Below are 63,734 nucleotides of genomic sequence, written 5' to 3' on the forward strand. Positions count from 1 at the left end.
AAAAAAAAAAAAAAAACTCACTGATGTCGATTTGGCTCTGACTCATGGTGACCCCTCCTTGAGTTTCTGAGGGGGTATCACTACAGAAGTAGATTGCCCAACCTTCCTTCCGAGGAGTGACTGGTGTGTTTGAACCGCCAGCCTTCTGGTTAGCAGTCACATGCCTTAGGCACTAAGCAATGGAGCTTCAGAAAGTTAAGTGGTCTGCTGAGGGACATATGGCTGGTGACAGAACCATGACTTAAACCTATCTCATGTCACTTGCCCCCAGGCAACTGATGCAGAAGAAGCTATTTCTCATGTCCTCCCACCAGTCCTTTTCCTCTCCCACCCTGGCTGCTCCCTTTCCTCTAGGACTCCAAACTAGCCACTTACCTCCCCACTAGAACTGACCTGTTCTGTCTCACTTCCGTGTCTCCAACCTGGATGTCCCTTCAGGAAAAAGCAGCTCCCTCTTGGGTGCCAATGACTATTGATGAAGATCCCTAACACTCTGGGACAGGCTCATTACATGTGCAGCCACACAATCGTGACACCCCTCCCATTGACAAGTGGAATCTGTGCACCCTGCCCTAAATTCTGGGCAAGCACTGTGACATATAGAATACAGTAGAAGTGCATTCATTTACTAGGCCCAGACCTTTAGAATCTAGCAGCTTCCACCTCCTGCATCTTGGAATATTCTCTCTGGGCAGTCTGAGCTGTCATGAAGAAGTCTTGGCCACCCAAAGATTAACTATGCTGGAGAGGTCAGTTGTAGACACTCTTGTCAACAGTTCCAGCTGAGCCCAGCCTTCTGGACATTCATGGACGTACCAGCATTTAAGTGAGTGTGAGTGAAGCTGCCTTGGGCCCTTCAGACCAGCTCATCTGCCAGCTGACTGCCACTGAGTAACCTCAATTACCACCAGGAGAGTCACTCAGATGAGTCCTACCTGAATTCCTTACTCAATCAATGCCCAATCTTCCTTCTAAAGGGTGGCTGGTAGGTTTGAACCGCCAGCCTTCTGGTTAGCAGTCAAAATGCCTTAGGCACTATGCTACCAGAGCTCCCACAATACCAAAACTTAGTGGCTGTTTGAGTTAACTTGCTACATAACAATAGATAGCTGGAGCAACATGCATTGGCTCGTTCAATCCATTCATTATCCTTATTTCACATCTGGGAAATTCAAGGTCAGAGAGATTTAGTAAATTCCCCAAGGTCTCCCAGGAAGCATGACACCAAGCTGGCATTTGAACTTGGGAAGTCAGCCTGCAGAGTTCCTTCACACCCACCCCCTTGCTGTACTGCCTCTTGAGGGGACTAGGTGCCCCTCCTGGCAGGAGAGGTAGCATTTCTATCAGAAGTTTACTTCAACCAAAGGATTGAATGAGTTTACAAGGAGTTAACATTTCTAGTATGGGAACATCCCTGTTTAAAAGAGATTTGGGAGGAGATTTGGGATTGGGGTAGGACTCTTCCTGCAAAACTCAGAGCAGCAGAGACTGATTTATATATTTCTGTGTACCCATAGCTCGCATGGAGCCTGTCCATGGTCAGTACTTAATAAATGTTTGTTCAATGAAGTCCAAAATCTGTTACCATCAGTCTGTTTTGACTAATAGTGACCCTATAGGGCAGGATAGAACTTCCCCATAGGGTTTCCAAGGCTATAAATATTTATGGATGCCATTACCCCATCTTTCTCCCCCCAGAGTGGGATTAGTGGGTTTAAACTGACAACTTTTCAGTTACAAGCTGAGCACTTAAATACTGCACCACCAGGACTCCTTCGATGAATAAACTAACCCACAAATGAAGAAGTGATGGAGTGGGAGAGGAGGAGGAAGAGGCGACTAAGATCTGGAGAGAAAGGGTCCCTGCCATCTGGTGGCTATTCCTGGAACAACACTTTCTAGGGCAGGAGAAGAAAATGGAAAGTTCGGTTGAGGATGTTGGCTGTACGTGTGTTGGAGACTGAGCAGCATCATTCTAGATTGGAGTGGGGTAGGATGCTGCGGTAGTTATGTTTGTGTGTCAACTTGGCTGGCCTGGTTGAGTGGCTGGGCAGCTGGCGGTAGTTATTCTCTATTATGAGACTGACAATCAACTCCATGGTGGGATGTACCACAAGCAAAGTAGCTGCCTTTGGGTATGTGGTCTGCTTCCTGTATATAAGGAGAAGCTTTGAGAATGGTTTCTAGCCTATGGCATGCTTGGACCCTGCATGTAGCTGTGTTGTTGTTCAGCAGCCTGCTATGCTCTACCGACCTTGGGACTTACAATGGACTTAATGGCCTGCCATGTGGTTTGATAACATCGGGACTGTGCCTTTTTCCTTGTCAACTTTGGGGCTTCTCAGCCTCAGAAATCAACGGCTGTCTGAGTGAAGAAACACCTCTAGCTCCAGTGGGATGGGAGCAGGAGGCAGAGCTGGACCCCAAGGATGAGGGGCTTTCCCACAGCCCCTAGAGCCTGGCACTTTGAACTTGACTTAAAGCCTCCAAATTGTGAGAGAATAAACTCCTGTTAAGGCACCCCATTTGTGGTATATTCTTGTCAGAGTGGTCTTAGGTAACCAGAACAGATGCATCTTCTAATATCTGTGCTCTTTGAAAGTGGAGCAGGAAGAAGAGCCCCCCTCCCTTCCACAAGCCCATTCTGTTCTTCACAGGGCTGCAGTCAGTAACCAGTTGCACCAAGGTGAGTTGGACTCATGGAGACCTCGTGTGTATCAGAGTAGAACTGTGCTCCAGGATTTTCAACGGCTGATTTTTTGGAAGTAGATCGCCAGGCCTGTCTTCCCAGATACCTCTGAGTGGACTGGAACCTTCAACTTTTGGTTAGAAATCGGCGTTAACCATTTGGACCATTCAGGGCCACCAAGCATTCAGTAGATGCATAATAAACAAATACTTAGCATTGATATTTGAGCAACTAGGTGATGTCAAGTCCTGTGTTTCTTCTTTTCCTTCTACTTACATTTGCAAAAGGGAGCGCTACTCTGAAGAGAAGGGCAGCTCTCTCTGAAGCCAGAACATGGCTTGTTAGCAGTACCCTGCCCAGTACCCTCAAGGGCCCCTACTTCCCCCGTCCTCACTCTCAGGTCTCAACAGTGGCACTTTCCTGATCTCCAGGCCCTTCGCAGCTCCATCCTTGCAGAGATAAAAGATAAACCTCCTGGCAATAAGGCTGGACAGGAACTTCCCTAGCAGGGTCCTGTGAAATAATACGAACACCATCCTCTCATCAGGCTGAGTATCATTTTCCACGTCTGATTATATTTGTGGAGTACTTGGAACCTACTAAGGTTCAATACCAGGGTGGACATTGTTGTTAGCTGCCAGCATCCTGTGCCATCCCCTTGATGGGTTGGGATTGGACTGTTGTGATCCATAAGGCTTTCATTGGTTGATTGTAGGAAGTAGATCACCCTGTCTTTCTTTCTCGTCTCAGTCTGGAAGCTCTGCTGAAACCTGTTCAGCATCATAGCAGCATGCCCACCTCCACTGACAGATGGGTGGTGGGTGGTAGCTGCACCTGAGGGGCATTGGCTGGGAATTGAACTCAGGTCTTCCGCATGGAAGGCAAAACTTCTACCATTGTAAAGGTGTATATGTGGAGGGAAACTTTCTCTGTTGGTTGCAAGGGGTGGGAGGGGAAGGGAAGGAACACTGCCAAAAAAAAAAAAAAGAGCATTGACCCATGTCACTCTAGTTTTGTGTATTTCACTGTATATAAATTATATTTCAATAAAAAAGCATTAAAAAGAAAAAAAAAGAATTCTACCATTGAACCACCAATGCCTGTTTATCATTGATACTTGGGATAATTTCTTTATTTTTAATTTATAAATTTTAAGTTGATCACTCACTTCTCGTACATTGCCCTTCCCTTCACCCAAATCAATACTTGTCTCTGTCTAGCAGTGTTTCCTCCCCACCCTGGTAATCAACAGTTTCCTTCCATATATAAATCTTTTCTTTTTACAATAGCGAACTAATACAGTATTTGTCCTCTGTGACTGACTTCATACCTTAGATGATTTCTAAGAAAATAAATAATTGCCCTCTCCCTGCCTTCCTCCATGCCCTTACCCAGCCAGCCAGCACCCACAACCTCCACACAGCACCCTGTCCAGCTCATTCCATTCCAACTTTTTAACCCAAAGCTTCCTTCAGGGTCCTGGGCTTCCTCCTCTTGGATCCCAGTGGTGGGTAAGAAAGACAATAGGAGTTTGGTAAGAACAGACACTTTATTGTACACCATGGTAGGGGAGAGTAGAGAGGAAGGAGGGACACTGAGGGATGACAATGCCATGTCCCCTTCCCTGGGCTGAGTGATCCTGGTCCAGGACTGACCAGCCATGGGACACATGGACTTGGATGGATCTGAACTTGTGCCAGAACTCAAAAAATGATTGCTTGGTATGTGTGCTTGGGTCTGTACAAAGCAGAGCTTTGGATGAGTAAGGACGCTGACCCTCCCTCCCCCAGCCCGTCAGTAGGCCCCAGTGAAGGAGCAGCAGATCCCACATTTCAGGGTCTAGTGGAAGGGCTCAGGGTTGCTCAGGAAGTTGGCGGGTGCATTCTAAACTGTCAGTTTCTCTTGCAGTGAGGTGTACTCTGGTGGCGGAGGGGCACGCCTGTGAGGAAGGGCTGCCTCATGCCCTGTAATACTGCAGGCTTACACAGGGCCCAGGGCCACGCAGCTTCTGGCCTCCAGTCTCACCACTGTGGCAGGCTGGCTCAGGAGGGCTTCTGGTAGAAGAAAAGCTGCATCCCCAACAAGGTTATTGCTGGAGGGCAGACACCGTGTGGCCTGGCATCAATTTGTGTGTCCCACCTGTTCAGCCTCCCACCGGCATCTGGGCTTGGCTTCATGCTGCTGCAGTAGAAAGGGTAGAATGCTCCCTGAGCAAGAAGCTGGTGACTGGGGCTGGAGGGCAGGCAGGGACAAGGGAGACTCCTTCAGGCAGGTCCCTGCCCTGCCTCCACCTCTGTGACTCCCAGCTTCAGAGTCCACTCCACTCTGTCACATGGTGGGCACTTCATCACAGCACCAAAGCCAGGGGAATGGGACCCTGTTCAGAGACTTGAGGGCCTGCCCCTCTGTGGCCACCTCTTGCTCCTCCAGGGAGCCTAGGGCTGGATCCTCCCTTGTCAGGGGGACCACCTGCCCCTGACTCTCCTGGCCTTGTCCCATAGCTGGCTTCTAGCTCCAGTAGAAGTGAGTAGAGGTGTGTCTGAAGCACACTGGAGGGGCCAGCTGTTTCCTTCTGAACACTGTCGTGATGTCTCAAGGACAAATGCAAGGACAGACGTGCTGTGAGATGCCCTCTGGAGGGGTCTCACCGTCTTAAGAAACCCAATACTTTTCCTCCGCATGAAGAGCTTATGATTCCAGTGGGAACAGCAAGAGGCTGATGGAAAAGTAAATTCGGGGGGATTTTCCCCCCGAGGCCCCTCCTTCCCTGTTGCTAGCAAGCCCAGAGGTGCGAAGGCAGTGATTCACCAGCAAGACACACTCCTTTCTCCACAGCAGGGGCTTTCTGCAGGCCCCCACCCTGAGGCCTAACATGCTAGAGCTGAGAGAAGGAAGAGGCAGGGGCGGGCAGTGTGGGCTTCAGGAACCTGGTGAACACTGAGAATCACAAAACCAGCACCCAACAACGCACACCCACACCCACATATGCGCGCGCGCACACACACACACACACGCACACAATGGGCCCTACAACTAACACACAGCAACGACAGAGCTGTGACTGGGCCCGGTTGACAGCAAAAGGCTACACTCACTGCTGAGCCCATGGAAACCAAGTACGGCAGCTCGAGCTCAGCCCCTTCCCCCAGGCTGGCAGGCTGGGGCCTGGCCCAGCCACACGCTACAAAATTAAAAATATATCAAATATACAATGAAAATAGATCTGTACAGCACTGAGGATGAAAATAGTCCACCAGCCACAGTATAATATTGGGTTTGTCATTTAACAGCATTTACACCCACATGTACAGATTGAATATACAATAGAAATAGAATCTATAGAAGAGTATATATAGTGGAGTGTCTCTCCTGGGGCCTTACTTTTCCTGTTGCTAATTCTGCTTGAGATTGGGCATGGCGCCAGGTAAGAGGTGTTGTCAGGTGAAGGGGCCTAACGCAGGATGCTGTGCCCCAAAGCTCATCTCTCTGGGTATATGTGGACCTCCTTCTCCCCTCAAACACTCAGGAAGGATAGAAGGAGGGGTGAAAGGGGCAGGAAGGGGGAAAAAGTGTGAGGGAGGCATGAGTGAGGTTGGGGGGGGGACAGAAGAGGAGCTGGGTAAGGGGGGGCACCAGGGAGCAAAGGGTAAAGAGGAGACCGTGGGCCTCGTCTGTTCCTCCTAGAGCTGAGAGCAGGCAGAGCTACAGCAAAAGTAACTTGGGACCCTCCATGATGGCGGGTCTGCCCCCTGGCCTGCTCCTGCCCTGTCAACCAGAGTTCTCAAAGCCTATTGTCCCAACCAATCTTCCATTTTTTCCTTCCTTCCTTCCTCCCTCCCTATCCATCCATCCCTCCATCTACCCTCTCACCCATCCATCCTTCTTCCACTTGTCTACCCATCCATCCAGCCACCCATCCATCCATCCATCCGTCCCCAGTCAGGTTTGAGTCCTCCCATCCTGCAAATCTGAGGGCAATCCCTCCTTCCAGGGAGGCCTTGTACATAAAGGTAGGTGGGGATGCTGTCCACAGGCTGCACGCTCCTGGAGGTGCCCCCAGGACAGAGACTATGCCCTTCTCCTCAGCACCTCCCGTGTCCACAGCACTGTCTATGGGAGTTCCCACCGTCAGTGGGGAAGGCTCAGGCAAGTTTCCCAATGTGTCTGCACACAGAGTGCACATGGGTTGGCTGTGCTTGTGCAACAAGGAGAGGGGGTTGCGGCCCAAAGAGGCAATGAAGTTATCTATCTGTCTTTCCTCAGGCACGAGGCTTCCTGGACGTGAGCCCCTGAACTCTAGGGAGCCCCGGTCCAGGGGAGAAGCTGCCGCTAGAGAGAAAATGTGGCCCCAGGTGAGGGGAAGGGGTGTGTGCTTCACAATTGTGCTCCAAACCATCTACATTGTGCTATGAACCATCTAATTGTGCTCTGGAAACCTACTTGCACTGTCCCCTTCTCTCTTGAGGAAAGAAGCAGAGGCCACCACCCTGGGCTTCAGGCTGGCTGGGGGATGGGGAGTAGGGAGATGATTATGCTCTAGTGGAGGTGGGGAAGGTTCTGGGCCAGTCATTGCCCTTCCAGGCAGGATGCAGGAACATATCCCACCCACCCCAGGCAGGGGCAAGGACACCCAGATTCCAACGTGGAGCCCAGGGCTAAAGAGCCTCTTTACCCCTGCTGCTCCCAAGCTCAGGCCAGAGAGCATCATCCTGCCTCAGAGAACAGAACCTGCAGCATCCACAGCATGCTGCCCAAGGCTGAGCCTGAGTCCTGGCACGCCTGCCCCCATCCAGCCTTACATCAGGCAGTCTCTCAGGCAGCCCAGGAACAGCCTAACTGGGCTGGGCAGGGTGGTGGGTCTGCTCCCATGTCAGGCTGAGCCATAGTCATCCCCCACCTCTTCATACCACCACCTGGCAGTCCAGGGGGACCACCAATACCTAAGAACTACAGGGAGAGAGAAAGGGTATAGTGATCCCTAAAGTGGCTACTTGGAGCCTTTCCTGACCAGGAGTCAGGACTTTGGGATTGCTCTTGTCACACGGCTACAATTTGGTGAGAGGATCTCAGAGAGTTAGATAGGTTGGGGGGCTGGACTGGGAGGCAGAGCTGCTCCTAACCTCCTACTCAGGTCTAGGGAGCAGAAGTCAGCTGGGACTGGGTGGAGGTGTGGCAGGCCGACCCTCTCTCCCTCAGCAGAGAGACTGGCCTGGGCCCAGTGGCTGCCGTGAGGAAGAGACCAGGCCAGGACAAGTGGGCAGGTTGGGTGTAAGGGAAGAGGCAGGTGGGGTGGGGGCTGTGGTCACAGCTCCGACTCAGGGGTGCTGGCCAGGAGGTAACCACTCCCATAGCGTCCATTGGGGTTGCCACTGGTCTCCAGGGGTGACGTGCTGCCGGGCCCCAGATAGGAGCGGTGAGTAGGCATGGGGGAGGGTGCCTCGCTGGGCACCTTGCTGAGGATAAAGCGGGTCTCGTCGTTCTCCTCCAGGTTGGAGATGTCCTTCATCATGCGTCCTTTCTTGTAGGACACAGAGAGGGTGTTGGAGCCATCACAAAGCAGGTGGAAATGTCTCAGGATGAACACCACAGGGATGGGTAGGGTCGCCACAACGATGAGGATGATCAGGAGGGCCATGGCCCAGCTCGGGAAATAGAGGTAGCGCTCGGCAGCCTGGGGGTGAGCAGGAGGCATGTGGGGATGGATGCTGCGGTCCCCGAGGACTTCCAGAACAGCCTCCTCCTGACCCTGCCCGTTGCCTTCCTGCCCCCCACCCCACTATCCTGGCCAGGACCAGCAGAGATGAGTGGCATCAGGGACTGCTCCTTGAAAGAGGTGGTCCCTGTGGTCAAGAGCCTGAACCTCTCTGGGTCTCAATTCTGATGCCTGCAAAATGGATCCATAATCCCCCTCCACAGACACGGACAGAGTAAAACATATGGAATCAAAAGACTAGTCAACCCTTGTCAACCTATGTTAACCTTTCTGAGCCTCAGCTTCCCCATCTGTACTATAGTAAAACCTGTGAAAGCTGGAACTGTGTAAGGCTGAAACCTGTCAGAGAAGGAAAACTCAAATATTTTCCACTGAACTGAGTGAAACTGAGTGACAAGGAGCTCTAGTGGCGTAGTGCCTAAGGCATTTGATTGCTAACCAAAAGGTTGGTGGTTCAAACCCACCAGCCACTCCGTGGAAGGAAGACTGAGCAATCTACTTCTATAAAGATTTACCACCTCAGAAACCCAAAGGGGGTCACTATGAGTTGGAATTGACTCGTTGGCAGTGATTTTTAAAAAAAAAAACAAAAACAAAACTGAGTGACAGAAAAGTGGTAAGACTGCACCTGTCAAAGCTGGAAAGCCTGCAAGACCCATCAGGTATGTCTAAGTAAAAGAGAATATACCCATGACCATATATAAGGTTGGCAGATGATATTTCTACATACGTATTTGTATATGCTATAACAATGTCCAAATATATATTACAGCTAACAAGGGGCAAAGTAAGTGGCCATCTAAATGCAATGATGGGTCTCTCCTCATCCAGAGCAAAGAAGAATGAAGAAAACCAGACACATGGAAACAATCAGTCCAAGGGTCTAGCAGACCATGCGGTCCTCAGCCTATATGACCATGGGATCAGAAAAACTAGATGGTACCACTGCCAACTACTTGGAGGGGGATTGGTGCAGGAGATCCTGAATAGAGTGGGAGAACAATGTGGAACAAAACTTAAAAATAAATAAAATAAAATAAAATAAAAGACCAGGTTTACTGGTCTGATAGAGCCTGGTGAGACCCCTGAGACTATGGCCCCCTAGTTATCCTTTAGGTCTGGAGCTGAACTCACTCATGTGGCTTCCAGCCAAACAACAGACAGGCATATGGGGTGAATATTTACATCAGGTAGATACACTTCTCTGGTAAGACATTTGGTGGCTAACCAGAAGGTCAGAGGTTCAAATCCATCAGCCACTCCACCGAAGGAAGATGGGGCGATCTAGTTCTGTAAAGATTTACAGCCTTGGAAACCCAATGGGGGGGTCACTATGAGTTGGAATCAACATGATAGCAGTGAGTTTGGTTTTTCAGTTTAGATACGCTCCTCAGAGTGATCAATCACGGGAGGACAGAAAGGCAGTGTTTACACAGGGGGATAGCTGGGGGCGGGGCATGAATGCACGGGAAAGAAGGACACAGGGAAGAAGTAACTACAGGGAGGAAGGGGGAAGAGAGCTGTTACATTGTGGGGAATTGTAGTCTATGTCATGAAACAAAATGAGTATGAACTACTGTAAGAAAATGAATTTCCTCTGTAAACTTCACCCAAATCACAATAAAAAATTAAAAAATAATAATAAAAATAAAAGAATGTTCTCCCCAAAACTGGGGAAAAAGAAAAAAAAAAAACTTGTGAGACCCAGGAAAACAAGGCAGTTGCGTCAAATTCCAGCTCTCACGGGTTTCACAGTAGGATAATGCCACTTTCCTCTCTGCATTATTTTGAAGATGACAGATTAGGTGTGGAAAGCATCTGGCAGTACCTGGCACATAGCAGGTGGCGTATATAAATTTATCTCTGTGGCCTGTCTAAGTAAGGTCTGGGAAGATGAAATGCCCCTGGGGTTTTGGGAGCTCACTCCTCACCTCCTCCTTGATCCAAGCGCTGTAGCCAGGTGGTGTGACCCCCAGCTGGATGATGCTCGCTGTGGTAAGCACAGCCATGCACAGTGGAGACACGAACTTCCACATGTAGTAATAGAAGCGGTAGGGCCGGAAGCCCAGCATCTCCGTCAGCTCCTGCATGAACCTGCCAGGTGGAGCAGAAGACTCAGCAGTGGGCAAACCTACCCCATTTCCTCTGTCCCCCAGTAGCCTCCTTCTCCAAGAAGCTTTCTTGGCCATACTCTCCCCTCTGGCCTCTTCCTCTCTTCATAGTCAGTGCTCATGGTATATTACTCTATGCTGATCTCTGGGAAGATTGCTGTCATCCTCCAAACTCCTCTGACTCCATCATGCCCCTCCCAGGGATTTGATATAGCCAATCAGACAAACCTGGGGCAGGCAGAGAGCACTAAAGGGCTTCTATGTGCACTGTGGTAGTCACTGGGTGGTACAAACAATTTAAGTGCTCAAGGCTACCAGAGGCACCTCGAAAGAAAGACTTGTCAATCTACTTCCAAAAAAGTCTGCCACTGAAAACTCTATGGAGCACAGTTCTACTGACACACACTGGGTCTCCATGAGTTGGAATCCACTTAACTGCAACTGGATACTGGTGCTCCCCACCCCCAAGGCTCAAGGAGTCCATTGATCTAGACTCCCCCTGCTGGGAAAGAAGAAGAATGCACTTCCCTAGTGTCTGAAAACAGAAGTTAGCCCAGGCTCCCACCGTTTTTTAAACCAGGGCTTCTAACCCCTGCTGAGAATTTGCATTTCCATCCCAGATATACTGAATCAGAAGCTACATTTTAACAAGATTGGATCTTGTTAGCCTTATTTTAAACATAGGGTTTGTGGACAGAGTTCTAAGAGGTGGGCACTCTGTTTACTTGAATGGTATTTTAAAAAAAAGAAGCGGCCATCTTTACTTCACTAACCCCTAACTGAAACCTACCACTTCTTTCTATTATAAATATAACCAGCTGACCATGGTCATATTAACAGTACTTGACCTTGTCATCATTAGATTAAGCCAGATATTTTCATATCCCATTACAATTGCTAAAGATACCTAGAAACACCATTTATGCCCATCATCACTTTGAAAGTGGTTGTTATTAGACCCCCTGCTAAATCTTGTAATTTAATACATTGAAAATAAAGCTCATACACGTCACTCTCTCACAAATTTTAAACAGCATTTTGCTATTTTTCAATGTAATTAGTTTTGTCTATAATTCAGTATATTTTATTAATATATTTAAAAATAATATCCCGAGGAGAGGGGTCCAGGAGCTTCACTGCCAGCAGAGGACATGGCACACACACAAAAAAGAATAAGAGCCCCTTCTGGCAGGGTGCCCCAGCCTGGCTCACAGAGGGAGGCGGAAGCGGGAGAGTGCCCCTTTTCATGTCATTCCTTGTCTCCTCTTGCATCCAGCTAGGGAGCAGGCAGCTATGAGAGAACCTGATTCTAAGACCAGGTCCAAGCATCAGATGGGGGCGGTCAGAACTGAGTACATCAGGGTGGCTCCAGCCTTGCTGAGGACAAGGACAGCAACAGCCACAGCCAAGGCTGAGTGGGAGGGATGAGTCCCAGGGCTTCCTGAGGACACAGATGTGTTCGTAACTGAGGAAAGAGTCTGGGAGCTGACAGCAAATACAGACCTGCCTTGGGTCCAGGCCGTGACCCAAGTCTTTCTTGTGGCTGAGTTCTCTTAGCTCACCCCATCTCCAACTTAGGAACCACATCCACACCTCATCTCACACCCCTGTCAGGAGGACCTTAATATTGTGGGCAGGGTATACCCACAAAGTGCTCAGCAAACTGAACAGAATCCTGAAGACAAGTTAACTTACTCACTGCTGTCCAGTCGGATCTGACTCATAGCGACCCCTCCTTGGGTTTCCGAGGCGGTATTACTATGGAAGTAGATTGCCCAACCTTCCTTCCGAGTAATAGCTGACGGGTTTAAACCACCAGGCTTCTGGTTAGCAGTCAAATGCCTTAGGCACTACACCACCAGAGACACGTTGGTGCCCAGGAAAGGGACTATGGTGATTAAAGGAACTTTAGGGAAACGCCAAGACTCTGAACCTCAACCCAGGAGACTTGGGTCCTCAGCTTGACTCTCCTCTGACCAGCAGTGTGGCCTAGGACAATTCACAATCCTCTCTCTGAACCTCAGTTTCCCTGAACGATCTGACACTCTGATTCTACAATCTCCTGCCCCATTCACAAGCAGCCTTGGCAACACAGGATTCTCCAGAGGGTTGCAGTGGGACAGAGCCCTACTCCTGTCCCCATCTGTCCCTCAGGTCCCCCTTACTTCTTGGTTCCATAGATCCAGGCCACAGCGATGTTCTCTAGGATGACGATGACTGTGAGTGGCAGGGTGGCCGAGTAGTCATCAAACATGGTGACAAAGTAGTTTCCGGAGCGCTGGACGAACAACAGCCCCACGAAGAATGCAAAGACACAGCAGCCCACTACAGAGAGCCGGGAGGCCGGTGTAGGGGCAAAGCGCAGGGTAGGCAGGGCCCGGGGGCTCTTGGGGGATACCCAGGACCCTCCCATCCCACTCCTCCCTCCCCCAGGCCTGCAGCCCAGCCTCCTTCAGGCTCCAGCCTATAGGAGGCATCCCACTGAGCTCCTTCCTACTCTAGTAGGCAGTGAGCATCTTGAGAGAAGTGTGATGTTCCTCCTTTCTCCCATGCCCCTTGACCCTGGCACCATGTGGTCCTTAACAGGCGCTCCACTTAACTGCTGGGATTTAATTTAATTTAAATGATCAATGTGACTATTCTGAGAGTCTTTTCCTTCACTTCAGTTTCCCCATTTGAGGACAGGATACTCTTTTCTGGGGATGCAGGTGAGTCACCCTACATGGAGCTCAGATCAACTCGGAAGGCAGGGGACTATGGACATAACCCAGGACTGGAAGCGACAGAGCTGGGACAGGGTGCAAAGCTGAGAGAAGGCATCCCTTCCTGAAACATCTCAGCAGGCTCTTGGGGGAAGGGACAAACAAACTCAAGAAAAAGGCCCATCTCCCAGCTCAGGGGAGGCCCACATTTCCAAATAGCTTCTCCTCCTGGCTTGTGCTCTTCTTTGGGAGGCAAAGCCAGGCTGTGTGCTGAAGTGGGACGTGGAGCCTTTTGGCTGTGGGCCCACAGATAAGCCAGTCAGCCTCCAGTCTTCCAGAAGTCAGAGCCAGAACCTGACTGTTGGCCACTAGGGCAACCCCCAGGGCTGGGCGGGGGTGCAGGGAGGAGTTACCTGTGAACATTTCCTTGGGCACCTTGAAGGTGTCGATGATAGGCGTGGTGATGCCTGCCATGGTTCCAATCATGCTGCCCAGGCCCAGGTTGATGAGCATCAGGAAGAACATGACGGACCAGAACGGGGAGGCGGGGAAGTGCGTCATGGCCTCAGTGAAGGCGATGAAGGCCAGGCCTGTGCCCTGCACAGACTGAAGGACGGGATGGGAGGTGGGGTCTCAGGGAGGCCAGCTCCACCCACACTCAGGGAGCCCCCATCCCCATCCCAGGGAACCTTGGCTTCCTTACCCTCTGCCCTCCTTCACAGGAATCCCAACCCCCACCTAAATACTATTATTTTGGGCCAGTCAGTCTCAAAGTTCAAGAGACATCAGAATGCCCCAGGCAGAGTGTAAAATATCAATTCAAGAGTTCATCCATGGGAACTGGCATCTACAATTTGGACAAGGACTTCAGGTAACTCAGATGAAAATCCTCACTATTAGAAACATGCCCAGTTCCAGACTCTCCTCCTCCAAGAAGCCTTCCCTGACTGCCCCAGACATTTCTGTGGCCACTCCCAGCTCTGAGCTCTAGACCTAATGCAGTAGTTCTCAGCCTGGGCTGCCCAATAGAATCCATGGGAAAACTATTGCCAATGAGTCAACTCCAACTCATAGTAATGCCAAAGGACAGAATAGAAATGCACCATAAGGTTTCCAAGACTGTAAATCTTTATGGAAGCAAACTGCTTCATCTTTCTCCCTTAGCGCCTGATGGGTTCAAACCATCAACCTTTTGATTAGGAGCCGAAATGCATTAACCACTACACAACCAGAGCTCCTATAAGAATGCATGAGAGCCTTTAAAAATGCTGATGCCTGGTCTTACTACCCTGGGGACAATGATTTGATTGGTCTGGGGTGAAGCCTGGGCAGCAGGGTTTATAAAGCCCCCAGGTGATTCGAATATAGGCAGCCAAGACAGAGCACCACAGCTTTAAGATTTGGGTCCTTGCTGCTTGGGAAATTTGTTACATATTGCCTGTGGACATCACTTATCTGTTGTTGTGGGATATTCAGTGATTGTGCGGGGTGTCTCCCTCCCACTGTGAGGGTGTGCAATTCTTGTCATTTGGAGGCTATTGAGATCACGTGGTATGACAAGACTGCTATAACCCTCATTTCATTCAGGGACCAGGCCTGTGAGAATGGGGAAAGGGTCTCATGGAAGGGGAGGTCCTTTATGCTAACAGGAACCTGGAGAAGAAACCAGGCAGGGGTCCCCAGATAGGGCTCCTTGCATTTGACTGCATGGGAAGACCTCGGGGGAACGGGATGCAGCCTCCTAGGTGTAACACTACTGCACGGAGTTGGACCTTTAGTATGGAGGTCAGAGTTCACAAGAAGTGTCACGAGCCCTGGTCCCATGAAGAAGGGGCAATGTTGGCCCGACCGAGGGAAGCTGGCTCTATCCTATGGGAGCCATGGCTCTGGACTTGGCACCAGCAAGGTTCTAGGGACCCTGGGCACTTGTCTGTCTCCTGTTACACTTCCTACCAGAGCAGTCATTTTGGAAGTTGCAAGCTGTACAAACGGGAATAGAGGAAGATGTCTAACCTTGGGTCTCAGCATTAATGAAGGAACATTCCTCCACCTTGCCCCAACCTGGGAGGTTACGTGTATGGCAGTGGGGGGTCATAGTGGGAACAGCTGTGGGATGGCCAAAAGCATCAAGGGGTGATTCAGAGCGTGGGCTCTGGACTAGACTACCTGGATTTAAACTCTAACTCCTCACTGTTAGCTGTGTGACCTTGAGCAAGCCTCCCAACTTGCAGGTTACTCATCTGTAAAATGGGGGACAATAATCAGTACTCAACTAACTCATAGGGCAGTTGTGAGGATCAAATGAGATAGAAAGCAAAGGGTAAATACCAATTTCAATACTTATTTTATGCATAGTAATAAGAGATATTATTTTAAATACACTACATGGCAGTGTACACAGTGTACTGGTACACCGGAAACCTATTCAACACATGAGAGAGTCATCCCATACTGCTCCTTGTGATCTCTAGTGTGGCTGCTTCATCTCCTTATCTAGACTCAAGTCTGCCTACTGGAAAGAGCTTTGGCTGATACCTATTCTCCATGTCTTGCTGGCCACATACAAGGTCATTGCCTATCAAATAACTGAGTGACTCCCAGCCACTGTTCTAAGGCCTGTGCCCAAGCTCCAACCATCCGTGGCCTATCTCTGGGTTCTGCACTCTCACATCTGCCTGCCCATCCCAGCACCTTGTCCAGCTCGTCCTCCAGAAGGCAGGGATTGAGCCCCAAGGCTGAGAACTTGTCCTCCTTCACAGTCATGATGACATTGTACATCTCTGTGTAGTCCTTGGTGGTCAAGTGGGAGAAGTTGACATGGGGTGGGATGAGGTCCCGGCTCAGGACATTGGTATTGAGGTACCCCAGGATTTTCTCAGCATTCCTGTAGCACAAGAGGAAGAGGGCCTATGTAAGAAGTCAGGGGTAGGGTGACAAGATCCTGGAGGCACCTCCCTGACACCCAGGACCCCCATGGTAAACAATACTCATCTCTGAACCCATCACTGGGGTCCAGGACTGGGGACAAAGGGTGCTTCTCTGATCACTGTGCCTCAGCTTGGGGTGGGGGGACCTCTCTGCAACCATGACCCACCTATCCACTGCTGGATAAGATGGACAGAGAGAAAGAAAGATAGGAGGAGGTGCCACCTACTCGACCACACACTTCTCATTCATGATGTTGGCCTTGAAGCCCAGCACAGCAAACACCACAAGGGTGGCCAACACCGAGGTGAAGAAGTTGATGAAGGACACCAGGGCAGCGTCAAAGTGGCAGTTGTTGTCCTGCTTGTTGTAGCTGGAGAAAGCGATGACACCACCAAAGCCCAGCCCCAGGGCAAAGAACACCTGTGTGGCTGCCTCCCGCCACACTTGGGGGTCCAGCATCTTGTCCAGCTATGGGGGGTAGACCGTGGCAGGGGGAAGAAAAGATACACAGAGATGAGGGTTTTATCTACATCCAATGGAGTTCCCTCCACATCCGTTTCTTCAGCCTTAGAGGCAGCCTAGCATAGCGATAAGGAAGTTGTAGCTGTCTGACCTTGGGCAATTCTCCTAACCTCTCTGAGCCTGTTTCCCCATCTGTGAAACATGGGTAATGATAACATTAAGTTCAGAGCAGCCCTCTGAACTTTTTGTGAGGCCTAAGTAACACAAAATAGTAAATGCTAAGTGTTTACATACTGTCTTGGTTTCCTAGCGCTGCTGTAACAGAAATATCACAAGCGGGGGGCTTTAAAAGGCAGAAATTTATTCTCTCACAGTTCAGGAAGCTACAAGTCTAAACTCAGGGCACCAGCTCTAAGGGAAGGCTCTCCTTTCTGTGTCAGCTCTGGGGCAGATCTCTATCTCTTTCAGCTTCTGTAGTTCCTTGGTTCTTTGGAGATCATCACTTGGCATCTACTCCCCTTCCCACTTTTGTGCTCACTCACCATAACAAGAAACTCCTAAGTGGATTACATCTACAGGTACAGGAGTTAGGTCTCTAACATAGATTTTGGGAGCCAATTCAATCCATAATATATAGTAAGTTCTCAGTTAATTTTCATTGCTATCATTGTTTTACCATGTGTGATGGTTATGTTTGTGTGTCAACTTGGCTAGGCCTGGCTGAGTGGCTGGGCAGCTGGATGTAGTATTCCCCATGATGAAACTGGTAATCAACTCCATGGTGGAGTCTACTGGAGCAGCTGAGTAGCTGCCTTTGGGTATGTGGTCTGCTTCCCGTATATAAGGAGCTTTGGGAATGGTCTCTAGCCTTTGGCACACTTGGACCCTACATGTAGCCATGTCGTTGCTCAGCAGCCTGCTATGCTCTGCCAACCTTGGGACTTACAACAGACTTAAGTTAATGGCCTGCCATGTGGATTGGTAACATTGGGACTGTGCCTTTTTACTTGTCATCCTTGGGGGATTCTCAGCCTCAGCAGCCAGCAGCTGACTGAGTGAAGAAATGCCTCTAGCTCCAGTGGGCTGAGAGCAGGAGGCAGAGCTAGACCCCAAGGTTGAGGGGCTTTCACCCAGCCCCGAGAGCCTGGCACTTTGAACTTGGACTTAAAGCCTCCGAACTGTAAGAATAAACTCCTGTTTGTTAAGGCCATCTCATTTGTGGTACTTCTTGTCAGAGCGGCACTAGGTAAACAGAACACCATGGAACTCTCATCTAAGGGATATTGCCAGGCCTATCACATATGGTTGTATAGTACACAACTCAAGGAGGTGTCCTTCACTTAGACTGTAGTGTGAATGGTGCTGCTGAAGTTGTGCAGTGTATGGCATGCAAAGCAGCATGAGAACTGAGAACATCAATGTCTCCTTGATCCCTCCTTTACCTCAAACCATAAAAAGACATCACCTTGTCTCTCTTCCTACCCAATCTTCTCTTTCTCAGAAAAAAAAGGGGGGCTACCAATGTTCATCCAAACATATCTACACGCTCTAGGTCACCGAAGATGTCCCACCCCAATGCAAGGCACAGAACTCAGGCATTTCCTAGAGAGGAGCAGCCCTTGCCTAACCCTTCTCTGTTCACATCCATTTTCCCTTTACTCTTTGGTCTTTGAGGCAAGGGCCAAGGCTTGAACCACACACAGAGCTTTAGAGTCAGACGGACCCAAGGCCATATCCTGAGTCCCATCTTCTAATAGCTGTGATGCCTTAGACAAGTGAAAGCACCTATTTTGAGTCTCAGTTTTTCATCTAAAGAATGGGAACAATCTTTCCCAGGGTGGCTGTGAAGACCAAATGTACAGCAACAAATAATGTCTGGCACATACTTGGAATTTGGTCCTGACAAAATGCAAGGGACGCAGGGGTTGGGGTGGGGGAACACTAAGGTTTATTATTCACATTTTGAAAGGGTAAATTGAGAACCCAAAGGGGAAATCACAGGTACACATCATTTTATTGCTCTTTGCTTTATTGCACTTCACAGATCCTGCATTTAAAAAAAAAAAAAATTAAAGGACTGCAGCAACCCTGCATTGAGCAAATCTATCGGCACCATTTTTCCCACAGCATGTGATTACTTTGGGTCTCTGTGTCACATTTTGGTAGTTCTCACAATACTTCAAACTTTTATAATACTGCTGCACACTTAATGGACTACAGTATTAGCAATATTAGACTATAGTATAGTGTAAACATAAGGAGCTCTGGTGGTGTAGTGGTTAAGGCATTCGGCTGCTAACCAAAATGTCATTGGTTCAAACCCACCAGCTGCTCTGCGGGAGAAAGATGAGACAGTCTGCTTCCGTAAAGACTTACAGCCTTTACTACTGTCAATCACTTGGAAGAGGATCTATGTAGAAGATCCTGGATAGAGAGGGAGAACAATGTGGAACAAAACTCAAAATCATCTGGAAAAAAAAAAGGTGGGGGGGACCAGGTTTGCTGGTCCGATAGAGCCTGGTGGAACTACTGAGACTGTGACCCCTAGCTGCCCTTCAGGTCTGGAATTGAAACCACGCCTATGGCTTCCAGCCAAGCAATAGACGGATATGAGTTGAACATTTACCTAAGGTAGATACACTCCTTGGAGAGAACACGCATGGGAGAAAGAAGTACAGGTAGACAGCTCAGGGGGCAGGAGTGCATGGAGGGATGGACACAGGGAAGAGGTAACTATCGGGAGGAAGTAGGAGAGGAGATGTTGCATTGTGGTAAATTGTGGTCAATGTCATGAGATAAAGTGTATGTGAACTGCTGTATGGAAAGTGTATTTGCTCTGTAAATTTTCACCCAAATCACAATTAAAAAAAAAAAAAAAAGACTTACAGCCTTGGAAACTCAGTGGGGATCACTATGAGTCAGAATCAACTCAATAGCAGTGAGTGAGTTTGTAGTGTAAATATAACTTAAAAAAAATTTATTGTGATTTGGGTGAAAGTTTACAGAGCAAATTCATTTTCCACACAGTAGTTCAGTTCATACACATTTTGTTTTATGACATTGACTACAATTCCCCACAATGTAACAGCTCTCTTCCCACTTCCCACAGTTACCTCTTTCCTGTGTCCTTCCCCCTCCCATGTACTCCTGGCCCCCACCCTCCAGTTGTCTCACTGTGCAAACACTGCCGTTTTGTTCTCCCATGATTGATTGCGTCAATGTGTATCTACCTCATGTAAATGTTCACCCCATATGCCTGTCTATTGTTTGACTGGAAGTCACAGGCATGAGTTCAATTCCAGACCTGAAGGGTAACTAGGGGCCATAGTCTCAGGGTTCTCACCAAGCTCTATCAGACCAGCAAACCTGGTCTTTTATGATTTTGAGTTTTGCTGCACATTGTTCTCCTATACAGCGTAAACATAACTTTTATGTCAACTAGGAAACAAAAAACTTTGTATGACTGGCTTTATTGCAATATTCACTTTATTGTTGTAGTCTGGAACTGAACCCGAGGTATGCCTATACTTATACTATCTCCAAGGTATACCTATACTTTCTCCTAGACTGATTTACTTGCAAAGTAATGGAGCTAGTTAGTTGGGGCAGAGCGGTTACTGAGAAAGACCTTCTGATGCTGGTCCCTGATGCCCTCCTCACACCATCTCCTGACTCAGTCAGCCTGTCAGCTATGCTCGTCAGCACTTTCCCACTGGCCCTCTGCTGCTGAGGTGGGTCTCAGCGACCTCACTCCAAGTAGATGAGGGAGGCAAGGGGCAAGTTAAAGAGCTCACTACCTCTGCAGTCACAAGCCCAGCGGTCCCCTGCTGTGTGCCGAGGGCTAAGTCTGTTCCTCCTCTGTATAATGAGCCATTGGACTTCAGGGTCTATCCAGGTCTAATAGCTTACAGCCCTGACATCCAAGAGAGGGAGGCCGCCTGCCTTCCACGTCAGCAGCTTCCTAGGCAGACGAGCAACTGGAGTCACTCCACCAGCTGAGCAGGTGTTCAAAAGCCTGGAGTGTTTGAGTAGAGTAAGGGGCCTACAGAAGACCACACCCCATTCTGCCCCCATGCTGAGAAGAAAGAGGAGGATGATGGTAGAGCCTTTGGGCTTCAGGGTCTGTGCATAAATGGAGGCCCAGAAGGAAAACCTGGTTAGCAAGTATATATACTCCAGGGGAAACTGAGAACCCTAACCCCACACAAAATAGGTAAAGCCATCTTTTGTCCACAAAGGAAACCCAGAACCAAGACCTGTAAGGAACTAAGAGTCCCTTGATATCCATCAGAAGGATCCTACCCTTCTCATCTCCCCCGCTCTGTGCACCAAACAGCTGTAACATGTTATGGCCTCTCTGTAGTTATGACATACACCTCCTCCATCAAACCCTGAGCACCTTCTGTAAGCCAGGCCAGGTACTAGGAGGTGAGGAGACCATGGGGAGCAAAAACAGATGTGGTCTTAGCTCTCATAGAGTTTACATTCTAGTTAGAGAGATGGACATTAGTCAAATGATCCCACAAACAGATGCTAAATTGCAAATGTGACAGGGACTGTGAAGGACAGGCTCTGATGTTAAGAGGGGTACTAGAGGATTTGACTGAGTTGAACCAGGGAAAACTTCCAGAGGAAGGGGTCCTTAAGCTGACATCTGAAAGGTGATGAAAGCAGGCTACAAGGAGAAGGGAGAACATTCCAGGCAGAGGGAACGGCACGTACAGTGGCCCCAAGGAGGGACAGAAGATAGTGTGTGAAGGGAAATGCCACAGGCCAGGCAGCTGAAGCAGGGAGGGTTAAGGAGGGGATGGCTGAGGTTGGGATGGTCAGAAGAGTCAGTCACAGGCCTGAAAGCATCCTTGTCTTGATCTTATGAAAACACCAGGAAACCACTGAGGAGTTTGAAGAAGGGGAAACAATCAGGTATGTATTTCCAAAACTAGTGGATGCAGTAGACCTGCTAGGAAGCTTTTTCTGAAGTCCAAAAAAACTCACTCCCACAGAGTCGATTCCTATTCATAGTGACCCTATGGAATAGATCTGACCCATAGGGTTCCCAAGGCTGTAAACCTTTATGGAAGCAGACTAACTCATCTTTCTCCCATGGAGTGGCTGGTGGGTTTGAACTACCAATCTTTTGTTTAGCAGTCTAATGCTTTAACCACCAGTACCACCAGAGCTCCTTCTTTGGAAGGAGGTAATAGTAGCTTTGCCTAAGGCTGGGGTGGTGCAGATGGAGAGATTTTAGCAGAAATAATCAAGATGCCCTCAGTGATGGATGGTAGAGAGGGGATGCTGGAGAGGAAGATGCCACGGTGACTGTCATGCTTCTGGTCTGCATGTCTGCATGGGTGGAGAGGAAAAGAGTAGAAGAGATGAAAGTCTTGGTGGAGCTGGGCCAAAGAAGAACGAAACTTTAGTTCTAGAAATGTTGAGCTCAATGTATCTTTAAGATACCTAAGAGGAGATGTCAAGTAGGCAGTTGGACAAGTGAGTGTAGAGACTAGAGTAGGGAGCTGAGCTACAGATAGAATTTGTCCATAGCATGTGCACCAGCAGAAACTAAAGGTGTGGCTGAGGATATAGAGTGAGAAGAAGAGAGAGCCTAAGACTGAGTCAAGATCTGTAATGTTTAATGCAGGCAGAAGGAGCAAGAGAACAAGGAGCATTAGAGGCAGGAGGAAAACCAAGAGGACTGGGTCACAGAGGCCACAGGAAGAGAACCTGTCAGAGAAAAGTGGGCCAGTGAGATCAAGAGAAAAATGACAGAGATAGTCAACAGGCAGGGATGGAGTCAATAGTGAGGAGGGCATGGGTGGGCTTGGGGCTGTTCAGGAGAGTGAAGAGGCCAGAAGCCAGGAGGAAGTAAAGAGAGAAGCAGGGAGGCAAATGGACACAATGAGGATAAACAACTCCTTGGAAAAGCTAGCCTTGGAATGAGAGGAGAAAGCCTGGGAAGTATCAAGAGAAGGCTATGAAATCAATGACAGGTGGCTTTTTAATCTGTTGTCTTGTTTTTGTTGGTCATGGAGTGATATGGCCTATTTAAAAGCTGACAGAGGGCAGGGGTGTAGAAGAAGGGGAATTGTCTTCCACAGGAGACCCCTGGGCCTCTCATTTGAAAGCGGGAAGGAGGAGGAGATAGGGCAGCTGCAGGCAGGTTTAGAAAATTGATACCTGAGTCTGAAGGAGTTCTGTTTCAGTGGCTTCTGTTTTCTCTGTAAAACAGGAGGCAAAATCATGTGCTGGGCATAGGATGTGCTGGGAGGGGAGGCCAGAGGGCTCAGACTCACGGAAGAGGTTTAAAATAGTCATTGGAGAACAAGAGGGCCAGAGAAACAGGGTAGGGATGGTTTTCTTAAAACAAGGTGAAATGTTATCTTCTTTACAAATGTAACACAGGCTCACACCAATGTCCATGGTAGCACCTTTCACAATAGCCAAAAGGTGGAAACAACCAAAATGCCCATCAACAAATGAATGGATAAATGAAATGTGGTACATATACACACGGATTATTATTCAACCATTAAGGAAAATAAATTTCTGGGGAGTGCTATAACATGGACGAACCTTGAAAGCATGATGCTGAGTGAAATAAGTCAATTGCAAAAAGACAAATACTGTATGGTCTCACTTACATGAAATAAATATGGAGAAACCAAAGATTCTTATGATTACAGGGCTAAGAAGGAGGGTGAACAGGGGAGCTTTTGTTTGGGGAGCATTCATTTATGCTAATGGTGGTGGAATATTTTGGAAAAGGATACTGATAATGGGGGCACAGCAAGAAAAATGTAATCAATGTCACTGAATTATAAATGTGGAGGCTGTTGTGTTGGAAAATGTTTTGGTGAGTGTATTTTAATGACAATAGTAATAATAAAGTAATACAGGCACCACAGTTCCTTATCTAAAAGCCCTGGGGCCAGATTGGTTTTGAATTTCAGGATTTAAAAAAAATTATTTTAGAAAGGTCATATGGTGCCTATGCCACATAATTTGATGATACCCCCAGCAAGGTCTAGGGTAGCACCTATAACCTACCACATTAGTATTTCTGCAGCAGAACATATGAATATTCACACCAAGTGAATCAACCAAAATTATAAATAGCCTCGTAATCTGTTAGGTCATTTTGCTGCCAAATGAGTTCTGGGGGAAAAAACCCAAACTTTTGTTTTTCAGGGCTATTTGGACTTTGTTGTTGTTGTTTGCCATCGAGTCAGCCCCGATTCATAGCAACCCCTCCTTGGGTTTCCGAGGCAGTATCACTACGGAAGTAGGATTGCCCAACCTTCCTTCCGAGGAGCGGCTGGTGGGTTTGAACCACCAGTCTTCTGGTGAGCAGTCAAGTGCCTTAGGCACTATGCTACCAGAGCTTTAGCATTATGGATAAGGAAATAAGGGCCTATGCAGGTTCCTAATAGAAATTTGGAGATTATACAAAAGAAAAAGAATATAATCATAGTCCCAGAGGGAGAGGATGCCTTTAACTTCACTTTCCAGGGGGCAGTAGTAAGTGGGCTAAATGATCATCCCAGAAGGTTCCAGTAATGGCAGAGGGGTTTACTTTTGCCTAGAAGGCATGCTGGCATTCACTGGTGTTCAAGGATGTCAATCATGACAGTTTTACCAATCAGCTGGAGCCTGGGCACATCCTTCTGGATAGAAACTGGGACCTAATGTGAGGACTCTTGGCAGTATGGGAAGTTCCAACAAAGACAAAGTGAAAGATTTTAGAAAAGAGGATAGGTTGTGACAGCCACAGCTCTAATCATGTTCCTTCCGTATTGAGAAGTCTTTGATGGCTCTCTACTGTCTGCTGCAGGGGGGAAAAAAAATCAACCCCTTAGTGGCCTACAAGGCACAATCTTTCTCTACTCTTCTGTGTTTTGAATGGAGTCCCTAGGAGGTGCAAACGGTTAACATGCTCGGCTGCTAAATGAAAGGCTGGAGGTTCTAAGTTCACCCAAAGGTACCTTGCAAGCAAGACCTGGTGACCTACTTTTGAAAAATCAGCCATTGAAAACCCTATGATCATAGTTCTACTCTGACACACATGAAACCATAGGTCAGAACCAAATCAATGGCAACTGGTTATATTCTGAGCACTCTAAATGCAGTGAACTTATTAGTCTTCTAAAGCACCATGGTTTTTTATACCTACCCACCAGCCACTCCTCGGAAGGAAGGTTGGGCAATCCTACTTCCGTAGTGATACTGCCTCGGAAACCCAAGGAGGGGTCACTATGAGTCAGGTGTGACTCGATGGTACACAACAACAACAACAGCCTTTGCCTAGGCTATTCCCTCTGCCTGGGATTCCCTTTTCCTACTTACTTTCTGATGAATTCCTATTTATTTCTCAAAATCACACATAAATATCATCTCCTCTTTGAAGCTTCCCCTGGGCTCTCACATCTTTTGTCAATACCCCCGTTACATGTTTATATCACTTTCAATAGTTTGTACTTCCTAGGGGTGCAGTCCAGCTCCTGTTCTTCGTATCAACAGTGCCTGGAACACAGAAGAGAAGAAAGAATGGGGAGCAAGAGAGAGACAGACAGACAAACAGACAGACAAAGGCTGATTTGCTTCCTTGAGACTGTGAGCAGAGTGGGAAGGACTGGACAAGAAAGAGCCTGTGAAGCTGTGTCAGCCTTTTTGGACTGAGATATTGTTTCTTAGGACAAGGAGATCCTTAAGACTTTAAACTTTTACCTTCTGAAGTATGGCTGGCTTAATGCTGGGGCTTTATTTCTCCTTACTTTCCTTTTCCCTTCCTTCCTTCCTCTATTGCTTTTTATAAATATTTCCCTTTTGATCTACATCAGTCATAACTAATCAAACCAAAACCTACTGTCATCAAGTCAATTCTGACTCACAGTGACCCTGTAGGGCAGAATAGAAATGCCCCATAGGGCTTCCAAGGCTATAAATCTTTACCCAAGCAGATTGCCTCATCTCTCTCCCATGGAGCAGCTGATGGGTTTGAATTGCTGATCTTTTGGTTAACAGCCCTAGGCTTTGACCACTGCACTACCAGAACTCTTTAGTTTTTACGAACAGATCCAGGACATCTGTGGGATCCAAACACATGCCATAATCAAGATTCTCACAATTTTCTAAACCTAAAACTAGGATATGGGTAAATTCCTGGGCCCAGTGACTGTCAGAGCCAAATTTCACGAATGAAAACAGCCAATCTGGGTGTGGTGCAGTGAATTACTTAATATAGCCCTTCTAGCCACAGTCCTCCATTTTGTGATGTACTGTAAATCCTAGCCTCTATGCCTGTGATTCTCTGGTGGCATAGTGTCTAAGGCATTTGACTGCTAACCAGAAGGATGGCAGTTCAAACCCACCAGCCACTCCTTGGAAGGAAGGTTGGGCAATCTAGTTCCATAGTGTTACTGCCTCAGAAACCCAAGTAGGGGTCACTATGAGTCGGATCTGACTCCACGGCTGTGAGGTTTTTTTTTTTTTTTTTTTTTTTTGGTTTATGCCTGTGATTATGGTCCCATTTTGGAGTCAGCTGACTATATGTTAATGAGGCAGGATTAGGGTGGGATGTATTTTGAGTCATTGCCTAGTCACATCACTAGAGAGTATGACTCAAGTCACCACCCTTAGCTTCCTTGAGGTTATGGTCTGCATCTAATATGTATGAATGCTCTGGCAAAGTTCTCTCTCTCGCTCTGGACGCTGCATCTGGCTCATCTTCATCCAACCTCTGGTTCTTGGGATTTGAGCCAGCAGCCTATCATCCAAACTAATTCACCAGCTTCCACAGCCTTATGAACCAGCAGCCTGTCATCTGACCTGCACATTTGAGTTCATCAGCCTTTGCAACAACATGAATGAGGAGAATCCTCAAGACTGATGCTTGACCCATGGATTTGGGACTTGCCAGCCACCACAACCACATGAGCCATTTCCTTGGTGGTTTGTGACTTCTGTGAGACGCTACAATGAATTACAAAATCCTAAGATGGGAGGGAGAGTACTGAGGGAAGGAGTAGTAGTTGATATTAGAGATGATGGAGAGATACAGCAGTGTGGAGAAGTTGGACATACGGGACATCTTTAACCTCTGCCTTATAGGGACTAGCCTTGTGCTGATCCTTCTAAAAGAAATTATTTAAGCACAAGGGAAGACACTGCAATCCCAAACTGCACAAACCGAGTTGGTCCTGCAACCTGGGGACTTTTCAGAGGATAGGGAGTCAGATCCAACCCTCCTTGGGTTTCCGAGGTGGTATCACTATGGAAGTAGATTGGCCCATCTTCCTTCTGAGGAGTGGCTGGTGAGTTTGAACCACCAGCCTTCTGGTTAGCAGTCAAATGCCTTAGACACTACACCACCAGAGCTCCCTAGAAGATAGGGCAGGATTACCTTGTAGGTGGTAATTTTAGAAGAAAATGAAAATACACCTACTCTTCACTTATCAACTATCTCATTATCTGACATTTTGTATTTACAATAGTAAAAATCTACTATCCAACATTATTGATATACATTATTGATGTGCATTACTGATGTATATCTGGCAGTAATGAATGCCAAAGTGCAAGGCAAGAGTAACACTGGCTGTGATGGTTAAGGTTATGTATCAACTTGGCTGGGCCATAATTGTCAGTGGTTTGGCAGCTACGTAACGATGTGGTCATCCTCCATATTGTGATCTGATGAGGTTATTTTCCATTTTTGCACCAAGCTAATTTTCACATAACAATCTGGTCTTTGGAACCTAATCAGGTGGATAAGTGAGGAGTGGATGTATCTTTCCCCCCTTCTATTTGTTAACATTTTACCTATTGCTGCTATTTTTCTATATATTTTTTTAAGGTATGGAACATTTATTATGAACGTACAAAAGCAGAGAGGACAGTATTTTGAACCCTCTTGTATCCATCACCCAGCTTCAATAATTACCAGCATGTGGCCAGCCTTATTTCCTGTATATCCTCACCTGTTCTCCCTACCCCAAGATTATACTGAAGCACACTGATAAATCTATATCTGACATTGATAAGGGCCCCAGGAAAGCCCAACAGTGCCAAAGCCTGATGGGCCTTTGAGAAGACAAGAGCCTGTGTGAGCGGTCCCTGGGTGCTTGGAGGGGCACTCTTGCTGGTGGAGGAGATGACCACAGATGCCCAATGCTGCAGGGATAAAGTGAGTCAGGTACCTTTAGTACAGAATGTACTGTTGTTCCTTGAAGTTAAAGGGACTCCTTCTAGAGGGCTCGGGACCATGGTCACGGGGGACATCAAGCTTAATTGGCATAACATACTACACAAAAAGAGGAATTGATGGACTACCCATTGAGATATTTCAACAACCGGATGCCCCACTGGAGGCACTTACTTGGTTCTGCCAAGAGATATGGAAGACAGCTACCTGGCAAACTGACTGGAAGAGATGCATATTGTACCCATTCCAAAGAAAGGTGATCCCACAGAATGTGGAAATTACCCAACAATATCATTAATATTGCACAAAAGTAAGATCTTACTGAAGATAATTCAAAAAATGGTTGCAGCAGTATATTGACAGAAAAGTTCCAGAAATGTAAGCTAGATTCAGAAGATGTAGAATGAGGGATATCATTGCTGATGCCAGGTGGATCTTGGCTCAAGGCAAAGAATACCAGAAAGATGTTTACTTGTGTTTTATTGACTATGCAAAGTCATTTGATTGTGTGGATCATAACAAATTGTGGATAACAATTGTGAGAAGAATCGGAATTCCAGAACACTTAATTGTACTCATGAGGAACCTATACATTGACCAGGAGGCTGGTGTTCAAACGGAACAAGGGGAACTGCATGGTTTAAAATCAAGGAGGGAGTGCATCAGGGTTGTATCCTTTCCCCATATTTATTCAATCTATATGCTGAGCAAATAATCTGAGAAGCTGGACTATATGAAGAAGAACATGGCATCAGGATTGGAGGAAGAATCATTAACAACCTGCAATACGCTGACAACACAACTTTGCTTGTTGAAATGAGGATGACTTGAGGCACTAAATGATGAAGATTGAAGAATGAAGTCTGCAGTATGCATTACATCCCAATATAAAGAAAACAAAAATCCTCACAACTGGACCTATAAGCAGCATCACAATAAATGGAGAAAAGATTAAGGTTGTCAAGGAATTCACATTGCCTGGTTCTACAATCAACACCAATGGAAACAGCAGTCAAGACATTAGATGATGTACAGCACTGTGCAAGTCAGCTGCAAAGGACATCTTTCAAGTGTTGAGAAGCAAAGCTGCCTCCTTGAGGACTAAGGTGGGCCTGGCACAAGCCATGATATTTTCAATCACCTCATATGAATGTGAGAGCTGGACAATGAATAAGGAAGACCAAAGAAGAGCTGATGTTTTTGAGCTGTGGTGCTGGTGAAGAATGCTGAAGGCACCGTGGACTGCTAGAAAAACTAACAGATCTGTCCTGGAGGGAGTGCAGCTGAAATGCTCCTTGGAAGCGAGAATGGCCAGACTTTGTCTCACCTACTTTGGTCATGTTGTCAGAAGGAACCATTCCCTGGAGAAGAATATCATGCTTGGTAAGGTGGAGTGTCGACGAAAGAAGGGAAGGCCTTCAATGAGATGGATTGACACAGTGGCTGCAATGATGGGTTCAGGTATAACAAGGATCGTGGAGCTGGCATGGGATTGGGCAGTTTTGTTCTGCTGTGCATAGGGATGCTATGAGTTGGAAACAACTCAATGGCACTTAACAACAACAACTAAACAAAAACACTGTTCTACGTCCTACTCTGGTGAGCAGCAACTGGGGTCTTAAAAGCTTGTAAGCAGCCATCATGACGCAACAATTGGTCTCTCCTGATCTGCGGCAAAGAACGAAGAAACCAAAGACGCATGGAAACAATTAGTCCAAGGGACTAGTGGACTACATGAACCTCAGCCTATATGACCATGAAACCAGAAGAACTAGATGGTGCCTGGCTACCACTGTCAACCACTCAGAAAGCAATCAATGCAGAAGATCCTGGATAGAGTGGGAGAACAATGTGGAACAAAACTCAGAGTCATAAAAAAAGTCCAGGTTTACTGGTCTGAAAGAGCCTGGTGAGACTCTTGAGACTATGGCTCCTAGTTACCCTTCAGGCTCAGAAGTGAACTCACTCCTGTGGCTTCTAGCCAAACAATAAACCAAACAAACTTACTTGCCATCAAGTCGATTTTGACTCACAGCGGCCCCCCCCCCCCCCCTTGGGTTTCCAAGGCAGTATCACTACAGAAGTACATTTCCCCATCTTCCTTTTAAGGAGAAGCGGTTGGGTTTGAACCATCAGCCTTCTGGTTAGTAGTCAGATGCCTTAGGTATTATGCCACCAGAGCTCAGGCATATATGGTAAACATTTACACCAGGTAGATACACTCCTTAGAACGATCAATCATGGGAGAACAGAATGGCAGTATTTGCATAGGGAGGGGGGGCAGAAATGCATAGGAAAGAAGCATGCTGGGAAGAGGTAACTACAGGGAGGAAGTGAGAAAAGAGCTGTTGCACTGTGGGAAATTGCGGTCAATGTCATGAGACAAAGCTATGTGTGAACCACTGTAAGGAAAATTAAAATGCTCTGGAAACTTTCACCCAAATCACAATTAAGAAAAAAAAAAGTGTGTGTGTGTGGGGGGGGGACTCACTCTGGGATTCCTGGAGTGATGGTGTATGATCTCAACAAAGTCCTGGTCATGGGGTCCACAGATGAACTCAGGAAGCCCAGTGTTCCTTCCAAACATCAAAATATGACCACCAGGAGAGAGACGGGAAACCAGCTTTCTCCACCAAAGATAAGGCTTGTGCCCTCCCTGGGGTGCCTGCTCTGAAATAAAATGATTTCCTGCCATTTCCTTGGCACAATGGCTGAGCCACTTCCTCATACAGGGGAATAAGGTGATTCACTCAGGACTTCAAACCTGGGGATCTGTAAGTATCACCTGGGGATCTTGTTAAAATGTAATTCTGATTCAGTATATCTGGGATGGAAATGCAAATTCTCAGCAAGGAGTTGGACTAGAATAAATTGTTTGAAGCCCTGATTTCATGGCATTTGACTCATGGGCATGAAGATGGCTTATGAATCAACGAAGTTGGAGATGCAGCGTGACAGGAGCTCACACCCTTGTTCCCCAGCTCTGCTGCAATTCCAGCCAGTGTGAAAGCCAGACGGGCCACCAGACACCAGATGGCACCGGAGCGCCAGGCTCCTACTGCCCAAGAACAGTGTCACCTTCACCAGGGACTAAGATAATAATAGTAAATGCTTATCATGTGAGCTCCACTCACCATGAGCAGTCTAACGTGCTCTCCTGACAACCTTTTGATGGAGGTACCACTGTGTACTCCATCCTGCAGCTAAGGAAACTGAAGCTGTGAGAGGTCAAGGGACTTGCCCACTCAAGTACTGAGTGATGAGCCAGGTCCTGAACTGGATAGTCTGATTCCAGAGCCACCCACCCAGTCTCTGGTAACAAGGCTGGGCTGCCTTCATAACCCCTCTGCTAAGCCCTTGCTCTAATTGTGGGGTCAGGAAGTTTCATAATTGAGCTATACACCCGGGCCTTTAGAACTTGCAGAGACCCTGCTTCTCTTTTCTAACAGGTAATGCATACCCTTGATCCTGTCACTAGTATGGCCTAAAGTAAGGACCGTTTGCTCATCTAGACCCCATGGGTGGCCAAGCAGAAGGTGGGTGGCCAAAGCTACCACACAGCTCAGGTTGTGCTGCACACATCCCCAGCAGTTTGGTAAAGGAACTGAGAGGCCAGAAGATTAGATAGATAGATAGATAGATAGATAGATAGATAGATAGATGGATAGACAGGCAGACAGGTAGCTATAGAGACAGAGAAATGTTATATTGTTAGTTGCCACTAAGTTGATTCTAACTCATGGTGACCCCATGTGTGCAGAATAGAACTGCTCCATAGGGTTTTCAAGGCTCTGACCTTTCAGTCAACCTTTTAGCTAGTAGCAAAGCACTTTAACTGTCTACACCACCAGGGGCTCTAATATTGTTGTTGTTATGTGCTGTCGAGTCAGACCTGCCTCATAGCAATCCCTCCTTGGGTTTCCAAGGCAGTTATCACTAAGAAGTAGATTGCCCAACCTTCCTTCCGAGGAGTGGCTGGTGGGTTTGAACCACCAGCCTTCTGGTTAGCAGTCAAGTGCCTTAGGCACTATGCTACCAGAGCTCCTAGGGGCTCTAAATCTAGATCTAAATTCCCCTCTCTCCTTTTTCCCTACAGTTCACACCAGAGACATCCAGAGGGCACTCCCAGTGCCACCATTCTTGCCCCTGCCTCAACACTTCCTCACAGTGCTGAGTTGGCAACCCACCTGCCCCTGGCAAGCTGTCTCTCCTGCCTTTGCCAACTCCCTACCTTGTCTCTGCAGTCTGCCTAAGGGACTCCCAGGCCTAATCTCTCATGTCCCAGGTCCCACTGCTAGATGTCCACAACTCCCGGGTCATCCCCCTTCATTTGGACTTCATCCCCAGATAGCTGGGTCTGTCCTGTGCTTGGACACAAGCCTTCTCCACCCCGCCCTAACTGTCTGTACCCTGCTACTGGGCCCCTGAAGCTCACAGTCTATCATCAGCAAAATCTTCCATATCCACAACTTCTCTGGACACAGGGGTGGATTATCCAATAAGAAAGGGCTTACTTGTGCTTATTAATCAATAATGAAAGATTTTACAAAGATGTGGTGAAAACATGTACAACGGTTCACCACACAATATTAAGTAAGCACAAGTAAGCTGGTGCTTACCTTGATTATTGGGTAATTTGACACTGTCACCACAGCTTCTCCCCTACCAGCACCTATGCCCATAGACTCACCCTCCTGAGACTCTGAGGTACTGTCTACTCTCCTAACTAAGACCAACTTCTCCTCTTGGACACTGAATTGTATAGAAATACTGCTGATTCAAGGACTTTGGTTTCCTCCTCTCCTAAATCATCAATTTCCTCCTCTTTTCTGCATGATTAGTTTTTCAAGTGTATAATTCAATGGTTTGTAGCATATTCACAGAGTTGTGCTATTATCACTACAATCAATTTTAGAACATTTTTATGACCCTAAAAAGAAACCTTGTCCCCATTAGCAGTCACTCTGCATCTAGCCCCCAACTTCCCATCACCCTTAAGCAACTACTAATCTATTTTCTGTCTCTGAGGATTTGCCTCTTCTGGACATTTCATACAAATGAAATCACACAATATGTAGTATCTTGTGACTGGATTCTTTCACTCAGTCTAATTTTTGCAAGGTTCACCCATGTGTAAGGTTCACCCTGTAGCATGTATCAGGCCTTCATTCCTTGTTATGCCTGATAATATTCTATTGTATGGATATACCATGTTTTTTTTTGTTCATCAGTTGATGGACATTTGATTGCTTCTATTTTCGGCTATTATGAATAATGCTGTTATATACGTCCATGTACTAGTTTTTGTGTGGATGTATGCTTTCATTTTTCTTGGATATGTGTCTAGGAGTAGAATTGCTAGGTCACATGGTAATTCTATGTTTAATAATTTGAGGAACTGCCAGACTGTTCTGAAATAACACCTGTGATCCCATCACTCTCTCCAGTTACCATTCCATTTCTCATTTCCTTGCTCTGCTTTATAGCAAAATTCTGAAAAATAAGTTGTCTACATCATTGTAGACTACATTGTGTCTAACTTGCATTTTCCCTTGAAAATTATTACTATTAGATTTCATCTCCAGCACACCACCAAAACAACTCGTCAAGGTCACCAGTAACCTTCTGGTTGCCAAGTGCATTGGTCACGTCTGAGGCCTCATCATCTGACTTCTCAGCAGCTGACCATTCCCTCCTTCTAAGAACATCTTCTCCACCTTCCCCCTGGGACGGATGTCTTTCCCCATCTCTTCTCCCCCTCTCTGGCACACCCTGCCCCAGTGCCCAGTGCTCAGTCCTCTTCTGTTGTCTACCTACATTCACTGTCTGGGTGATCACCAGTCTCATGGCTTTAAATCTTCTCTATCCTCAAGTTCCCAAATTCACACCCCACCCCCTGACCTCCAGAGGTCATATATCCAACTGCTTGCTCGGCATCTCCTTTGGACTCTATATTGGACTTCTTAAACCTGTGATGCCCAAAATAATACTCTCGATGTTACTCAGCAAATCTGCTCCTCCCACCGTCTTCCACCACCTCTGTAAATGTTAACTCCATCTTTCCAGTTGCTCAGGCAAACAACCCTGGAGTCATCCTTGACTCTTCTTTACCTCACAACTCACATCCAGTCCAATAGCAAATCCTGTTGACTTTATTTACTTCCTAAACATATCCTCTATCTGACCACTCTTATCACCCACACTACCATAACCTGGGTCCAAAGCACAGTCACTTCTCACCTAGATAACTGCAGAAGCCTCCTAGATGGTCTCCCTGCTTTAACCCATGCCCCCTCAAATTCTCATTGGTAGCCAGAATGATCAGTTTCTAAGGTAGAAATCAGATCACATCACTTCTCTGCTCAAAACTCTCTAATGGCTCCCATTTCACTCAGAGTAACAGCCAAGGTTCTTACCTGGCCTATATGACCCTATGATCTGGTTCCCCATTGCCTCCCTAATGGCATATCCTACCACTGCCCTTCCCTGTTCCAGCCACACTGGCCTCCTTTGAGATGCCAGAAACATCTGATTTCAAGGCCTTTTCATTTGTTCTCTCATTTTGGAATGGAATGGGCTACCTCTAAATATCCACAGTTCCTGTCCCCTCCCCCACCTCTGCTTCATTCAAATGTCACCTTCTCAGTGAGGCCTTCCTGGACCACACTCTCTAAAATTGCTACTCCTCTCCCCTAATGCCTATAACCTTCTTTTTCTGTTATTTTTCTCCTTACCCACACCATTCAACAATTCTTTTATCATATGTAGTCAATCTCCCTCTAATAGAATATAAGCTCCATGAGGGCTGAGATGTTTGCTTGCTTGGTTTACTGCTGTACCCAGGACCCAGGACCAGAACAGTGCCTGGTCCATAAAAGGTGTTCAATGAACAATTGTTATATGAATCAATGAATAAATGAATGATGATCATTTGCATTATTTCTTATCTTTTGATCTTAAGATAAATGCTTATGTGTGAGTCCATCTGTAGGATAAATACCTAAAAGTGGAATTGCTGGGCTGAAGGGCATGACGCTAAAGGGACAAAGAGGCAGCTTCTGATCTCCTCTAACGAAACAAGAGGAAGAGAAAATCACCATCAGCAGCCCAAGGCCTGCTCTTATGAGGCCAGACATGCTGCCACCCTCCAACCCTCTTACCTTGTCACCAATCATTCCTCCCGCAGCACCCACCACCTCTCTGCTGGGTTTGGTAATTTGCTGCAGTGGCCACACAGAACTCACAGATGATGGGGTTTATTAGGGAAGGAACAGGCTGTAATTCAAGGCCAGGAATGCACTCAGTCTCTCTCAGCCAGCCATCTCTCTCATCTGGCCATCTCTCCCAGTAACACGTCTCTCTTTCAGCAGTGTGCCTCTCTCACGTTTCTCTCTCAGCAATCGTGTTTCTCTCAGCAGCACACTCTCTCAGCCGGCAGTCAAAGAAACTCCTTCTGCCCCTAGGAGGGCTCATTTTGAGCCTGGCAGAGTGGCAAAGACTATGGCTAGAAAAGCCATACCATGTAATTTACTACACTGCAGATGAACAGTTATAATTTTGATAAACATTCTCTGAAAGTTCTGGTAATTAGAAAATTCACCATAATCCACCATTTTATGTTAGGCAAATTACATGATGAATTGCATGGCACCCCATGCTGACCTGGGTTTTTAACTGGACAGGAAGAAAGTAATCAGGAGACATACAACTCAAGAACTTTAAGAAGTTCACCAATCATTAACATGAGTCACTGGTCTATGAAAGGTGCTAGTGGGCCATCACGTTATTCTGGTCACATTATATACAGTATACACACCATATCCAGTAGCTGTCTGCTTGGAGACATGGACTGAAAGTTCAAGTCTTGTTGCCAGGATTATTTCTGACACTAAAAGGTTTTATAGGAAGTAGCACCCTTCAGGTCATTCAGTATCATCCATGGAAAGCCTCAGCCTCTCCTGGGCTGGTTCTGAGATGCCCTGGTCAAAAATCTACTTGTACTCTGCCAGGGTTGCCAAATGGCATAATCCCTGGGAATGCCATTCACGTTGCTGTCTATATGAATGGAGCAGTGCATGGCCTGGGCAATTGTGTGCAGTGATCCTCACACTTTACAGCACCATTCTAGGGCAAGCACTTGAAATGACTCCCAAGGGATCTCATTTTACACCAATCCTGTGCTGAAGCAGTCATAGCTCTGCAGTAGTAGTTTGCAATGTACAGACTTCCAGGCGATTTTTGAGAATGGATCCACCTTTTTAGTAGATGACTTGGAGGGGTTTGTAAGTTGAAGCCTCACCCCAGCCATCAACTCTGGCCTTACCTGCCTTGAGCAAACAGTGGCACAGGCTGTGAAGGGGCCCTTGGTAAAGCAGTTTAGCATCTGAGGCCCTTTAGAACTTCTCTTCCTGCTCAACACATCCCTCCTTGAGAAGCTGCCCCCTTAGAACTGCTCAGGAGGCAAGGTCTCAAGATAGGCCCCCCAGGTTTTATTCAGACCTGAAAGTCCCAAGACTTAGATGGGTCAGGGAATGTACCATGCTGGTCCTTGGTGACTTGGCTCCTCTAGTGCCCTCTGGATTTGATTCTTAAAGCTTCACCTCATGAAGACTCTGGCCTCTGCAAATACTAAAGTAGAATCATTTTACATTTCCTGAGCATCAAAGAACAATTTTGGAAAGGAGAACCCCCTATTGTTCAAAGTGCATGTCAACCAATGTGTATCCATCTGATGGGCAAAAATTTATGTCTGACAAATGTGGAACAACTAGGACTCTCAAATATACAACTGGCGGGACTGTTAATAGTTACAACCACTTTGGAGAGCAATTTGGCCAGTATCTAGTGAAACAGAAGATATGCATACCCTCTGATATAGTAATTCCAATCTTAAACATATACATCCTAGAGAAGTGTGTACACATGAGGACCTGTGCAAGAATGATTACTGTAGCATGATTAGTAATGGTGAAAAAATTAGAAATAACTTTGAAAGATAACTTAGAAATAATCAACTGAAAAATGGATAAACAAATTTTAGTTTAGTCCTACAACGGAATACTATACAGGCATTAAAAAAACAGACTAGATAGACAGGTAAGAGAATAGGGTTGATTTGGGTGAAGGGAAATATACTAAAAGCGAGTGACCAACCCACACACATATATACACCAAAAAAAAAAAAAAAAAAAGGAAGCTGCACTAAATCTATATATATCAATATAGATACGTCTCAAAAACCAGTACTGAGCAAAAATAAAAGCATATCACAGAAGGATATGTATAATATGATGTCATTTATATGAAGTTTAAAAGTAGCATAAATGCTATATATTACTTATGGATACTAAGCTCCCACCTATATATGTAATACAAATTTTTAATGCCTTAGCAGAACAAATCCCACATTCAGAATAGTGCTTATCTTTGGGGTGGGAAGGGAATGAGATCAGGGAGAGCTACACTTCAACAATATCTATGATATTTTATTTTTAAAGAATATTTGTTATACTCTTACATACATTTTTATAGCCTGAAATATTTCATAATTAAAAGTAAGTTTTAAAGAGGGTCTGTATCGAGTAGGAAGCTGTATTGTATGTGCTGGGACCAGAAGCTGATCCCAGCAAATCGGCTCCATTTGTTCCTGAAGTTCCACACCACTGACTCAACGCCACCAATGGGCCCATCTGGAGACATTTTGTGAATAGCCACACTTACGGATATCACCAGAGCACATAATTTCTTCATAAAGTTCATAACTGAAAAACTCAAGAGAACACATTCATCTGATCATGAGTCCAGAAATATAGTTGAAGTCATTCATAAAAACAGTTGGCTTCCTTTTCATAGCTGCTTTTCCCCAAAGAAACCAGGCTTAGCTAATCACACAGCTCAGGATTCACATTCATGCCCCAGGAAATTCACTAAGTGCTTCATCAAGTAGGCCTTTGTGGTTGTTCATGTAGAAAGTTCGGGTGTTACATCCAAGAATGCCTAGGGTCAATGTATGTGCTGTCTGGCAACAATGGAGTGGTTTGTGCCCTGGCTATTGCCACCCCCCAAACATCACAGCAGCAGAGCAGGGGAGAAGGGAGGGCATGGCGGTTTTAAATCCCAGTGGATTTGTACTCTTCTCCCTGTATCATCCTGTATGAAATTTCTGTGTAAGTGTTCACGTGTGAGTGTATGCATGTGTCCATGAGTGCATGCACAAGATGGTACTACCAAGCAGTGGGCCAATGGTGAGGGTTTCGAGCTGGCCTGGCCAAGCTCTGACCTAAGCCCGGGACTGCAGTCTCACTTGGCCCCTGCTGGTTGCTTATTGATCAGCTGGCATTTGGAGTTTGACTTTCCAGCCTGACCAGCTGAGGTGACTCATGTACATTGCTTGAGGCACCTTGAAGAGCATGCTAGCCTGCACTTGAAATTCTTATTTCTCAGTCGACTGGCATATACCAGCTGGGTCCAGTGTGGTCTGGAGGGTCACAGAGAGGCAATGCCATGTGTTGGAGCAAGAGCACTTTTAGAAAAACTAGATATTCATCTTCACAACACCTGTGCCTCTGCTGCAGCCTTTGACTGTGAACATCCCCCTCCCTGGGCTACTGAGAGGGTTAAATGAGAGGAGACGCAAAAGGGCTTGCTTGGTAAGGTTAAAATCACCATCCACAGGCCTTATTATTTTTGATAAAATAGTAATCACATTCCCTGATTTGGGTATGAACTGGAATTTCTGGGGGAGCTTTCATCTTTTAGGCATCTTCTTTCCATTCTTGCTGTATGGATCTACCCCCTGAAGCCCCCACTTTTCCTATCACACTGTCCCAGCCACACTAACTTCCCACTGTTGTCTCAAGTGTGCCCAACGCTTTCCCACCTTCAAGCTCTTGCCCATCTGGTTCCCTTTGAGTGCAATGGCCTATTGCCAGCCATCAAAAGCCTATCAGCTCCCTAAGACTCATCTCAGATATCACCTCCTCCCTGAAGCCTTTTCTGATTTCACCCAAGTTGATGCCCTGTCCCTCTCCTTGGATCCTTAAGAGCAGGGCCCAGGCCCCCTTTCCCTGTGCATCCCTCTGAGACCTGACATGGCACTCAACACAGAACACCAGTGTCCAGTGTGTCTCAAACTGCATGGAGCTGACCAGGCCCAGTGCAGCAGTTGGTGTCCCCCAGCATGCAGGAACCCAGAACCTTACCTTGGGAGTGAACATGTGTAGGATGCCATCGACGGCCCCTCGCAGCAGCAGTCCCCGGACCAGGAAGCAGGCCAGCACCACGTAGGGGAAGAGGGAGCTGAAATACATCACCTGCCAAGAGGACAAGGGCTCACAGTAGTATAGTGGTCCTCCTGCGGCTGGCACCCACCCCACATCACAGCTGGGGCACACAAACCTCCTCTGATGACAGCAGAAGGCAGAGCCCTGGCACTCTTAGGCATAGGGCCAAACCACCACCCATCTGGCTTTGAGCCAAGGTGGAGACAGGAGCAGGGCCAAGCTGGAGTCTGCAGTGGCTTGTTTTGCCTTTCAAGGGCTGGCGGGGCAGGACCAGGCATCCTCTCACACACCAGGGCCACCAAGGGGCAAGGGAATCCTTTGTTCTCCCCTCCTCATTTTTCTATGTCTCGTATCTGTTTTTCTATCCCTGCCTCCAGTGGACCCCCCTAAGCATCTCCCTTGTCCTTAGAACTCCTTCGACAAAAAACTTTGAGAGGTTACATAGGTAGGTCCCAAGCAAAAAACATCAGAAGATCCTAGCCTCTTGTGATTATACGCCGTGTGCTCTTTTTTAGCAGGGACCATGTGCATTTCTTGCACATTGCTATATCCTCATGTGTCTGGTACAGACCTCACACAAAGGACATGCTCATAAAGTGTTGCTGCACTGAAACAAAGCAACAGGAAAGCTGTGTGGACAGGACAGTGCCTAGAGCTAGACCATCTGAATTCTGATCCTGGATCTACCATTTACCAACGATGTGACCTTGCACTAATTACTCAACCTCAATGCGCCTCCATTACCTCTGCTATAAAATGGAAACAATGATTGCTAATTCATAATAAGACTGTTATAGACCACATGTGTTCATATATGTGGCAGTGCCTAAGAAGTGCCATGCAGTGTCAGCTGCCATCTGGGCGTTCAGAGAGGAGAGAGGCCAGTGCCTGGGACCACTCTAGCTTTCTGGCTGACTTAGCTTCCTTGCTCCTCAAGTCATGTAAAGGACCCAGGAAGCTCAGACAGATGGCCAGCATTCTAGCTCCAGCTCTGAGGCTGACTGGCTGTATGACCATAGGTAGTTTGCTTTCTCTCTCTGGGCCTCAGTTTCCTCATCTGTAAGATAAGTGGATTGGACAACATGATCTCAAACACCCTTTTCAGTCTTGGCAATTGATGGATACTGAAACATGACAAATAATAAGAGGCCCTTAATTAAAAGAGGACTGAGCTGCTGGAAAAGGGTGGAGTGGCTGGCCTGCACCCTCATAGACTGTACAGAGCAGCCCTCAGAGGACTCCAAGGTCTTCCTGACGAACAGCAACCACCTGCTCAAGGAGCCTTTAACTGTAGATATGACAAGCTGCTGGTTTTTACCCAAAATTGCTCAGAGCAGACTTTACTAGGGCTTTTGTTTGGGAACCTTGAGGGGGCCAGGATCTAGACAGATGTCCTTGGGCCACTGCTTCTAGATTTCCTTTTCTTTAATGTTTGCAGAGCAGGTCTGAGTTTCCTGAGTGCATGGGCAGCTGTGGGGCAAGGCAATGAGGACCCATAGGCCTACTCCTGGTCCACTCCTCATGGGCTGTCCATGGGGAACAATATTGTGGCAATGATACTCCCAACCCTGACACCATCACAAGTCATTCCAGAGACTGAGTCCACCCAAAGGACCCTGCATGGGGCCAGCCAGGACTCTTAGCCCTCTGTCCTCCCGGCCTATCTGCTGCCCTCCATTTGGGTCTGGGTGCCCCCCACTCACCTTCCCCGAAGACTGGATGCCCTTGACGACAGCCATGCCCACGATGCTCCAGGCCACAAGGAGGCACAGAGTCATCTTCCAGTTGAGGCCCCCACTCTCTGAGATGGAATTGGAGATGTCCAAGGCCTCTCGGTACCAGAAGTAGGTGGTGGCTGAGCTCTTTTCACACTCTGCTTCCACCACTGAAATGCAGCAAAGGCCACAGGGCCTCAGTGGCCAAGACTTGTGGAGCCACTTCCTCTGCTGGATCACCATCCAGGGCAGCAGTGGGTAAAAGGATGGCAGAGGGTAGATGGCAGGGATAGGCTGTGCTCATTATTGGTTAGACATGATCTGGCAGAACCTGAGGACTCCTGGGATCCTAATGGGGCCTGGAAGGCTGCAGGGCACATTGACCTGGCTGAATTCCCACCCAACCACATCCATCCATGGAGGGCAGGAAGGGTTCAGATGAAGTGGCCTAAAGTTGTTTGGGAAAGGCCCGAGCTTAGGAGACCTGGATTCTCAGCCCAGATCTTTGGTTAAAAGGGTGTTATGATACTATACAAAACATTGTTCCACCTCCTACTTTGGTGAATAGCGACTAGGATCTTCAAAGCTTGCAAGCAGCTATCTAGATGCAACGATAGGTCTCTCCTTGTCCGAGCAAAGAATGAAGAAAACCAAAAATTCATGGAAACAATGAGTCCTAGCAACTGGTACACCATGCGATCTGCAGCCTATACAACTATGAGACCAAAAGAACTAGATGGTGCCCAGCTACCACTGTCAACCACTCAGAGGAGGATCTATGTAGGAGATCCTGAATCAAGAGGGAGAACAATGTAGAACAAAACTCAAAATCATTTGGAAAAAAAAAAAATAGGGGCGACGGGGGGCAGGTTTGCTGGTCTGATAGAGCCTGGTGGAATCACTGAGACTATGGTCCCTAGTTGCCCTTTAGGTCTGGAATTGAACCCACACTTGTGGCTTCCTGCCAAACAAAAGACAGGTATATGGGTTGAACATTTACCTTAGGTAGATACACTCCTTGGAGAGAACAATCATGGGAGAAAGAAGGGCTGTTTATGCACAGGGAGACAGCTCAAGGGGCAGGAGTACATGGCGGGATGGACACAGGGAAGAGGTAACTATCAGGAGGAAGTGAGAGGGTAGCTGTTGCATTGTGGTAAATTGTAGTCAATGTCATGAGACAGTGTATGTGAACTGCTGTATGGAAAGTGAATTTGCTCTGTAAATTTTCACTCAAATAACACATACACAAAAAAATAAGGGTGTTATGACTATGGGAAAGTCACCTCTAGGCCTCAGTTTTCCCATCTGGGAAATGGGATAATAATCCACGCTTTTTAAGACTGGTATGCAAAGTAGGGTTGTTCTCGGTTAGGATGGTGTTAGAGCTACATGGTGTAATTGATAACAATTAAACAAAGCCACAATTTCTAGAGTTTTACCTATAATCATTCTACTCAATCCCCATAAAAATTCTGTTGAGACAGGCTGGTAAGAGGTCATCCTCACTGGGGAAGAGGAAAGAAGGTTCAGAGAGGTTAAGTGACTTATCCATCGTGGCACAGTAAGTCAATGAAATCCCAAATCCGTGCCCTACATATTCCTGGGACAGAGCTGGCTGTGACCCCCAGCAGGGGTTCCTTAGGGGTCTTATACTTGCCTGCCACCGTCCCATTCCGGACAACAGGACATTCACTCCATGGCAGCGGGTACTGGAAGGACTTGAAGAAATAGAAGATGCTCCACCCGATGATCACATTGTAATACAACCCAACAAAGAGGCACACCTGAGGACAAAGGTGGGAGAGGGAGGCTGCAGGCAACTCCACCTCCTCCATTAAAGCCCAGAGCACAGTCCCTAACCACACATAACCCAGCTGCACAGCCTTGAAGGAGGAACATGAGACGAGATGTGGGCAGTTGAGGGCCTCCCCTTAATGCTCCATTCATCTGGTATCCAGGGAATCCACAAAGAAATTCCCAGATATTAAAGTTTTCTCCTTTAAGCAACAAACTTTTACCATGCTAATCCTTTCCAGTTTGAAATGCTTCCAAAATGCTTGCGGCACTTCCCTGGCATTTCCTGAGAACTGAGAATTATAATTCCAGAGACGGCCCAGAGCTATGGAGACATAGCCAGCATCTTGCCCCACAATAAACAGCCCCAGACTGCTGTAGTTTTGAGGGTTTCTGGATGCTTCTTATTGGTTTCCTATGTTCTTCCTTCTCTCAGAAAACTACTTCTGCTACTGTCAGCAGCCACTTCTAGAACAGTATCAGTTCTCATGTCTTGCTTCTGAGCTGCTGTAGGCTTGGAAACACGTTAACAACCAACCTTGGTAGAATTTATTTAAAATAGGAGGGCACAGACTCTGACTGAAGGTGTGAGGGATTTCTCTGAAAGCAATGCTTTTCAAGCGCCAGGATGTGCTGCACCCACTTTGGGGCTGTCCCTTCTGTCTCCAGGGACCTGCCTATATGATGCATCACTGAGACTGCTGATTAGTTGAGAGAGCTGAAGGCTGCTTGCTCAGCCATTTGACCTGAGCTCCTGTGTGCAGGGGCCGATGCTCACACAGCAAACTTTGTAGGGACTATCAGGGGGAGAAAGGAGCTCTGGTGGTGTAGTGCCTAAGGCATTTGATTGCTAACCAGAAGGTTGGCAGTTCAAACCCACCAGCCACTCCTCGGAAGGAAGACTGGGCAATCTACTTCTGTAAAGATTTATCACCTCGGAAACCCAATGGGGGTTGCTATGAGTCGGAATCGACTCGATGACAGTGAGTTTGGTTTTTGGTTTATAGAGAGGAGACAGTGTTATGCTGTTTCACTGACCAACTCTTTGAGCAGTGGATGACCCCTCCATTCCTCCAAGTCTGTCTTAGTCTGGAAGTGCCACTGAAACCTGTCCACCATGAGTGACCCTGCAGATATTTGAAAAACCAGTGGCATAGCCTCCAGCCTCACAGCAACACACAAGCCACCAGAGCACGATAAACTGACAGACAAGTGGTGGCAAAGGACCGGGCAGTGTTTCGTTCTGTTGTGCATAGGGTCACTATGAGTCAGAGCCAACTTGACGTCACCTAACAACAACAACATAGAGAGGAGAGACCCACATCCTTTACTTGGCCCCCTTCAGTGTAGGGGGAAGATCACACACACACCCCTGCATGTACACCCAGCAGCCTTAGGAGAGTATGCTGGATTCTTCTATGTAGAGTACTTGGGTAGTGCAAATGGTTAACACACTCGGCTGCTAATCAAAAGGTCGGCAATTCGAGTCCACCTAGGAATTCCTTGGAAGAAAGGCCTGATGATCCATTTCCAAAAAATCAGCCACTAAAAACCCTATGGAGCACAGTTCTACTCTGACACACATGGAGTCACCACGGGGGCAGTCAACGCAATGACAACTGGCACTGTTTATAGACTTGTGCAGAGGTGACGTCCTGGTACGAAGCAACACAGACCCTCTTCTGCTCTTGGCCTCAGGCCAGTTTGGGCTGGCCCTGCTGCCAGGCCTGAGGACTATTTGCTCCTTCCACAAGAGGTTTCTGGGTGTGAATATGAGCGTTTGCAGGCTTTGCCCTTAAGGGGTGCTCGTTTTAACAATGGAGAAAAAAAGGGGTGGGTGTGCTCCATTTCTTCACCTAGAGCTTCGAGGGGGCCTCATCTGCAGCCTCACTGGTGGAGTTCCCCACCCATAGCCAGTAAGATGACCCTGTCTCCCTCCATCTCAAAGCCTCACCCCTCCTGGGTTGCCCACAGGGTTCCTGTCTAAACCCTCTCTGACTGCTCACTATCATAGCGAAATGGCAAGGAGACCCTAAGGCCTAGGACTTCAATGACCTCTTCCTGCTCCATTCGATTACCCAGTGAAAATGCATTTTTACCACAGAAAGAGGAAGGGCCTCCTCACATGGAGAGCTGACCAATTAACTGGTAAGCAAAGAGGGTGGTTCTAAGATGGTCCACAGGCCCACAGAGAACTCTGCTTGAAGCATCTCAGGTAGCCCCACATGAACATGTCCCAGCTTTTCTGGCCTAGCACCAATTTCAAATAAGAGGTCCTGTTTTAGGCATGGCCAACTTTCAGTTTAGGTGACTGTGGTTCCAGGATACCAGCTGAGGGTCCCCCTCCCTGACCTGTCCCAGCCCCGGGCCCTGGTCTGTAAAGCGTGACCTCCTTCTAGATATCCAAGAGCAGCCACAGCCCCTTTCCCTCCCACTTAGTCAGCCCCCAGCCCCCCAACTCACTATGCAGCTGGAAAAGCCGATGCCCCCTAGGCGGGGGCACACGTAGTGCCACACACCAATGCTGCCGCGGCGGATCCTCTGGCCCACAGCCAGCTCCAGGAAGAACAGGGGGATCCCAATAATGATCAGCAGCACCAGGTAGGGCACCAGGTAGGCACCTATGGGGAAAGAGGAAGGATGTTGGGGAGTATCTGGAGCATGCACAGGGTGAGGCAAAAAAGGAGGTGCACCCACATTCTATATCCCAGCTACATATCTGACATCCTCAAACTGTCCCAGTCCTCGTGCTCCTCCACAAATGGCCTTTCTCATTTGTGTGACCCACCTGGCTCACACAGCCTTCCTTCTCACCACCCCCAATTCCCTTTACCCAAAAGGAGGAATCCATATGCCATCAGCACCTCCCTCTCATAAGGCTAGGTTCAAAGGCAGACAGACAGACAGATGGACAGACAGGCGACCACAACACACATCGTACTGCCTCTCTGGAATCCACATGCAAAGTTAAGTTATACACAGACAGACACAGTCACCTCAGGATGGGGACACCTGTTATACCCCTCCCACCCACAAGCATCAGACCCAGATGAGGGGCCCTGCTCGCTTGCCCCCCAGGGTCCCAGACACACTGGCACAACTTCTCTGCAGAACCAGATGCTGATACAGCAGATCGGGCAGCTCCAGGGAAGCAGAGCTTGGAAGCTTTCCAGGGAGAGGATCTGACCAGCCTGGCCATTAATGTACAGCTAATTGGGAGGAATGGGACAGAAATGAGCAGTTCAGGAAAGCGCAGCTGGGAGGATCATAAAGGAGAGAATGGATCTCGCTAAAGATTCCAGATGATAAATTCATCTTGCTGTCCTGGACCTTGCTTCAGACACAATCTCAATTTCAAGTGACAGGGCATTTAGCAGAAGAATTAAAACCACGTCCAGACACAGATGAGTGCCCCCACTGAGAGATGTGCCAACAACAACCTAGTCCTATTAGCAGTGCTGGCAGCACAGTCTGCCTGTCTGCCAAACAGCATCACCATGCCCAGACTGGTCAGCCAGCACCCCAGAGCAAGCCTTACAAGTCATCTCCAGAAGACCCCCAGACACACTGCTCCTCCCCCATAACACAACCTCCCATGTGCTTCCCAAATGTGTGCCCAATCTGCCAGTTATTTCAGAGGGTCAGGCAAGCCTGGGCACCTGTCAATAGTCAACTGGTCATTAAAGGTCTACAAGAAGGCCTAGACGCTATCATGGGACAGCAGGTTCCTCAGATTCATACAAGCAAATCAGCACCAGTGCAAATATACCCACAGGTACATGAGACATACAAAGACACACATACAAGACCCAGACACACACGTGCAGATACACATGCAGACACACCTAGAGATACACATACAAAGACACACAGACACATGACCAACAAAGCACATACATGTTGAGGGATACAGTAAAGGAGGGGTTAGGGTCCAATGGATTTAATCAGGAAAGGCTTCCTTGGGAGGCAATCCACTCAGCCTCATCCAATAGCATCTAACTCATTAAACACACGCACACAATTCATGTAAATTCAACTCGTCACCAACAACAGTCTCATCATGGTACCCAATGGAGGGAGGGTCCGAGTGACCACATCCTTAGACTCCTGTCTGTCTTTAACTCAGTCTTTTCTCTTGGGCATGGGGACATGGATAAGGAAAGACATGATTTGCAGCAGGAAGTCAAAAGGATACAGCCTCACTGGTTTTGCATTTCAACCTCGTGTCCTTTAATGGGGCATGACGTGCAGGGAGAAGGGTGTTGGGGTGTCAGCAGAGTAGCCTGGCATCCTCTATAAGTGCTTCTCTCCTCTCCCCAAACAACCAAGAAAAAACTCTAGGTGAATACTGTCCAAAGAACCATCTGGCAGCAAAGACCAGGTACCAGCCTCTTGCCTCTCAGGCCCTGTGCACTCAGGCTCCAGGGCACTGACATGGCTGCAGGTCTCTCTGCCATGCTGAGGGCCAGCTAACCAGAGGGCTCTGGGGGCTGCCATCTGGGTGAGGAGAGAATCTCTGATTAATCAGTGGTACTTTTCTATCAACATTTGTTCAAATCTTTTGGCAATGTAACAGGACCCTCTTCCACCTTAGAAAATACAACCTGAGGACTGTGGTAGTGAAGGTTGTGTGTCAGCTTGGCTGGGCCTGGCTGAGTGGCTGGGCAGCTTGATTTGGTTATTCCCCATGGTGAGATTGGCAATCAATTCCATGGTGGAATCTACTGGAGCAGCTGAGTAGCTGCTTTAGGGATATGATCTACTTCTAGTATATGAGCAGCAGCTTTGAGGAAGGTCACTAGGTTTTTGGCACGCTTGGACCCTGCATGTAGCCAAGTCTTCATTCAGCAGCCTGCCATGCTCTGCAAATCTTGGGACTTTTAATAGACTTGAATCAATGACCTGCCATGTGGTAATATTGGGACTGTGCCTTGTTACTTGCCTACCTTGGGTTTGTCAGCCTCAGCAGCCAGCAGCTGCCTGACTGCAGAAAAGCCTCCAGCTTCAGTGAGCCAGGAGCAAGAGGCAGAGCTGAAGCCCAAAGTCTCAAGGGGCTTTCACCCAGCACCTAGAGCCTGGCACTTTGAATTCAGACTTCTAGCCTCCAAAATTGTAAGAGAATGAATCCCTGTTTGTTTGAGCCATCCCATTTGTGGTATTTTTTTTTGTAACCCAAACAAGGACTCAACTGGATTTCCCTTGATGTTTCAATGGCTCTCAGGAGCCTCAGGTTGTCAGTTTGAACAGCTGGGAGTATAGTTCAAGCCTTCAGAAAATTGAGCAGAATGTGACCACAAGAGGGTAGGTTCCAGGATCTCTAAAGTCTCCAATCTCTAATAGTCTATGTCTCTGTTTACACTCTGAGCCTCTGGCAAACCCTGGGGTTATTCCTGAGGTTTAGAAAACTTGATCTCAGCCTGTTGAGATACACACTGAGTAGGGTTAAGATCCAGACCCTGGAGTCAGACCTTCCTGGGCTTAAATCTTGGCTCTGCCACTTACTGCATGACTTTGGGCAAATTACTTGACCTCTCTGTACTGCTGAGGACGGAATCATATTTCCGTTCTCTTTATACAGGTGCCCACAGGCACACGAGACATACAAAGACACACATACAAGTGTGTGTGTCTTTGTATGTCTCGTGAGCCTGTGGGCACCTGTAAAAAGAGGACGGAAATATGAAATGGCTGGTTTTTGACCATTTTGGCTTACAAAAATGGTCATTTCATATGGCTAAAGCTGACACCTATTGCATAGGGTTGTTACAAGGGTAAAATGAATTACCCCACAGTAAGCACTTGATAAACATTTGTGCTTTCTCATAAAAATACAGAGGAAAAAAGAAAAAGCAAACTAAGAAAATACAGAATAAAGAAAGTGTCAGTATCTGGGAGAGCTTAGGGGACCCTGAAGAGTTTAGGTCCAGAATTAAGCAAAGTTGAACTAGATCACCCAGGGCTCAACACCATAGAGCATCAATTCTCAGAACACGCAACTGCCTCCTTCTTATGATAATTAATCTCCTTCCAAAAAAATATTTAAGATGAGTTACTATAAAATCCATAAATTACTGGATGGTTAAAGGCAGGGATTTAAAAAAAGGGGGGTGGGGAGCAGGGGAGACAGATTCCCGGAACCAGAGAGAATGGAGGAATGTAGGCAGAAATGGAAAGGCGCACTCAGAACGCTGGCAGGGGACAGCGCTGTCCTTCTGGGGGCGGCCCTTGATGTCTGGTGCCATGGACAATGTCCAGTGACTTTGGCAAGAACACTGCCCTGGGTGTGTGTTTGTGTGGTGAGGAGAGGGACTCTGATTCAGCCCCAAGTTCTTGGACAGAACTGATCATCTAAGCCAGAAAGGACAAAGTAAGAAGTTCCCAGCTGGAGTCCCCAAATGCCATGTGCTCTCCAAAGTCATTTTGGGTGCCTCTGAGCTATTCTTAACATCTTATAGAGCATAAAAGAAACCACACATTTATATCTGTATGTTTGATTTAGGCTGGACTGACATCTACAGAGTGACCTGGCCATTCTGTGCAGACCAAAAGCTCTGGTTGGCAGTCACTTATTGAAAAAAGAAGGAAAAAAAAAAAAAATCAAGACCTAGGGGAATATACTATGCCAAGGAAAGATGGGATCCTATGGCCTAACAAAATCGCAAGGGGTCAAGACGGCATTCTCATCCCCAGCCCTTCAATTGAAACTAGAAGAGAAGTCCCCCAGCCAGACTTTGCTGCCGAATCAGGGAAGAATTTGTTCTGAAAAGGAGAGGGTTCCTGAATGGGGCTGCAACTTTGGTGAGAGACTACATGGAGAGAACTCACAGAGCAAGAAAAGAAGGAGCCCAGTTAAAATGCCTGTAAAGCTGGAATATAGCAATTCTAGGACACGAAGATTCAGGGGCAAGAAAGCTTTCTGCTAATTCAAATCACCTTCTCAGGACCAGATGTCTAAACTTGGAAATACCACCTTCAGCCTTTTGTTTTTCTCCTTGTTTATTTTCTACTAGCTTTTCCCTAGTTTCAGAACAAGCTGCCTTTAGAAAACTTTAGCCTGCCTCCAAGTTGCTGGAGGGACAAGTCCTAGGGGCTTCAACCCAGCCTGAGGGCTGGAAGTGTTCACAGAGATTTGATACCGGAAGCAAGATCCTGAGACGGATTAAATACAGAGGGCAGCGTGAAGCCACTCCTACCTGGGTGCCAGTCGGTATGTTGGTTAAGGGCTTAGGTTCTAGGCCCAGGCTGCCAGGTATGAACCCTGATTTTGTCACTAGCTGGGTGACCTTCAGCAACTTACCTAACCTCTCTGAGCCTCAGTTTTGTACTCTCTAAAATAAGAATAATAATAATTCTTTTCTCATAATGTTGTTAAAGGATTCAATGGGTTAGTATTGGGTCAAATCATCTGAAATTGATGCTTTGGTTGTTCAGAGATGCTCAAATATCAGCATTATTTAGTTTAACCTGTGGGGCAATGGACATTTGCCCTTGGCTCTGGAGAAATAAACTTTGGAGTAACTGGGGTGTCTTAGTCTGGGAACTTCCAGGCCACACTTGAGTATTTGTGGGTCATTCCCTAGGCAAGTAGGGGCTGGCCAGACTAGAAAAGACTTACCATCTGGGAGGCTGACATCAAGCAGCCTCAGCAGGGATGATTTCGCCTATCTAAAAACCTGGAACACGAAGGCTCAGAGAGCTTCCTGGTTGTGGAGGGGAGGGTGACACGCCCTCTCTGAGACATGGCAGGTCTGCTTTGGGAGCCTTCCCAGACCTCACTTGTGCATCTCTTCCTAATGATGATGCTGATTTGCTTCCTTTTGCTACAATAACGCTGATAGTCCTAAGTCTAAATTTTCCATGAGTTCTGTGAGTTGTTCCAGTGAATTAACAAACCCAAGGACAGTGCCTCTTAATTTACAAGGCCTGATTTAGTCCTAAGTGACTAGGGACAGAGAAACGAGCATGTGTGAGAAATAATGAAGAAGTAGGAAAGCGGGGATATGGCTCATTTCTGCCTCCTGGGAATTGGCTTTATGCTGATTTCCACCCACTAATCTATTGTCATAAACTTAATATCCAGTAAGTGTTTAGAACAGTGCCAGTCACCTAGTAAGCCTTCAATATTAGTGGCCAACATTTGCTTTTTTCTTTGTGTCAGATATTATGCTAAACATTTTACATGTAAAGTTATTTAATCCAGATCCTGGATAGAGTGGGAAAACAATATGAAACAAAACTCAAAATCACACAAAAGAGACCAGGTTTGCTCGTCTGATAGAGCCTGGTGAGACCCTTGAGACTATGGTCCCTAGTCACCCTTTAGGTCTAGAACAGAACTCCAGCCATACAATAGACAGGCATATGGGGCGAAAATTTACATCAGATAGATACACTCCTTGGAATGATCATTCAATTGTGGGAGAACAGACAAGAGCAGTGTTTGCACAGGGAAATACCTAGGGGGTGGGATTGCATGGGAGGGAAGGACACTGGGGAAGAGGTAACTGCAGGGAGGGAGTGGGAAGAGAGCTGTTACATTGTGGGGAATTGCAGTGTCATGAAACAAAATGTGGATGAACTACTGCATGGAAAACAAATTTGCTCTGTAAACTTTCACCCAAATCACAGTAAGAATTTAAAAAGAAAAAAAAAAAAGGAATGTAAAAAGTGAAATAAAATATCTGTGGGGGAAAAAAGTTATTTAATGCTCCCAATTATCCTATGAGGCAGGAACTACTATTATTCCCATTTTATAGATAAGGCACAGAGAGGTTAAGCAACTGGTCCAAGGTCCCAGAGCTGACTGGTGGGCTGATGTGAATCCAGGCAGTTTGGGGTGAGAGCCCACTTTCTGCAGCCTCTGGAGAGCTATCAGTCATCATCACAGCAGTTTCTGGGGAGTCTTACTCCGAAATCCAGAACACTAACCTACAAGGGCCTCAGTTCTGCCTCCACATGAGGTATTCCTCTGCACCCCTCAGCCCAGCCCACTTGCAGGGCACCCCTGGGCCAGGCAGAGCTGCCTGTTACCTCCTCCATTTTTCTGGCACAGGTAGGGGAACCTCCAGATGTTGCCAAGGCCCACTGAGAAGCCAATCTGGGCCAGGATGTACTGCAGCTTGCTGTTCCAGGCAGGCCGGTCCTCTGCATCTAGCTCCTCCTCTGCTGATGCCTTCTGCTTGCCGCTTGCCTCGCCAGCCACATTCAGGACGCTCTGCTTGTAGTCCACTGGCTCCTCAAGAGCCAGTAGGTCAGCCACTGACTCCGTGACATGCTCGCTGCTGTGCTCACGTTGGGTCACCTTGCTGTTCTTCGGCATTGGTGCCACCTGGGCCGCACAGCCCTGCTCCCGAGCACACAGAGAAGGCGGGGCTTGGCTGCTGTCAGCTGCTTCTCATCCAGGGACCTGTGGAGCCAGGTGAGCAGGAGAGGATGAGCAGACTGTACCAGGGAGGTGGGACCCAAGTGGATTCAGTCCCCCTCACACACTTTGAGGCTGGTAAAGTTATTTAATCCTCCCAACTATCCTACGAGGCAGGAGCTACTATTATTCCCATTTTACAGATAAGGCACAGAGAGGTTAAGCAACTGGTCCAGGTGAATTTGAAGCCACTTTTCATTACAAGTCGAGCTTGACTTCCCTCCCATCAGGGAGGAGGCGCTTAGGAGCTAGAGGTCTACAGATTCAGTTTTCCACAGGCTTTACCTGGGCGTCATTAAGGAGCTCTGGTGGCACAGTGCCTAAGGCAACTGACTGCTAACCAGAACGTTGGCAGTTCAAACCCACTAGCCACTCCACAGCAGGAAGACTAGGCAATCTACTTCAGTGAAGATTTACCACCTCAGGGGGTCACTATGAGTTGGGATTAACTCAATGGCAGTAAGTTTGGTGTTTGGTTTTTACCTATGCATCATTAGAAAGGCAAGCCTCATGGGGCAAAAGAGGCAAAACCATACACCAGACCCAAATCAAGAGTGATTCACTATTGATATTGCTCCCTTTCATAATTGAAGACCCCAGAGGGTTCAAAACCTTTTGGAGATAGGTGGAGCACAGGGAATTTTTAGGGCAGTGAAACTATTCTGTGTGGTATCGTGGTGGTGGACACATAGCATGAGACATTTGTCAAAATCCACAGGACTGTACACCACCAGAGAGAACCCTAATGGGAGCCATGGGCCAACCCACTGATCACTGGGATGGTGCAGGGCCGGGCAGCCCTTCTGTCCGTTGTGCACAGTGTCCTAAGTCAACAACTACTACGGACTTTGGTAACGATAATGTACCAACATTGGTTCATTAATTGTAACAAATGTACCACAGGAATGAAAGATGTTAATAGGAGGAGTAGCGTACAGCGAGGAGAGGGTAAATGGGAACACTCTGTACTTTCTGCACAATTTTTCTGTAAATCTAAATCCACTCTAAAAAAATTAATTCTATTTAAAAAAAAAAAAAAGATCTCTTTGGGAGCTCACAGCCTTTTCCTCCCAGGGGAGCCATGGTTGTAGCCAACATCCAGCCCTCTCTCTTGTGTTCTATCTTGCCCAAACCACCTCAGGTTGCCTTGCCAATTGGGGACCCATGAAATGCAGTCTATGAACCAGTAGCAGGAGCTGGTTGAAAATGCAGAATCTCAGGCCTACTTAGACTTATCGAATGATCCTTTGCATTTTTATAGGATCCCTGGAGAAGTCAAAGGCACATACATTAATGTCTGCAAAGCAAGGCTCTAGAACCCTCACCTGGGGGGGGGCCTAAACACCAGTTCCTATGGCCCTTCATTCCCTAGGCAAAAGTGTGGGTTGACCAGATTCAGCTAAGAATTCTGGCACCAGAGCCCAAGAAGTGTTTGCTGGGTGCCAACAATGCCTGGGTCATCACTCAGCCCTGACATTATCTGAGGGCCACTGCAGCCAAGAGCTGGTTCTCCATCCTCCAGCGACAGTTTTACAGCAGATAATGTCTGCAGAACATGGGTAGAGGGGTGCAAACCCTCCCTTGCTGCCTCCAGCCCTCATTTGTCTTTCGTGCTTTCCCTTAAAGAAATCAATCAGGAAGAGAATGAGTCCTTTGAAGAATCCCAACATTCTGCTGTATTTCAAAGCACCTCCTCATTAGGAGGTTGGAGGATTTAAAATTAAACACATGCACACCCCGGCCTGCATTGCCCTGCATCTTTCTAGGGATGTAAATTACCCGGCTCTGTAATTACTCTATTAAGGGAACAAACTGCCTCTGGAAGGCCTGCTCTCTGTTTGCTCTCCTCGGATGTACCACCTGAATGGAACACACGTGCTCTGCTCTGCGGAGAGTGTAGCTCCCCTTCTGTGGGGCTCTGACTCACCCTCCTGGCTGACTCCAACAAAGAGTCCTCCTTCCAATGGACCTGGCCCACCAGATGTTGCTACACATATAATGAGGCTGAGAGGTCTGACAGACGGGGAGGACTGCCACGCTGGTCTGTAGGGTTAGCTCACCCCAACATAGGCCTTGGACCACATCAGTGCGTGGTACCCCACCTGTTCTCATGCCAAGGGGGACAGTGAGTTTTTGGTGAGCATCAGAGTCTTGGGCTTTGGGGTGACTGGAGAAGATCCACCCTACCTAAAAGAAGTCCCAGCTCTCCATAGGGACTCCACTTCCTAGCCAGTCTTCCCCTGCTGGCCTGGGTCAGGACACAGGAATCAGAAGGCTATTGGGGCCTCTCCTACAGCTGCAAGTGGTTTTCAAAGATGGTTGTGCTTAGTAACTCTGAGCATAGTCTTTAGCCTGAATTTAAGCCTGACTCTGCCATTTGCCAGAGTCCCTGGGTGACATAAATGTTAAGCTCTCTGACTACTAATGAAAGGTTGAGGGTCCACCCAGCTGTGCCTCAGGGGAAAGGCCTGGTGAGCTGCTTCCAAAAGGTCACAGCACAGCCTTGAAAACTCTAAAAAGCACAGTTCTGTTCTGACACACACGCGTGGAAACAGACTGGACAGCAACTAGAACAACTGGAACTGCCACTTACTAGCAGGGTGACCTTGGGCAAGTTACTTAACCTCTTTTTCCTTCCATGTTCTGTAGGGATTATAAGAACATCTACCTCTTACGGTTATTGTGGGGACTAAGAAGGTTATTAAATACACAGAATGGAATATTATTCAGCCATGAAAATAAATGATGTACTAACACATGCTACAATACAGATGCACCTAAAAAATATTATGTTAAGTAAAAGAAGCCAGACACAAAAGGTTATATAATTCCTTTTATATGCTATATTCAGAATAAGCAAATCCATAGAGACAGAAAGCAGATTGGTGGCTAACCAGGGGAGGGGGAGAGAGGAATGGGGAGTGATTGTTTAATGAGGGTGTTTTACTGAGGTGATGAAACAGATCGTGAAGCTAGAGAGAAGTGGTGATGGCACACTGTGAATACACTTTAAAATGGTTCATTATGTATGTTATGTGAATTTCACATCAATAAAATTTTTTTTTTAATTTTAGAAAAATACATTATTAAGTGTGAAGTATTTAGAATAGTGCCCAGCACATAATAAGTGTTCAGTCCACGTTCATGGCTCTGTGTGGCAACCTAGATCATAAACTGGGAGGGCACCAGCCAGTGAGGGCAACCTGGGTCAGGCCTTAGACTGAAGCCCCTCCTCCCAGCAACACTGCCGGGAGCAGAGCTCATGATAGCACCCTACCTTGTGGCCTGAGTGCACAGGAGGCCCACCTGGAGGAGGCAGCCTCTCATCTACCAGCCTTCATCCTCAGCATTCTGTGTCGTGAACTCTGCCTCCACACTTGTCTCCCTCTGGCTCCTCCTGCCCTGCTTATCTGTGGTGTGGGAAGGGAAGAAGCATGGCCCTGAGTCAGCTGAACACCCTGCTGTGTCCTGGAGGGTGCCCCAAGTGGGACTATGGTAAGTCTATGGTCACTTCAGCCCTCAGCCTTCCCTGGGGGCCACTGTGTTGCCCACACGACACAATGTGAATGGTACCTCTTAGAATTAGACAATGAAGGGGCTCTTGTCCTTGCCCGAGATGCCAGAATGAGCCCCCACACACACTCAGCCAGTCCCTGTCTCTAGGTACTCAAAATGGAGAAAATCTAAGGCATGTGCAATGGAAGCTTGTCTAGGACCTCATCTTCCCCTACAGATTTTCGTCAAGGCTTTTATTAAAAACTATAGCTGGGGAGAAGGGCTGGGCTATTCCTGGAGACTGCAATACACTCAGAGCCTCTCTCTAGCTACTCTGCTTGCAATCAGGACAACTTGCAATGCATTAGGTAGTATTTTCCATTGATGATAGCACAACTGGAGCAAACCAAGGTCAATTCCCATAAGTCAGCAGACTTTACCCTGACACTGCCCAACTGGAGCACAGGTTTCCCAATAACTAGCCTGATGAGTGGCAGCTCTGGTCATCAACATGAGAAAGGGCTAAGGGGAACAATCATTGTAAACCTGGAGGACTCAAGGACTAAATTAGCACAGGAAAAGCCAGAGAAGGGTACCCAGAGCAGCATCACTGGCTATCACAGGGCATCACCTCACTACAAGCAGCTTCCTTTTCCCCAAGATTCAACTTAGATGCCATGCAGGGTGGGGGGAGCTGGGCAGAGGTCCTCATGCCATCAGGTTTGCAGGATGCAAAGTGCTGGTGCCAAATTGCAAGCTGAGGCCCTGGGCTGGCTGTAATCATGCCTAGGGGTTGTTGGGGGGTCTTCTATGTCCACTGAATATGCTCAGGGGACAGCAGAGTCAGACTCTCAATTTTAGAGCTTGTGAGACCTCAGCAATCACTTGATTCAATGTCCTCATTTTATATATAAGGAAATTAAGGCCCAGAGAGAGGACATGAACTGCCCAAAGCCACTTAGGTACTTCTGACACCCTGACCAGAATCTCATCTGAGGAAGCCCATCCATGGGGTCAGACTGTGAGAAGGCAGTCAGGTGTGGCGGTGGAGGGCATGGCCTTTGAAGCCTGATAGGCCTGGGCTGGTGAGTTCATTCATTCAACATACATTTACTGAGTACCTTCTGTGTGCCAGGCTCTGTTCTAGGTACGAGGAATATAGCAATGAGAGTAATAGGCCAAATGTCCCCTCTTGTCGAGTTTATCTTTCAAGTGGAAGGGCTAGATACTGAAATAAACACATATGTAAGAGAAAAGACAACTGAGATATAAGCTATAAAGAAATATAGCACAGGGTCGGGGGTGGAGCAAGCTGCTATTTAATGCAGGGAGGGTGGGGAAGTGTTATGCAGGAAAGGGGTCTCTTAGGAGATGACATGTGAGCAGAGGCCTCAGTGATGGAAGGGGGATGGGCCATGCAGAAACATGAGGAAGAGCAAAGGCAGAGGGAACAGCAGATACAAAGCTCCTGCAAGGGAAGCAGCACCAGGGAATTTTGGAACAGCAAAGGGACCAGCGTGGCCAGAGAAGCAGCAGCACAGGGCAGTGGTGAGAGGTGTGGTCGGAAGGCAGGAGGGCCAAGCCGCTTTGGCTGGACTCTGAGAGAGACAGGTGGCCCCTGCAGGACTTTTCTGTGGGCTTCTGGATACATCACCCTACCCCTAAAAAAAAAACCAAACTCATTGCTCTTGAGTTGATTCCAACTCATAGCAACCCTAAAGGACAGAGCAGAACTGCCCTATAGGGTTTCCAAGGCTATAAATCTTTACAAAAGCAGATCGCCACATCTTTTTCTCATGGAGTAGCTGGAGAGTGCTCCAGGGTAAGAACCAATAACATTTCAGTTACCAGCCAAGTGCTTAACCACTGCACCATCAGGCCTACTTTGCTCTTGTAAGGCACTTTCATTATGCAGCTTCAGTCTCCTCATGGGTAAAAGGGTACACCTCCCAGAAAGGGCTGATGGAAGGATTAATGAGTCAATGCATGTGGCATGCCTGGCACACAGACAGGATCCAAATGTTAGCTACCGGAAGCCTCACATTGATTACCTGCATACATTTAAAAATAGGTTAAGTACAAAAAATAGGTAAGTCCTCATATTTATATTTGGGCATAAAAATCCCCTGTTCCTCCTCAGGAAGAGTCAAAGTGAGTTTGCAGCAGGGAGAGGAGGGGGAGAGTAGAAGGAAGCATTTTGCAACATCACCATTTCAGAAATGTCTGCCTATGTTATTGGCAAGAACAGAGATTGCTGGGGCAGCACTCTACAGAGTCCACGACTTACCACACCCCAGTGTCAAACAGAAGCCAAGAAAAGGTCATGCAGCTGTAGGTCTTGGATTCAAAAGATCAGCAATATTATCATTATTAATTTTAAAAAAAATGCCTCTTATTGAAAGTTTATCAATATTATTATTAATAAAAAACAGTAGCTCATATTTGCAATCATTTGAAACCACTTAAATACATTTTTTTAACCACTTTACTGGTATATCTGGGGTGGTGATTCTGCTCAGGGTCCAGTCCCAGCTTCACCGCTTACCAAATGCCTGGCCTGGGCAAGTTCCTCAACCTCACTGAGCTTCAGTTTCTTCATCTGTAAAAGGGGGAGAGTAACACTGCCTACCTCACAATAGGAACCCTGGATGGCACAAATAGTTAAGCGCTTGACTACTAACTGAAAGGTTGGCAGTTTGAACCCACTCAGAGACACCTTGGAAGACAGACCTGGCTATCCGCTTCCAAAAGGTCACAGCATTGAAATTCCTGTGGAGTACAGTTGCACTCTGCACACATGGGATCACCACGAGTTGGAATCAAGTTAACGGCAGCTACCACCACCACCACCTTATAATGCCGCGAACAGGATAAGTTGTGTAGGTCTGAGAACAGTGCCTGGCATCCAGGAAGTACTTGCAAATGTCATCTCTTCTGTGACCTCATTTGGGTCACACCACAGCCCAGGGAGGTGAGCTGGGCAGGAGCTATCAGCCCATGTTACAGATGGGGACACTGAGACTGTCAGTGAGAGCTGTCAGGTCTCCTAATGCCTGTGCACTCTCTATTCTCCAGGCTGAAAGTTTCTTTAAAGAGGAGGTGGTAGCAGCAACTTGGTACAACTCCTCTTCTGGGCCCTATTCCCTGAAGCCTGGAGTCCGTGTGCTGGCAAAAGATCACTTCCAAGACCAGGGCATGGGAATCCAACATGTACCCAGCCAACACCCTGAATCATTGACTAGGATGCATACCACGGTCAGAGAAGCACCCAGAGTGGAGCAAATTCCACCGTGCCCCTGCCTTTGCACAGTGTGGTACCAGCATGATCCAGGGGGCTAGCTGGGTGCTGGTCCTGGCCAATCACCAATCAAGAGTGGCAATCAAGCCTGGCGCCATTGTCTCAACCTCCTTAGACCTCAGTTTCCCTGTATGTAAAATGAGTTGGTCTGGATGAGCTCTTGGGCCCCTTTCACCTGTGGCATACATTCAGGTAGTGCTCCTCTAGGTACTGTGGCCTGTCTGTCCTACCACCCTGCTTCAGTTGAGAGCTCATGGGGGCTGTTGTAGGAATCTGTTGACAGCCAGCCCCGCTGTACTCTAATTATCCCCCTGTAGTAGCTGGGGTGGGTTGTACAGTTGCTTTCATGAGCAACACATCAGATGATTAAGTTCCATGGTACTCTGCATGGAATGCCTCAATTACTTAAAGCACAATTCAGAGGGGGCTCAAGTGTGGAGAAAGCCATCGGTGCCAGATCTGTCACTTAGCAACTGATGCAGCTTACAGCTCAGAATAGCATGTCCGACAAAAACAGGACTAAACGAGTGAACTGTGAATTTTCTTAAAAGGAGAAAATAAAATAGTGCAACTAGGAGGCAGACAGGTAAAAATATCTCCTGCCAGAGGGCTGATGGCTCCACAACATTTTTTGTAAGCATAGCACTGCAATTAGCTCAAGGGAGTGGGGGATGGTGGTTCTCACCCTGCAACCCTCCATAAGCAGCCCTGAGATGAAAAGGAACCCTTCTAAAACACTGATGGCAGGCCCTCTGAGCACCTGCCTCCTGGGTCTGGGGTGTTTCCTACTCAAGAAGGTTGTACAAGGCAACTCAGGGGGCAAACCAGAATCATTTATTTTCTAAGTCAGATTCCCCAGGGGAGCTGAGTGAAGAAGCAGCCATCTTTGGAAGCAGGCAGCCAATGTGACTACAGGCCCCATAATGCCCTACTTCGCTGAGCCCCACAGGATGTGCCTGGCTGGGCTATCCTTGGGTCTAGTGGCCCTGGGAAAAATGGCATGACCAAATACATCCTTAAACAGAAACCTGTACAACATGGAAACCCTCAAAGGGCCCCAAGAAAAGGAGTTTAGTGGGAGAAAGTCCAACTCCCCTGGCCTCAAAGCCCAGATTCAACTGAAGAATAATGAGGTTGGAAGGGACTGTGGTTGGGGTCTCTTTCTCTCAAAGAATAATTAACAGCTTCCTAATCTTCCTATGACAAATGGTCAAGGCCCAAACAGCTCTCCTAATTACCTCAGAGCTTTTGGGCTTCCAAGGAGCCCGAAACAGGTCTGACTCTCACCAGAGACACAAATTGTCCTTCAAATTATTTTAAGTGTTTTACTGAAACCTCTGGCAGTGTCCTTGGGTACACTTCTTCTGACAGGCCCTGGCCTTGACTTGGTGGCTGTTCTTCTTGAATTTTCTTGCCCAGGACAAGAGCCCCAGGAGCCTCGACACCATTCTTGATCACTTTCCTTCACCCTACATTCAAGCATCACAGAGTCCTGTCAGTGTCTTCAGATCTGCTCTCTTTCCCATCCCCTGCTCTAGTGCAGGCCTCATGCTCTGTCTAGACTACTGCAGCAGCTTGCAACTCATAATTTCCATGACCATCCTTCCTGTTGCCTTCAGAAGCATTTTCTTGAAATATCACGTTGCTTCACTCCTCCTACTAAAGAGGCTACTGCCCTTTCCAAGGCATTGGAGGCTCTTCCATTGGGTTCCTCTGCCTTTCATTAGCCTGAGCTTCAACTTCTCCTTCATTATCTAAGCCCCAGGTCATCACTCCCTCTGCATAAGCCACTCTCCCATCTCTACCTCCTGAAAGCCTTCCAGTCTTTCAAGGTCCAGGTCAAGGTGAGCTGCCTTGCCTTCTGTGATTCTCTAAGTAAGAATTAATGTTTCCTTCCTTTCCCCTTCTCAGCACCCTCCTTACCATACTATTTTCCACATTTACCAGTTGACTTTCTGGCAACAACTAGTTATTCACACACCTGATTCCTTTTCTACACAGGAAGATCCTTGAGAGCAAGAGCCAAGGAGTGTTCAGCTTTGTGCCCACCCTCCACTGCCCTCTGCCCTGTCAGCCCCTAGAACACACAGGTTATGCTATAAATGTTTATAGACTTGGTACTTACAGATGTTCTGGGATCCCTCTGTCCCCACCCTCCGAGAACAACTTGTTTCCTATGTTGAAATCCTCACCCCTGCCTTTGCTTTTGAAATAAAGCAGCAGGGGTGGAAAGCTACCAGATCTAACTATGGGACACTAAAGCCCACTAGAAGCCAGGGGGCTAATGGAGTGCAGCCCTGCAGCACATGTGGGGAGGACTCAGGACTTGGAAGCCAGCCTTCAGTTCCTCATTCATTTGTAAAATAGGGAACATGGCTTACCTACCAACTGCATCTGGTTACCACATGGATAGAAGGAGAAAGGGAAAGAAAAGCTTATTGAGAAGTTAAATAAACAGAATGATTCCATTTCACAGATTTGCAAGCTTATATTTTGTAACCCTATCCATATCTCAGTTCATGTCATCTTTGCTTCTGCAAGGCCAAATCCTATAAAATACTCTCAATAAATATGATATAAATGTATTGAATGAATGAATGAAATCAGTTCATTCTGAACCCCTCAAGCTCTGGTAGCGTAGTGCCTAAGGCACTTGACTGCTAACCAGAAGGCTGGCGGTTCAAACCCACCAGCCACTCCTCAGAAGGAAGATGGGGCAATCTACTTCCGTAGTGCTACTACCTTGGAAACCCAAGGAGGGGTCGCTATGAGTCGGGCCCGACTCGACGGCACATAACAACAACAACAACAACAACTGTTTTTTCCCAGCTTCAAATTTTTCCCCACATCTGACACAATATCCTTCCCTAAGGAGGCCCAAGCAGTATTGTGAAAGCCAAGAGAGACTAAGAAGCCTGACCCATTGTTCACTGACCTTATACCTCTTATATAAAGGAGCCAGTATTTGAGCCTCAGAAGCTCTGGTAGCGTAGTGCCTAAGGCACTTGACTGCTAACCAAAAGGCTGGCGGTTCGAACCCACCAGCCACTCCTCGGAAGGAAGGTTGGGCAATCTACTTCCATAGTGATACTGCCTCGGAAACCCAAGGAGGGGTTGTTATGAGTTGGGTCCAACTCGATGGCACATAACAACAACAACAATTTGTGCCTCACTCTCTCCACTTTGTAGACAAGATCCATCCCCGCCTCAGATAAACAAACTTTGGATGGGGCACAGTCTTGGCACAGAGCATTCCATGAGACTAGGAAGACCATTCCAAACAACAAATCAGGCATGGGAGGCAACAGGACCTCTTGCAGGTTTCATCTCACCTTCCTGTTTCATCTGTTGAACATGTTCTCTGCAGTTGATATTTTGTTTGCTTAGTCAAGAGAGAAGGGAAGCAGGAAAACGGGCAGATGGTCCAGAGGGGGAGGAACTGGCACTAGAAAATGTGATAGGGGCCAGTGCAAAGTTTTACCATTTCATGAGAGGGGGAAAATGGCTCAGTTTTACCATTTCATGAGAGGGGGAAAATGCATGCTAAAAGGTATATAAGTAAGAGCAGCATTGTGGCCACCCTACAGGGGCGTTCTCTCTTTTGCTAGAATTTAGGTGCTAAGGGATCTACTGCGGGAATGTCTAAAAACAGAGTGGGGTGTAGCAATAATTACAACACCACACAGACAATATTTCTTGAGTGTCTGCACTGTAGCAGCCACTGTGCAAAGCACCTTACATCCATTAACTCCTCTAACCCCCTCAGTGGGCCAATAAGCAGCATCACAATAAGTGGAGAAAAGACTGAAGTTGTGCAGGATTTCATTTTACTTGGATCAACAATGAGTACCTGTGGAAGCAGCAGTCAAATCAGACGTTGTATTGCACTGGGCAAATCTGCTGCAAAAGATCTCTTTAAAGTGCTGAGAGCAAAGATGTCACCTTGAAGACTAAAGTACACCTAACCCAGGCCATGCTATTATCAATTGCCTCATATATATGTGAAGGCTGGACAATGAAATAATGAAGACCAAAGAAGAATTGATGCCTTTGAATTGTCGTGTTGATGAAGAATACTGAAAATACCATGGACTACCAGAACAAAAGGAGCTCTGGTAGCATAATGCCTAAGGCACTTGACTGCTAACCAGAAGGCTGGTGGTTCAAATCCACCAGCCACTCCTTGGAAGGAAGGTTGGGCAATCCTACTTCCGTAGTGATACTGCCTCGGAAACCCAAGGAGGGGTCGCTATGAGTCGGGGCCGACTCGACGGCAAACAACAACAACAACAACCAGAACAAAGAATGAACAACTCTATCCCGGAAAAAGTGTAGCTGGGTCACTTCTTGGGCACAGCCAGCTACCCAGAAGGAGCAAGTAGTTGGACCTGTGGGCTCGGGACCATAGTTGCAGGGAACATCAAACTCAATTGGCATAAAATACTACACATTGTTCTACCTCCTACTTTGGTGAGCAGAGACTGGGATCTTAAAAGCTTGCAAGTGGCCATCCAGATGTAATGATGGGTCTCTCCTCATCCAGAGCAAAGGAGAATGAAGAAAACCAAAGATTCATGGAAACAATTACTCCAAGTGACTGGTACATCATGTGATCCTCAGCCTATATGACTATGAGACCAGAAGAACTAGATGGTGCCCGGCTACCACTGTCAACCATTCAGAGAGGGCTCTATGTAGGAGATCCTGGATAGAGTGGGAGAACAATGTGGAACAAAACTCAGTATCATTTAGGGAAAAAAAGGCGGACCAGGTTTGCTGGTCTGATAGACCCTGGTAGAACCACTGAAACTATGGCCCCTAGCTGTCCTTCAGGTCTGGAATTGAACCCACACCTGTGGCTTCCAGCCAAACAAAAGACAGGCATATGAGGTGAACATTTACACTAGGTAGATACACTCCT

The 63,734-nt window shown here is 47.3% G+C and overlaps 1 protein-coding gene across 1 annotated transcript; it reads right to left on the reverse strand.

Moving 5' to 3' along the window:
- Nucleotides 1-7,991: 7,991 nt before the first annotated feature.
- Nucleotides 7,992-51,918, reverse strand: SLC6A17 (solute carrier family 6 member 17). The gene is made up of 11 exons (XM_007949520.2): nt 51,630-51,918; nt 45,063-45,220; nt 42,463-42,589; nt 40,791-40,972; nt 39,007-39,117; nt 16,370-16,611; nt 15,907-16,099; nt 13,629-13,821; nt 12,679-12,838; nt 10,334-10,496; nt 7,992-8,360 (listed from the first exon to the last, which is right to left on the reverse strand). The coding sequence occupies exons 1-11, from the start codon at nt 51,916-51,918 to the stop codon at nt 7,992-7,994; spliced, it is 2,187 nt and encodes a 728-aa protein (XP_007947711.1).
- Nucleotides 51,919-63,734: the final 11,816 nt, after the last annotated feature.

Source organism: Orycteropus afer, unplaced genomic scaffold (assembly GCF_000298275.1).
Source record: "Orycteropus afer afer isolate SDZICR_OR568_19922 unplaced genomic scaffold, OryAfe1.0 scaffold00010, whole genome shotgun sequence".
In the NCBI taxonomy this organism is placed as follows: domain Eukaryota; kingdom Metazoa; phylum Chordata; class Mammalia; order Tubulidentata; family Orycteropodidae; genus Orycteropus; species Orycteropus afer.

Excerpts from the sequence above, each read along its gene's own strand:
- SLC6A17 (XM_007949520.2), bottom strand. The coding sequence starts at position 51,918 with ATGCCGAAGAACAGCAAGGTGACCCAACGTGAGCACAGCAGCGAGCAT. Across the intron at positions 13,822-15,906 it reads TGGAGGACGAGCTGGACAAG|TCTGTGCAGGGCACAGGCCT; the intron begins GTGCTGGGATGG and ends CCCGTCCTTCAG. Across the intron at positions 8,361-10,333 it reads GCGCTTGGATCAAGGAGGAG|GCTGCCGAGCGCTACCTCTA; the intron begins GTGAGGAGTGAG and ends GCTCACCCCCAG.